Below are 58511 nucleotides of genomic sequence, written 5' to 3' on the forward strand. Positions count from 1 at the left end.
GTTTGTCAGTGGTTTGCTGAATACCTCGTCAAACTTTGCGGCAGCCTGATGTGTCAGCCTTTCCCAGTTGTGCCGAACTGACCATCAGTGCAACAAAAGAGAAGAGAGTTGCCTGATTTATAGAAAAAATTCATTATTGTTAGTGCTAAGCTGTGAAAAAAATGAACAGCACTGGTGCTTCCTGATCCCTAATATTCTGTACTACACCGTTGTTGGAGGCTGCATTCCTCTGGGAGAGGTGGATGTTAAGAAAAACTTTGTCTATGAGACAGCAAGTGGGAAGCCAGCTTTTGAGAACTTGCAAGCTGTGAATTCTTTTTCCTGAGAAAGAAACAAAGGATTTTGTCCTACTTTTCTAGAGATTAGCTTTTGTTTAATCTTCCAATCTTCTGGCATACTGAATCACTGACTACTCTAATAACAACATACTAGTTAATCCTCGTGAAACATGTAGTGATAATTCAGCCTAAGAAACAATTCATGTTTTACTGCTGCCAGCTAAAAGCTTATGTGAAAATTTCTGCTGTTACAGAAAAAAAAAAAAGAAATGTAATTTTTTTTTATTTAAGTGGACTCTCTAATCACAGTATTCTCAGCTATTTCAGGCGGCCTCATCATAGATGGTCAGTTCTTACCGGGTTTCATTTTATATTCTCCTAGAGCAGACCAAAGGTTCCACCCTTCCACTTCGTCAGTAAACAAGTAAGAAAAGAAAACCTGTTAATTACAGGTGGTGTTTATGCCTAAAGATCTGATCAAGCTTCACATAAATCAGCAATTTTGATTATCTTGGAAAGAAAAATAGCTGTTTGGTAAAAAAGAAAAAAATAATCTATAAATAGGAAAAATCTGCAAAATGTCATTAAGTTTTTTTGTGGATATGAGGAAGAAGTATTTTTTGAAAAAAGGACAGTTTGAGACAAAAATATTATATAAACAATGTGTCTTAAAGACATTTCAGCAGTATTATGCTAGTTCAAAAGATATATATTCCTAATCTGCCACTTTTTGCTTATTTTCTGCATAAAAAAGTCTTCCTAAAACTCCAGATTCCACAGCAGCAATCATACAAGCTGGCAAAAAGATAACTTTAAGTAAATTTAAAAACTATCATCAGCCCGACAGCAAAATGTCTGCTCAGGCTGAGATGTTCACTTTCAGCTGCTCTTCGTGGACCTGCTGTGCTGCTTCGTGCTTAGTGTGTGAAACTTGAACAGCTGAGGGGCTTTTTCAGTTCATTAATATGGAAGGAGAAGTGAAGCAGAGAACTGGGTCAGGATTGAGCTTTGAAACTTTAAGTCAGTCAAGTCAGGTGTCAGCTTCAGTTATCAGCTGGAATTTGTGAAAATCTTGTGTGCCGCTCTCCCAGGATTTGAATCTTCACACCTTGTCAATAACATAATTAATGATTTTGCACTGTTCCTGAAGTGGGGAACATCTCCCTGTTAAATAGTACTATTGAACATGCTGCTTCTACTGTTCATCTTCCTGCGTATTTACTGCCGTCATGCGGGAGGGGAAATGGTCACTTTTTTAGTGGTGGGAACATGCCACACAAAATACAGGCTTGCCAGAACCCCACAGACAAGTCAGTAGTACAGTGAAAATCAGCGAGACCTAGTGGTGACAAGCTTTAGGACCACACGTAAACCACATTTCAAAATGTGTTTTTATGGCAGTGAGACAGCTCTCCTACATTGTACGTGTTCCAGCCCAGTTCCCTCTGCATGGACTTGCCTTCTTAGCCTTGTCCACTGTGCTTCATTTTTCTCTTCTTAATTTGCCTCCTTCAGATCTTCCCACTGACTCACTAGCACATCCTTCTCAGACATTTTAAAAATAGATGGCTGAAAATAAGAACATTACATAAAAATATGGAACCACTAAGACACGTGGAAAACGTTCGTAATAAATCACTTTCCCTCCTTTACCTTTTGCAAGGTGCCTTTCCTTTTATTTTTGGGAACTCTTGAGCAGACATCTAAATTCTCCCTACAGATAATACACTCAGTATGCAATGTTGCTGGACCGACAGACAATTGGCGATGGGTAACCCTGGGTCAGACTTTGGTTCGATCATTTCAGTGGCTTGATGTGAAGGAAACGTGTATAGGCCAGACGGGATGATCAAAGTCATGGTTTTGGGCTTCCAGCTCAATGGAACCACATTTGTAGGTGGCATCAATATGACATGGTACAGTAATAATCACTGTTTTCAAGAATAATTGTTTTAAGAATTTTATGCTGTACTTCTAATAGCATTGGATATCACTACTCAGTGTAAAAGAAAAGTCAAAAATATAGCAATTACAGGTTAAATAAATTTAACGTAATATACAAACATGGTAAAGGAATTCAAATCTTTTAAACATGGCATTTAATCTTTTGCCAATATAAAGACGTGAGTTCATTTTCAATATTCCCTATTTTCCTATTGCTCTTACATTACTCACTTGAATTCTCTTTTGGTTTTGCTGTTCAATTTTTTAATCTGGCTTACTTGTGTTTAATTTCAACAGAGATTTACCTGCAGAGAAAAGGCTGAGGTCTAAAGATCAATTCATTTTGTTATGTTTTCTTCCCACCCACCTTTTCAAGTTTCAGAGGGATAAGGAGTAATTGGTTTGCCTTTCTGTGTGCTTGCACACATTGTATTTGCATTTGTAAATGACAAAATACTAGCTTGTTTTTTAATACTTCTGTAATTTGGTCCACTCGCTCTGATACATTAAAAAAAGAAGTAATTTGTTTCACCAGGAGCTCCCAGGTAGCTTTTGAGCTATTAGTTGGAGCTTCTATTCTGGAAAGGTGCACATCAGTAATCAACTCCATTTACTACTTGCAGTGTGAATCGGCTGGGAAGGAGGACTGGTCCTGAGACATCTCCGTGATGGATGCCTCTGAACTGTGAAAGCAGCTAGTATGAAGTCTGTGACAAAACCCACTGTCTTTTTTTAATAGGGGCAAAAAAGCTGAAAGTGAATTTCTCAGAGAGCGCATAACACAGCATTCCTTTGCTGCACGATGCCCTGGGAAGCTTATTCTGTCATTTTTCCTCTCTAAGGATATTATCTTCCACATAAAGATACGTGCTTGGATGAGTGCCAGCTACAGCTTTTCCCTTTCTCCTTTCCCGTTTGGTCACTTGCAGGACTTTACAAAGAGATGTAGAGCCACAGGAAGTGAAGAAACATCTCTCTGTTAATTAATCAGGCTGGGGGATGAGGGCCAGCTGGGGATCATTATAAATTGCTAGAAACAGCAGCAGTTTAAGCCTTATGGAAAAGCCTTATGGTCAGCCAGAAGGAAAGGTATCTTCTTTTCTGTAGAGAATTCAGGCTGGCAGAAATAAGGGGAGGGGTGTGTGTGCATGTTTCTCTATCAGTCTTTAAACTTAGGACTAGTTTCTCACGCATTACTTATTGGTTGTAGGGTTTCATGTATCCCTTCTGAGTGCTGGAGGAAAACATTACGCGTAATTTCTCTATACGGCATCTCTGCTGACATAAACTGAGGGGTTTAATTAAGTTTGGGCTTGAATGTATTGAAGGTAGAGGAAAAGCAAGCTTGAAGTCCAGTATGCTGAGATCTGCCAATACCTTTATCTCTGTAGCAGACCAGAACTCATGTTCCTTCAAATCCTATTTATAACACTTCTTTTTAGTAGCAGCCCTGGGCTGAGTAACCTGCCTGATGCCACTCGGATGGTAGTGTGACTAGCTGCTGTATTCTGGGGTTAAATCATGCTTTTGGCAATGAGGTGTTCCCCTGAACCGTGTCACTCTGTCTACTCTAAGCTAATCCCCTACGTGTACAGTTAAGGCAAACACCAGAGGCAGCTGGTTTTCTTTGGGTTGCTTGTAATATATGGAATAATCATATCTGACTCTGAATACTCATGCTGACTCTTTAATTCCTTTTTTTCTTCCCTTAACACTAGAATACTTTCCTGCCCTCTGGGTAAACCTGAATAAAACTTAATGTCAATTTGCAGTCTTCTTGCCTTTATGCTAAGCTAGCCGAGATATTTTACTGTTAATGTCACAGCTCTCAGAACCTCAAGGCAATGCAGCACCTGTAGAGTCTCAAGCCTAGTGAATGATGTCTATAGTTAGGAATGACTGCAATGGTCTGCTGAGCTTAGAAATGTGTTCAGCATTACATGGATGTCTGTTATTTTCTCATGCAAAGTATCTTGAAGATTTGTTGTAGCTGACACTGCTTCTGCTGGGGACAGTGCAGACCAAGGCTCGGTTAAAAGGAGATTACAGAAGGGGATACGTGAAGACAAAAGCATGGCAAAGATCCCTAGGGGATTCTGGGCAGGTGGTGTAAATCTGAGTATTTAGAACACAAAAGGATGGGATTAGTAACTGAGGAAGAAACTAGAAGAGCTCATGTTGTATTTGTTACAGTGGGCAGAAAGTCCTTCGAGTCAACTGGAAATTACTGTAGTAAGGAGATTAGTCTGCAGAAGGAATCTGACAGCTTTTGAGTTGCACAAGATGCATGCATGAAAGCAGGGGAGGGATAGGAAGGGCACTGAGGAGGAGTATGCAGCAGCTAAAGGCAGCCATAAGAGTCACTGCTGTGTGCGTTTCATAATGAAAACCTTTCAGCAAGGCTTCTAGAGAGGCTAGAGTGGTATCTTCAGTGTCTGTGTCCATGGGTGAACTGCTTGTATATGTCCTGGAGCAATCGTCTGTTGGGCAGCAGTGCAGGAAGAAGGAAGGAATACCCCGTGCTTAGTTTTCCCCTAGGGAGGAAGAGAAGCCTGGCTGCAGGAAGGAGGGAGGTCTTGCACTGACGTTGGTTTGAATGAAGAAGCTGTGGTAGCCCTGTTTGTTATCTGTTATCATGACTCACCTCAGAGGCAGGATGCATTGGAGAGTACAGTTGGTAACCATAAAAAGCTGACAGCCACAAACAGCATTGTGGTGATGTGTCTAATGTATAGAGATACAGAGTAATTTTTTATATAATAGAAAATAAAGTAACATGGGTATAGATTATAAATTCCATCCTCCCAGAAGAGCTTCTAGCTCTATCAGGAGAGGACCCATCCACCTGAGCACTGAGTCAGGTGCTCCTTTACCTTGCTAAGTAGTGCAGGTGCCACTAGATGGGTGTCAGACAGAAGGCGTGAGGACCTCTGGGAGCATGTCCACCACAGATCAGGCTTCGATGCAGGGCCTTTACGAAGTGGATTTGGAGATGGGGAGAGACTTCATCATGCTGAATTGTGTTTTTGTAATGCAAGTTGTCATTGTTAATTATAAACAAACTGATGCTTTGGCTTGGAAAGCATAACTCAGGGGCAGGTTGCTCATGGTCTGCTATGGGGTTTCATAGGCTGGAGGCATCTCTATGAGCTGCCAGTGTTAGTGTGTCAGGTTAAAGGAACTCTGATTTGGTAGTTCATATGTTTAGAAGACAGAAGGTCCCAGAGACAGAGAGCTGAATCACTCGAGAAATTTCCTTTTTTCAACTTAGTGTTACAATTTGTACAACGGCATTAGAAGTGTATCTTAAAGCTGCCTTGTGATACTACAAAGTGTTTGTCTCAGAAGGCAGCAACAAAATGGAGAAGATGTTAAATAAGAAGGGGACCAGCACAGTGACTTACTGTGAGGGTCCTGTTTGGCCCCTAGTCTTGGGCTCGAATCTGTCTGGAACAGAGCTGGAATGCAGCCCCTGAAGAGTGAACACATCATCCCTCCATGTGTGCTTCGCTTCCTTGATGGACTGGAACAGTGGGAGAAAATCCTGAATGCTGCTGTCTTAATATTGGCTCAGCACCAAATCGGTGTTCCTGCAGATTCAGTTACACTCATCTGGACGTTTGGTGCATATGTTGATAAGATTCTTCTTGAATAATTTCTTCATTCAGTAAAAGTACACCAAGTGACTGTGTTGGGAGGGAGGCCCATGCATTGTTACAAAGATACACTTCACTCCTCAGATGTGCAATTGCGGGTCACAGCTGGGGAGATGTTAGCTTAAAAACGGTCTGCCATGGCAGAGCATATTTACTGATTCTCCTAAAGCCTAGGAATAAAAATTGGATTGCCCCTGTGCAGCACAAAAGGCATGAACAGAAAGAAAGAGGAAACTGTATCTGTTGCAACCAGCGAGCTGTGGAAATTGGAGTCAATTCTTATGGTCAAACCCCCAGGTTTCCCATGGAAACCTCCATTAGTACTTGTTCCTCTAGACCTGCTTCCCTGCTATCTCATGAGACCCAGTCATGCAAGTTTCCCATGCCTAATTTTTGGCAGGGTTAAGCTCTGAGTGCAGTCTTCAGCTTAGAAGCCACTTGACTTACCCACCACATCTTGGAAGAGGAAAACTTCCAAAACTAATATAAGCTTGATTATTCAACAGAAAAGCGGTTAGGAGAAATGAGTGCTATTGCTGTCTTGTTATGTTTAGGGTGCTCCAAGACATTTTGGCTGGTGGTTCTTGCTCTCTGAATAAAATGAGAGAATCACATAAATATTGGCAGTCTTCAGTGCTGCTTTTTAGCCAGAGTTGAGCAAGCAAGCAGCTATGGCTGTGCCAGCTTTTCTCTCACATGGGCATGCCCTTAAGGAGCAGGTTCAGCACCTCCTTGTAGTTATATTGGAGTATATTCTGTCCCATGCACAAAAACACAGCAGTTGTCTAATAGTGGTTTACAGGTTGGGACGTTCCCTGCTATTAGAGACCCTTTGGTAGCCCCTCTTCTCTGTTGGAAACAGAATGAATCAAGAATCACATCCCTGTTCTTCCAGTTTCCCACCCAGAATCAGCCATGCTGGAAATCTTTGAAGGTCTTATGAAACTCCCTCCCTTTTGGAAATGAAGGTGTTTGGGAGCATTTGCTGTAGCCGTTTCAGAGAGTGTGTGGTCAGTGTTTTTTAGGAAGATCAACATGTATGTAAAACTACAGCATGCGGTGGTAGGAGTGTAGATAAGGATGGAAATACAAAGGCTTGTGTTTGTGTCCGGGTTTGCAGTTCTTGTCAACAGGTTGCGGGGATCACAGTCCAACAAAATTTGTGAAGCCTGAAGCGTTGATCAGAGTTGGTGGTAAAAGGAGGTTGATCTCTTCAGTTTTCTGATGAAGACTTTTTTTACATTTTAGAATCACTGGATGAAGGAAGAGAATGACAGTGGACATATTACAGCAATGTAGAAGTGCTTACAGCCTTATTCTCAACTGTGGTAAGTTGGATTAAGTCTATGGATTTTAAGAGTGATACTGATTTATACCACATCTAGGCTGCTTTTCTTTTCTATTTTTTTGGGTTTTTTTTGGTATCCCAAGCTGAGCCACAGAAGCAGGCAGCATGAAACGCAGAGGTCTTTTCTAAAACCAGTCAGAATCTGTATTACTTCAATGAAATAAAGTATAGTCAAGTATAAAATTTAACTACCTTATCGTAATATTTAGTTGCACTACTTAGAGTTTGCAGTATACTGGGTGATTCAGATTCTCTAGACTTTCACAAAGCCAGAGGCACTTAGCAGCTCACAGGAATTATCTGACAACCTGCAAAAATGGGCCTTTAATTTGCTGTTATTTCAACAAACAGTGATTAAGGACCAGCAAACATACTATTTTGTGCTGCTGACATATTTTGCGCTTTTGGGAGAAAATGTGAAACAGATTTATCTTTTGTTCTGTGTGAGGTTGCCGCCGATGTTCTTGCTCTTGAAATGTATTTCTGTGATTTTTTTTTTTTTAATGCCACTTGCGTGATAACTCTGAGGAATGGATCATTGGTTACAGTTTTATTGAGAAATGCAAAATTCTGTAGACAAAATGCAGTTTTAAATTCTGTTAGAACACTTCACAAGCTCTGAATCATTTATGGCATAACTCTATTTGACCTTCAGTTTCCCTTAGGTATCTTTGTATCAGTATGAAATTAGTTTAATTTGTTTAAGCATGCACACTTACACCTCAATGAGCTGACAGAATTATCTTTATCGACTCTGGAAAGGACTGTACTAAATCCTACTGACTGCAAGCACCATTAAGGTATGAACCTATGTCTCAGAGTTGGAACTACAGATAGAGCTGGTTTCAACCTCTATGATTTCACCCTCTCTTTCCTAAAAATACCCTGTAAAAACATAGTAATTGTGCTGTATAAGTCTATTCATGGACCTTTGCGGAACTGCGTAATAACTTTTTTCTTTAATCATGAGTAGCTCATAGCTTTTTTGTCTCTGAAGCTTTGAAATTTCCCGGAGTTTCTTGTCTTTGAGCTGATATGGTTTTTGTGAAGTTCTCATGTAAAAATCTTTCAGAGGTAGAACAGCTTTAACTAATTTGGTGTGGAACTAGGCAGTTAGGAAAGCTTCAGGATAGCAAGGTGAAAATAAAACATCAGGGTAACAAAAACTTACATAATTTGGAGAAGTAGATCCTCAAGACACAAAGTTTTACGATTGTTCTGGTGAGGATATTTCAAGAACAGTGATTTGCAAGTGAAATCTTAATTAGAAAATTTTAACGGGTATTTTCTTAAAAGACAGTGTAATACACTTCAAGGACAGTACAAGACCTGTTGATTGAAGGACATAAAAGCGCTTCCTTTGTTTTATTAGTATGCACTGTTCACGTGTGCAATCCAGTTATCTTTAGTATTTGTCACACTGTACCTTTAAGGTTATGAATCTTGGTAAGAAAAATCTTTAACGAGATGGCTTTTTATATAGGAAATGAGCAATTTCTGATGTGAGGTTCCAAAGTGGTCAGGCGAAAACAAAAGAAACTGTGAAAATAGGAATGTACTTGGTCTGTGTCCTGTTTGTGTGGGAGGTGATGTGGACTTGGATGGGAGTTAAAGGCAAACGGGGGAACATCGGCAAATGGTCATGCTGTTTGTCTGAAATCAAGTGAAACATCATTGGATTATCACAGAGGCATTGTGAGGGCTTCTTTGCCTTTCATGGTCAATATAAATTGTACCTTATCTGCTTTAACTTTAAGCAGAAGAAAAACTCTGTATCGCTCCATTTGTTCTTACTGAGAATAGTCACATTTTCTTGAAAGCTGATGAAAAGAAATTATTTTGAAGAAGCCGAGATAAAACCTGTTGACTCGTAGTTAGTGTCTGACTGACTAATATTTGGCTGAATGCTAGAACTAGCAAGTGGGAAATTTGGGAAGATATTATGACTTTATTATATGCATGTATGGAGTTCTATGCGAATACATTAAGTCCTAAAGGTTTTTTTAAACAAAATTGTCAGGTATGAAGCAGTAGACCTTCTCATTTCAGATTTAAAATTTGAAGTGTTGTTTCAGGGTGATTAAGTTTTATTACTTACTTACGGGACTCACCAGTGGTGATATAACACACTATAACTTTCAGAAGGGAAACACCCAAAGGGTCTTTTACAGTCCTTCTCGTTTAGAAATATGCATGATTTTTACAGCTGGTGTAGTTATGGCAGGAATCAAATATGGAAATAATGGAATTCGAGTTGGATTTTTATCCCTCTTGCTGAATCTACTGTAATATTCTGCTAAGGTGCTCCTTAAACACTTGGTGCTGGTGATCCAAGCCTGCAATTTTTACATGAGTTTTTTCCTTGGTACTATTCTGAATAGAGACCTCTCTTACAGTGAACTAGTTTTGGGACAGATTATTTTCAACTCTAAGTGACCTCATAGTGATCAGATGCTGGCATAAGGAAACCACTGGAACACTAAGCTTTGGGGAAAACAAGTTTTAGAGAACTAGCTTCTATCGGAAGTAAAACGGCAAAGGCAGGAGCACAGGGGGAAGGGAAGCACCTTAGTTCCTTCACTTCATCATCTTTTCTTTGTATCATTTTAGTCATCCGGGGGAAAAAAAAACCCAAACCAATTAGAATAACCTACAGCATTAGGTTTTGTCTTAATATTGTAAATTTTCTCAAGCTAGTCGGGGAGGTCTGCAGACCTTGAGCTGAATGGTGACATCCTGTAAGGAGAGAGGAGTAATCAGCGCGGTCTCTGTGCTTTGCCTGCTGGGAAAATCCAGTTTAATAGCCCATGTCAGAGGCCAGCAGAGAATCCAGTGCATATTGAGTACCTGATATATTCCCAACCTTGTCCTGTTTTTTAGGGGTTTGCCAGGTATTGCGGCATGGCTAGGACTGGAGGAAGTGGGGAAAGCCCCATTTAGCTTGGATAAGCTGTTGCTACAGAAGCAAAATAGTTCACAGGAAGGAATTTAATACTTTCAGTAAAATGTCCTAGAATACCTAGCATTTTACCATGCAGTAATCAGATTCCATTTAGGAAACCTGAGTATTATATCAACCTTTTGTTAGGTTTAACTGTAACATGTGGCTAATAAATTATTACTCGCAGAAGTAAAAACTTTCTAACACTTCTTCAGGGAACGTGCTGTACTTCTCATTTCCTTGATCTTCTAGGTTTTCATCATTCTTTATCGATTACTGCAATGCATTAAAATAATCTTCTGAAAAAAAAAAAGGGGGGAAATATCTTTCATTAGAAATAAAATCAGAGGGGGCATGCTGAGTGTAATTTATATCAGCAGATATATACTTAATTGTTCAAAATAACTGCAGAATACTTGCTGGGTATGTTTGAAATAAAAATGTTGACCAATAAAAGTTTTAAGGAGTTCTTCTATAATTTATGCATAGGAAAAAAAAAAGTGAATAGGATATTCACTTAGTGAATTCTTTTGCAATTTACCCCTAAAATAATGTACTAGTCCCCCCAATGAATTTATATGACTTAAATAATAAACTGGGTAACTTTAATTATATTATGAATGCTAGTGACTGGATGCAAACTTCAGATTTCCAAAGACAGGTGAAAAGCAAATTTCAGGAGATCTAACAGTAGGTTGTAATAATAAAATACTAAACCTATGAAGCTAATGAGAGTTCATTACTGAAATAATAATGTGTCCATTTTATGTAACGCTTCTCTACCAGCGGACCTAATGAAAGTCAACGAGGAGAAACAGCTGGAGAATAGCCAGCAGGTACGAGGGCTACAGTGAGACTTTGAAACAATCTGCAGAATCCCTGAAAGAATGAGATTTAGGTCAAAGCAGAGGTCTTAGCCCCTCAATACTATTTCAACATCATAGAAAATTTGCATTTAGGCTGTGATCAAAACCCATTCACTGTGTTTTGGTTCCAAGTCACACCAGTAATTGGAGTGGTCCTGTATTGCATCTCTGTGTGATTCTGTCACTTTGTCTGGTGTCCCTAGCTGGTTTGCAGAGTCAGGATGTCTATCAACTTGCCCAAACAAAATGGGGGGGAGTTTTGTGGGTCCCTTCATTATACAATAAAGTTGTTGCTATATCAGAGTAGCAATTAGAAGCTTAAAAAGAGATGTAATGCATTGGTGAGGGCTGAACAACATGGTTTCCCCTGGATAATGGGTGCTGTTCCTCTGATGATTCTAGGCTTTAGATTCAGGAAAGGGCTTTGAACTAAGAGAAGCTGCATGCCAGGCACCTAAACTGCTCTTTTAATTAAGTCTGGTTACCAAATGATATGATCTTGGCAACAACACTATCTGCTAATTGTAACTGCTTGTTCTGAATTTGTTACTCAGTTGAGTTACAGAGGAACTAAATGTTCCTCTCAACATATTTTTTTCCCTCCCTAGTAACACAATGAATCACGAAGGACGTTTTCTATGAAAGCTGGTGCAGCCCAGACCCAGCTATACGAAGAGATTTTAGAAACAGAAATATATGTTGTAGTCCCGATTCTGCTGAAAGTGCAAGCACTTGCTTCACTGTTTAAACACTGGTGATTTTTTTGTTTGTTTTATCTCCATGTTTCAGCACTTTCTTACATTGCATTTTGGAAGAACTTACGCTAGCTTAAATGCTTGACTGAGTCAAGGTTTGGATTGCTGTGAATTTGGAGGCATGTTATGTCCACAACCCCACCTACATCACAGAACCTGTTGGACGCTAAGCTGTTATAAGTACTTGGGTGGTAAAAGTGCTGATATTTTCCAGGTATCTGCATGTTTAGAGCAATGTGGCTGGGCTAATTTTCTGTGCGACCATGTTAGAATCATAGAATCATTTAGATTGGAAAAGACCTTTAAGATTATCAAGTCCAACTGTGAACCTAGCACTAAGTCCACCACTGAACCATGTCCCTCAGCACCACATCTGCCTGTCTTTTACATATCTCCAGGGATGGTGACTCAACCACTTCCCTGGGCAGCCTGTTCCAATGCTTGACAAACCTTTTGGTGAAGAAATATTTCCTAATATCCAATCTAAACCTCCCCTGGTGCAACTTGGGGCTGTTTCCTCTTGTGCTATTGCTAGTTACTCCTGAACTAGCAAGAAAACTGTTAATTAGAAAAAGCACTACCTAACTGTTTTTATTTCCAAAGAGTGTGTCAGTGGGGAGAAACACCTTTTTAAAGACGTGGCTAATCTGCATCAGGATGTTTTCTAGCAGGGATCAGCCAGCATGGAGCAAGCACTGTCTTTGACTCTGCCAGACCAGAGGGGCAGAAGCAGACTGTGCTGAGTATTGTTTTTCCTAAGAAACTGGAATAACTGTAAAGAAATACAGACTCTCCCAAAGAAATGCAGGTGGCATCACCATGTGTAGGACCCTGGAGAGGTCTGGGTCATGGTCCAGATTGGGGTTGGATTTTGTCTGGTTTACCATCTAAGTAGTCCTACTGTAGAGAATTGCTGGCAAAAAAAGAAATGCTAATTGCAAAAAATAAAAAATCATGTGGACCTATCCTAAGCCAGCAGAAGTTCCACCCTTTATTTGGCAAATATAAATGCCTGTCATCCAGTGTCGACTCGTTACAATTATGTTGGAACATCCTATCTATAATCCACTACAGTTTCTCTGGTTTAAATCATAGAGTCAATAGCAAGATAAATCCAAGAGATTAATTTGAGTTACGTGATCCACATTGTGCCAAGAACTGTGTTTTTCTGTACGTAAGCTATGCAGTGCAGTGACGATAGTATCTAAAAACTGAAGCTCCCAAATGCCTGCATGAAGTTGCATAACCCTGCAAGTGCCTGTGTTTGTACGTCCACGTGGGAGACAGGTCACAATGCCTGGAAGCACCCTCGGGGCTCCAAGAATGGTGCCTGCTGAAAACTGGAGCGAACGGTCAATTCACTGAGCTTTGCTCCATTACAAGGTCATGGGGACCTCAGTAGGATATAAGAAATGGAATACTGAAAGCTGCAAATCTGATTAAAAAAATAATTTAGGCCTTGATTAATCATAGTACTTGAATACGTGCCCAAAATTCAGCGTGTCAAAGTTCCGTGGGTATCAACAGGGCTGCTTACAAACTGAGGAGCTGTGTGCTGATGCAGGCCTTAAACACACAGGTGTTTGCACAGACCCGGCCTTCGTGTCTTGGTATCGGTTTTCACTAACTGTGTTCACAGCATCTAAAAGGTCAAATTGTGAAAGATCATCTAGACTATCCCATAAAGCAGCATTGTTGACTTCTGTGTAGTGCTATTGCTTTCTTCTGGCTATACTTTGATATCCCAAAAGGGACATCACTCCCACTGCCTCTCTGGCAATCATTTGCTTCATTCTTTACTATTTATATGTTTGGATACTTCTGAGCTCTCATCTCATTTTCAGTAAGTCTGGTTTTTTTAATCTCTCTTCCAGAGAAGCCATCACCATTCAGTAAAAAAGATAACACCAACTCTTTTTAATATGGTTGATAAGCTTGGGGTTTTTTATTCCTCATTTGTTATTTTAAATAAGTATATGAAAAAGAAGTTTGAAAACTTTTGCTGTCTAGTATGAAACGTTTACAGTTTGCAGGACGCAACTGCATTTCAAGCAAATTCTCTTGCAAACACTATTTTATACAATAACAGTGCAATTTGTTATTTATAGATCGATCATCTGGCTACGGGCAAACTTTGAAAGCTTTCACATACAATGCTTTTATTTTCAGCTTATTAGTGGCTTTAGATACAGAATCCAGATTTGTATCGAGGCTTCTTCTGTATGCCTGGTGGATGAGCATCGTATAAACAACACTGGTGCGTAGCCCTGAAAGAATCCATTCTAGTGCTTGGCTCAAGATGTTAATTGCAAGAACAGTGGAAACTCAAAGGCAAATAAAATAACAAGTGCATTTGTGCCAACAGAAGCTGGTTTTTTTGTTACTCATTCAATATTAGGTACTCAGCAAGATACATGACTGGCAGAGACAAAGTTTATTCTTATTAGTCGTAGAGAAGAATGAATATTTATTATTGAATAAACTCTGACTTTTGACATTCTCAAAACCTCCAGCTTCATAGTGATGTGTTGGAGCTAGCTGTGTTGGCTTGACTGCTTAGTATACCTATGCTGGCAGAGAAAAATAGCATCGTAACCTATGTTGTTGCTTTGCTTTGTGTATTATGGTGACATACGTATGTGTATATTTCTATTCCTGTTCTTGGGAACTTTTTACAACTAGGCTTAGTTCCCTGTGTAAATGTATTTGATTGGTGATGCTTGATCCTCCAGGATCAAGCTGTCTGTCTCATTGAAGGTATCGCTTTCACCAGAGTGATTGGCATTTTTTGCTCTGTTTAGCCGAGACTGCAGTCGTTCATGTTCCTTTCTCAACTCTGAGTAGGAATGGGAGAAAGTGTGGAATATTGATGTTGCAGGAAAAGACATGATGAGAATCCCACTGAGGATGCTGCTCAAAGCCACCATCTGGCCTGGGACGCTCCGTGGTACCATATCTCCGTACCCCACAGTGGTCATTGAAATGATAGCCCACCAGTAAGAAGCAGGTATGCTTGTAAATTCAAGCACCTTCCCAGATTCGTTCTCGGCGAGATAGACCAAAGGAGAAAACAGAGTGACAGCCACACATAAGAAGAGTAAAAGCAGGCCAAATTCCCGTGTGCATCTCCGAACTGTGAGGCCCAAAGTCTGCAAGCCCAAGGAATGTCGGGCAAGGCGCATTACATACAAGATCCTCAAGGCACGTAAAACCCGTAGCACCAAACCAACCTTCTCCAAATATGTGTTGCTGCTTGGCCTGTCTTCCTCCTCATTTGAGTCATCCTCCGAGAAAATGAGGGAGACGTAATAGGGTGAAATAGCCAAGAAGTCAATGATATTTAGGGGTCCTTTGAAGAACTGACACTTGCTCCTTGCCTGAATGAATCGGAGGCAGAACTCCAGGGAAAACCAAGCCACACAGATGGTCTCTATGACGAAGATGTAATAGCACTTCTGGGAACACTCGCCCTGACACAAGACAAAAAGAGAATTAAATAAAAGAACAGTCTGTGAACCAGCATCCAAAAACACTAAGGAAAAGCAATATGTATCTGCTTGAGTCACTGGTATTGGACATGAAGAAATGCCAGCTAGCGAGTAGCCGTATGGCAGCCATCTTTCAGTGGTGTATAGATGATACTGAGTGCATGAAATATCTGAATGAACAGATACATCTACCTGCTTATTTTTATTACATTGCTTCTTCCAGTCTAAATGAATGAAACTCAGATCTGTATAAAGTCTTGGCATGCAGCCTGTAAGTCCCAAATAAGTCCCTCTTTCTGCTCTCAAAAAGAAATTAATTTAAACTTGACTGGTTTATAAGCCTGTGCAAAAATCAGTTTCTCTTCAAAAGAAAGATTAATATTAGAATGTCTCTGTAAACTTCGGGTGCTGTTCAATGTATGGTGCTTTCACAAATGCTGCTTACTCTGGTGTAATTAAAAGTGGTTCAGAGATATTCATTAAGTCATCTGGATCCTTAGCTCAGTTATGCCATATATCAATCTTGTTTCTTTCTGTGCATGCAAATGTTTTAATCTAAAGGAAAATAAATACCCTCTCAGTAGGTGAAACTTGCCTTGAAGAATCCTCTCCCAGTATAGAGGCCACATGCTACAAGCAATACCTTCTCGGTTTTGTTATCAAAGGAATTGCTTTAGTTGAACTACTTTGTATTCCCTTTTTTTTTTTAATTTTCCTGAGCTAAGCTTAAAAAATGAAACTTCTTTCGGCCTATTCCAGTGAAAAAAGGAGGCAAATGTAAATTAACGCGTAATTATTTGGGTGAGCAAGAGACTACATTGAGCTTTGTCCTTTAGTGATGGGCAGCCACTAGGCTACGTCCATCCAAAGAGTGAGCTAACAGGTTTTAATGCTGGTTTTTTGCTTTTAAACATTGCGAGTAAGCCTATTGAAGAATGGCACCTAACAGGTACTTGTGTGGTATTTTCAGCGGCACACTGCTGTTTACATGAAGTTCTTGCATCAGTGCAAATATTTGGATTACAGTTCTAATCCAAAACCAGGTCAAGTGAACTGGAGTCCTGCATGGACTTTGGCTGACTTTGAAGCAGCCTGGTGTGCTTTTCTTTGCTGAGCACATTATCAAAACACCGGTGCATATCAAGCGTACAGGGTTTGAATTTTTGGTAAAAATGAGAAATCTCATCTGTAATTGGGAACCAGAGAAAGGGATTGACGACAAGTATTGCAACTCTCTGAAATTCCAGCCTGGACTCAGAATACGAGTTGTCACTGCATGTTCCAGAAAACCCAAATGTAGAAGACAGTAGTTTCATTTTAGATTTTTAAGCTGCTTGGAAATTAATATTTAGCAAATAGCTCTTTCCAGCAACAACTTTGGTACATGAAGGCTTAGCAAGGTTAAAGAGTTGTCTCCTCCTTGCTGAACATGGACTTGCATCTCTGAGATGTTCACAACTGCAGACGATCAAGCAGAATTAGGGACAATGAAGGAGGATCTGTGCAGAGAAAGAACCTCCTTTTGGGAGGAGAGAGTGTCCATGTGTAATTCAGGAATAACTGCAGACCCTTGATTCGTGAAAGGCTTTTTTTGTAACCTCTGCAGAATGAAGTCAAGGCTGCTGTACGTATCTTTCCTCATAGCCTGTCTCTGAAATTAAGCAATTTACAGCAACAGTTCCTGATACAGTGTTGTTCATTCTCAGCCAAATTTCACAAGCAATATTGATTAAAAACACCACAGGAAACACATATCCCTACTGCTAATTGAACTTACTACCAATGTTCAGTTATCCTCCACATTGCAATGCAACGTTGGTTATTTAGAGTGTCCCTTGTGATGGAATTACTGCTCTTCTTGGGAGTAACAAGTCTTTTTGTTCAGGCAGTGTTTGTATCATTGGCTGGCTGAGTTCCTCAGGTAAAATGTTAACATACCCCGTATGTATATGCTTTACCGTGTCTAACCCTCAGAACAATTTAGCTGTGTAGCACTGTTTGGGGATTTTTCCTCTTTCAGTAGGCTGGCAATAGACTGTCAAGATCATAATTTATCTCTTCAAGTAAACATCGCAAAAGGTAGTGAAGACTTGGCTCTGCTAGAGTTATGTGTACAGGGTCGGGTTATAGCTCCATTTGAAGTCATTGCCACGGCAGTGCCTGGAGTGCATTGATGTCTGCAGAGCTGCTGACTTGGCTTGATGAGATTGCTTGCAATCAGCAGTTGTGTTATGCAGTGTTCACTTTTTCTGAGTTGTAAATTATTTCAATAGTGCAGCCTAGACTCTGCGCAGACCTGCCTATGGTCACTGTGGTGATGCGGCCTGTGAATTATTCATTGTTCCCATGAAGATTTATTTTATTTTTTGTTAACGGGGCTGAATTTCCAGTACATCGGTTACTTGTTTGCCTTCATACATTTACAGGTGACGTTGCTCTCATCATGCAGCTTTCACTATTCCTTCCTTGGAAAGTACAAGAAAATAAATTTTGTTTGCTGGAAGCTTTAACTGTTGAGATCTAGGGTGTCTTTTGAATTGAGTGTGAAATTTCAAGGTGTAGCATTGTAAGGGCTGGTTGGGAGATTTTTTTTCTTCTTGCCACCCTTGGTTGCCTCAGTATTCCCTATAGAAAGTTACATATATTTAGAGAAAGCAATTTGTGCAGTCAGCTTCCTAAATGTGTATTTCACTTTTCAGAAGAACATCCTTCAAATCAAACTCTTCAGGAACGTTACTGTGCATTTTATTTTTCCTTTGTGCATAGTTGTGGATGTAAAGGATGGCGAGTTCTCCCCTGTTAGCACACTTTGTCTTTTTTATGTACTTTGCAAAAGACGTTTCAGAAATTTTTGCATGTGATTCAAACCACGATCCCTTTTTCTCCTGCAGCAAACAAAAGAGTGACAATATCACAATCTATGACACTGTGACTAATGCAGAGAATTTTGTGCTTCATTTTTTTGGGGAGAGGCAGAAAAAAGAAGGATGTGTTTGCTTCAGACATGCCTACGCTACGTGAAAGCACGCAGCAAAACCAGCCCTGTGTCTCTCAGAGGGAACCGATTTATACATTCAGCACAGTTGTTCTGTATGGAGGTGACTAACTCAAGCCCTAGAAATAATGCAGCTGGGCTACCATCTCGCAGCAGGGCAATTTCACTCCATTACATAGTGTAGATGTACAGTGATTTAGTGAATCCATATACAACATCTGCCAGAAACTTCCGAGCCTCTTTCTCTGCCTGTCGGCTTATTTCTCTGTCACCAGTGTCTGGAAAGGGAGTGTAAGACCCTGGCTCTATGGGATTTAGTGAGAACATGCTCATTGATTTCGCATTGGGAGAAAAATTTCATCCAGTGAATTTATATGTGAATTTTTTATATATTAGAAATATTTGTGTATATTATGTAATGTATGCGACATGGTTTATATGGAATATCCCTCTCTAATGTCAGTCTTTTGGAAGATTCTTGATCATTTTGAACATCAAAAGCAGCAAATATTGGAATTATAAGAGGGAAAAGAGGAAATATTAAACACCAAAGACAATTTCTGTCTCTCCCGGTATTTTGATTTTAGACCTCAGAGTGCTTTATGTTCCACTTACAACTGTTGTCCAAAGAGCAGGCAGAATAACACACTGACTTCAAACACTGTGTTCTTACCAAAAATATGGATGTCTCTACGTCAGTGGTAGATTTCAAATTTGCTGCTGTCACCAAATTCCCATTAGATGTTAGTTACTTTTCAGTGAACTGGCAAATTATAGGCCAAATACTCTGATCCGTGAAAGGGTTTTTTGCATAAATGGCCAATAGAGGGTTTTCTGTGCCGCAAAAAATTCTATAGATTTCCTCTTTCTGAACAAAGCAAACACATTTGGGAAATTCTCGTGATCAGTGCCTGCCAACACAAAACACAACAAATGACTCCCTCTTTTGATCTCACCATTAACTAGAGCAGAATTCTGAGCTTTTATTTTCACATCTTTGAGTCAAGTTTGTCACTGACTTCATTTTCCTCCTGACTGCGTTTTTGCATCCAAAGTACCATGGTGCAGGAGAACGTATGAAAGCCCCAAGTCAGTATGGTGTTGACTGTGAATACGAGGGGAAGATGAGGTTTTATTTATAACTGACCACAACATATTTTGGGTGGGCTTTTTCAACAAAACCCTCTGACATGTTTTACACTGCCGTAGTGTCAATCAGTACTCAAACTTTCATCAGCTCTGACAGGAGAACAGTTATCAAAAAGCCAGTGGTGAGTGAATATCTAACTCTATACTTTATTCATCCTGCAGGTTTACTTTTGAACAATGCAAGTATTTATAAGAATTTATGGAACTTGCCTCTAGCTGAAATTCTACAATGTATGATATAAGTGTAATAAAATGAGTGCCTGGTATTGATTGTAGATATGAAAAGAGCATTTGGCTCAACAATGAACGAAACAATATTTTATATGTAAAAGATATCTACTCAGTCTGATGCCTGAAATATTGAGTGATTTCTTAAATTTATAAATCACCTCAAAGAAGCAAAGTGGCTCTTTCAAACTTCTGTACCACCAGGGATAATAAGCAGTTCATGCTTCCTTTTCATTATTGCCTTCCGCTGTATAAGGTGATGGCTTATTTTCTGGGTTCTCATGCATTGGAATGTTTATAGTGTTACAGTAAAATTGCTCATTTTAGGATACTCCTATTAACTTCTCTTTAGATATGAAAAAATAGGCTCATAATAAAATATAAGAACGGCAGTACTGAGTCCAGTTATCCCAGTGCCCTCTTCCAACAGCCTGAGAAAACAGATGCCCAAGGCAAATCTCCCGGGTTCTGTTTTCCACTCCAGAGCTTCCTGAGCTGAAGGTGGTGTTCATGTAAGCGAACTGAATTGCTTGTCTGCCGCCTATCGCCTGGAGACTCACCCTTTTGCTTTCAACTTGTTTCCCATTAGTTCCATCTGATGCCCCTGAGTGCTGTCACTGAAGGGACTCTGGCTACTTGGTTGACATTTACTCGTTTCCTGCCATTTGCGATTTTGTAGACATCTGTTGCAGCTGCTGTTGTAGCTTGTTTCCATCCTGAGGAATTCTGCCTGCCTTACTCCTTGCGTGAAGTCATTCCACCCTCGTTGCGTTTCTCTAGCAACAAGAGGTTGAGGTTTTGAGGTGTAAGGGACTGGGACTGCAGCTTTAAAGTGTGGGTGAACTGTAGGTTTTATACAGTCAAATGGATATATTTTCATAATGAAGAATTCGATAAATTTTGCTTTTTATTGTGCGTTCCTTACAAAAGTTCAAGCATGTTGAATCTATGTAGGGACAATGCTTGGAATGTAATATTTCTAATAGTGAGAAATTGTGTGACTCTGCTAAGTGTCACTGCAGCTTTCTTGCAGTACTTTTTTTTTGAATGGATCTGAGGTTCAGGAGTTCAGCATCTCTGAGCCTGGGACTGGCCAGGGCAACATGTGGCAGCTAAATCTCAGACCTCAACTGCACAGGTGAGCTTACAGAAGAGTAAGGTATTCACTAACTGAATTCAAGCTAAATGAACTTAAGATATGTGCCACTCACAAGATAAATAAGATACATTTCCTGGCAAAGTGCCCTCTTAGTTTACCAGGAAACATTAGTTAAGGCATAATGACATCCAGGATAATAAACCAAACCAGATCTCAGAGTTATGCTGCACTAACCTACCTTACAAGAAATGTAAATCTCATCTAGTGAAAATAATATCTTTACATGCATCAATAATTGTAGCAATGCCCAGGGAGACTGCATCAGAATTTCCCCTGCGGAATATATATCTTGTCTATCCACCTTGTTTTTCAGATACAAATCGCTATTTTACATTTTCTAGACAAGGAAAAAATTTATTACTTATAGATGACTGGATGAGAACGCCAAGAACTATTCTTATGCCTTCAGCATCTGCTCTGAGTTGACCATTTGTGTCCCACTTGCTTGTACTCTAAGACACTTTATAATTGAAATACACTAAGGAAAACTTTTTCTGAATCATTACCTGATCTGCCAATTAATTTCCTACTGCCAAAGATTTACCCCAGTACCTTTTGCAGTGGATATTTATCCTTTAGTCCACTGTGAGGTGGGTTTTTTTTTTTTTTCATAAAAGCTGAAGCAAACACAGAACAGAGTGAAAACTTACATTTTGCACCTTGCACACTTTGTTATGATCCTCTTATAAAATTGTTGGAGGATTCTGAGCGTTTGAACCCGAGTCTGTCTGGCCTCTGAGCAGCTGAAGGCTGTGCTGCACATTGAGGGAAAGGATGCCAGGTTTTACCTCTGGTCTCCTCACCAGTATCAACTGGAACAGATCGGTTCTTTCTAATCCTCTGCAGAGCACTGTGGAAATCAGTGGCACAATATTGAATGGCAAGGCAGTGGCTGACTACTTGCCGACAGGCTGGCAAAACTTGGCGCTTTTCAAAAAAGGGATATTATATCCCTGCCTGCTCTATATTGTGGCCATGGATTCTTCATGTTTTGTTACTGATTCTTAACAAAAAAATGCCTCAAACAAATCCTTTTTAAGCAATTTCTGGAGTATAAAAAAGGGGACTGAAATGACCTGAAAACATCAGAGGCAGGCATGAAAAGTTTCTCTTAAGCTGCAGAAAAAGGGGGGAAAAACCCTGTTATTCCTTTTATATTGGAAGTGCGGTGCTCCAGCTATATTGGGGTGGGAATAGGACAGGTAGCACTTTTCTGCTCTTGCCTTGGTGTGACTGGCTGGACTTCTGTGGAAGTCACTGGCAGCAATCTGAACCAGTTTTCTATGCTGTGTAACAAATAGTATCTAAATAAAGTGGAATCTGAGGTGCAAGACAGGCAAACCGGCAGCCTTTCTCATGATCTCCTGTCTGTGCTTGCCAGTTAACACTGGTTGTCATGATGTTAGTGATTTTAAGTGTTTCCTGTGTCAAATAATCTATTTCCTAGTTAAATGGTGAAAGGTGTACCAATGCTTTCAGAACACTTTGCTAGTAAGTACTGCTAGATCTGTACATGGATTATTTCAGAATCACATCATACCTACAGAGGTTAATATTTTCAAAGCCTTAGAGTGGAAATCAACATCTACATCAGCACTATGTATATATGTTGCTTATACAGCACATACTTATGAGAAAAGCATTATTTATGAAGCCAAGTTGATAGAAGTCCTTGAACACAGCTAGAAGTCATGATTGAACCACTGTATGCAAACTCTGTTAGTCCCAGGGTACGTTTATGGAAAGCAGCTGGCTCATCATCATAAAACAAATGAGCAATGGACAGAAAGGATCTGAAGCCTCCTCCCAGCTAGATCCACCCTAGATGCCGTAGTGACTGCTTCCGAGTAAAGGCTCTTTTGGTGTTCAGTCACCCATACTAAAGAGTCTCAAAACAAAGCAGGGAAGGCATTCATAAAGCAATATGTTTGACTGTTCTTGATTCAGACTCCTATTGGGGTCCTAAAGGAGAGTTTCCTTAAACAGGATCTGTACCTGCTTAGCACTGCAGTCTGCAGCTGGCTGCCAGAACATCGTCTTTCACACCAGAAAGGTGCCTGGCAGCCTGGCTGACGCGAGGTCACAATCCACATCTGCGAAACTTACTCTGGCACGTCCAGAATTTATTTGGCACAGTCAAGTACAGCCCATTACCTCTCAGATCCTTCTCTCTGATCCACACACTGTTCTGTGGACCGAGGCCAGTGCCCACTGAAGTGGTGGCAGATGGGATCAGTCTGTATTGTGGCTGTCGACCTGCCTTCTGCCTGCTTGTGCTGTCCAACACTTAGTGGAGGGGCTTATCTCAGCAAGACTGCTCTTCTTGCAGGCTGGCCTTTTGGCCCGCTCAGAAGAAAAACATTCCGCCCTCTATGTAGAGGATTTAGAAGCAAAACTCGCAGGAATTTTCCTCTCTAAGCCCAAGGTTGATATGTCCCGGGCAGGGTGCTGTTTTCCAGCCTTTTGCACATCTTAGGGTTATACGTGGGCACTGCATCCTGGTCTACAGTTTCTCCCCAAGCAATTCCCTCTGTGGAAAAAACTACAAGTTAACACAATAGTGAAAAAGCAACCTTTAGTTCTTGCTCTTGCCTGCTCACAAATCCAAGGCGGTGCATCTCCAGGGTGAGCCTACAAGTCTAGAGAGGACTGAGGGTTTAGAGAGTAGCAAGGCAGATCAAGACTGAGATACCTAACCAGCTCCTGGCTGTTCTTATCCCAGTTCACAGCAGGAAATGAGCTGATGCAGGGGAGAAATCCCTTTTGGCTGTAAAATGATGATTCGGTTAGTAAGTGTTGTGCCAATCTGCGCTCCCTGCATACCTGGAGCCGTGGGATCCAGCTGCAGTGCTGCAGGTACTGCTGAATCACTGCCACCGCATTGCCGCTATTATTTGAATAATTAAACCGTGCTCTGCTGAATCAAATGATGGTTAGGGAGAAGTTGAAAACCCTATGCTGTGGATCACTTCAGTACTTGGATTTATGGTTACAGACTGATGCAATAAAATCAAAAGGTTTAGAGCCTGCTGAGAAAGAGACTGTAACCTGATTTACAGAATGATGAGCTTTTTAAAGGAGTGCTGCGTACTCTGATCACAGAATGATTTCCCACTCGCTTTGCTTTATGGGAAATAAGCCTGGACTTATAAAAACAATTACTACAACTGGTACATTTGTGGAAACTAAACTAATATTGGGATTATATTAATGTGGACATTAGAAAGAACATAGAAGGAAATTATTATCTCTGTATCCAACACATAATTATCTCCTCTGGGGCAGACGTGTAACTAAAATAAAATATTTCAATTAACTTTTAAGCTCGGGTCCTTATTCTGCAAACACCGTGAGAATCAGTCTAAAGAATCTGAGTTTGATTTAAACCAATTGGTGACCCCGGAGTGTTTGTGTTAGGAGAAAGATGGGGACGTGTTATCTTTTTCTTGTTTTTCTAGGAAGAAATTTAATAGACTTCATTTTGTAACTGTGAAGAACAAGGTGGTCAAAATGACAAGGTATTTATCTGGGACTTGGGAGGATGACCTTCAATTTCCAGTTTTGCTGCTAGTCAAATAATTTGCCCTGTTACTGTTTCCTCTCTGCTTCTTTCCTCACTGCACTGTAAGTTCTTCAGAGCAGAAACTACTTGATATTGTACGTGTGTAGTACGGGGCGTACAGCGGAGTCACAAATACAGTGAACCTTTTATAAGGGAAAATACTAGCGCTAACAGGAGGTGCTAACCACAACATTTGCAGTTCATAGCCCTGATGCTGCAATGAAATTAGCAATTAGATTTGCTCAGAATTAAAATACCAGCTTGTGAATTTGCCTGCAGCATTAGACTGAAAAGTCCTCAAAGATTTCCATCATATTCAAAGAGCACTTTCTGAAACACATACAAATTTGTGTGGTTGTTTATTTTTAATACTAGTTGCGTTATTGCTACAAATTTGGAGGATGCATTGATTTCAAATAGCGTTTCCCAAAAACTGAGTGCCTCCCTCTGAGGAAATACCCATCTTCCCAGATTAAGTAATCATCTGTGCCGAACCCTTTGAGATGAGTGAAGTGAGGAAAGCAAACAGGATTTTTTCCCTTTGTAGGTATTACAAACTTGAAAGCAGCAAAAGGGAAAAGAAAGCCTGATTCCCGGTGAGGAACACGTGTGCTGGCACACCGAATAGCGGTTGATTGACTGCCCGCTGCAGAGCAGCTGGAACAGCTGGGTGTCCCCCCAGGATAGCGTGCAAAGCCAGGAGACTTAGTGCTGTTGGGATCCAGCCAAAACTGGATGAACATAAGGCAAACTAATAATGTCTAATTGTGCTTTCTGAACACTGGACCTTGTACTGGCAAAGCCAGCTTTTGAAAACCATGCAGAATCCATTTACTCACTGAAGTGGAGTGTCCAAGCTTTCTAAAGAAAATTGTTTTCTGTGGCAGCGAGGGTAAGCCAAGACACAGATGTTCGCCAGCGGCTGCCCCCCCGCTGGTGCCCCTCTTTGGTTGTGCAGAGCAGGGCTTAAGCAATGTGAACTTCATCGATGTTGTACATATTAGGTTTAATGCTGAAATACATAATTCTGTTTGTGGATACTTGGAAAACAGTTACTTATAATGTGAAACTATGAAATCAGGGTCTTAACGTAATGGTGCAATTTCAAGGTCAAAGCTTTTGACATTACTCAATAGGTATGCAAACCTCAAAAAAAGACAGATCCCATAAAGCAATAATTTATATGTATATCAAAGTCCTAGGCTTGAATATTCTGCTTTCTGATGTTTCACAGCTTCTTATTTCTTCTGTCTTTCTTGAATTGTTATTAATTTAACTAATTCAATCCACAAAGCAAATAAGTTTTCTGGAGTCTACTGTGCCGAGTACGCCTAGGAGACTGGGAGCTTTTTGGTGCTTCAGTGAAGCACATTTTCCTACTTTAAAATGCTACAGTACTTTCATTGCTGATCGAAATGGTTAGGGGAAATCAGAATTGTACTAGATAATTTAGGAGAGTGAGTGTCTGCGGTAAGTGTTCTGATAAGAACCCAGAAAAATGCAGTGAGCAGATGCAATAACACCAAAGCACATCCAGCTTTATTTTGTTCTAAGTAATTTCAAGTCTTACGTGTATACCAATATATTTATAGATAAGCACGTATGCATATGCCTTTATAGTCTTACACTTTTAAATGAGCGTTACAAGTGTTCTGAAAGTCAGGATTTCATTAATCTCTTTGCAATAGAGCAAGTCACTCTGGGCCATGCTTTGTGTGATGTATGCTTGTGTTAGAAAGTGAGTTTGAGCACCAAATTACTGTGAAATATTCCTGCTTTTCAGGTATATTCTGAATAGTGCCCCACTTCATTAGTAGTACTTTGAACTAGTCATTGAAAAAGGTATTTTTCAGCAGCAATCATTTTGCCCTGGCTAATCAGCTAGAAAATTCTTTTTTGATCAATATTTAGACTCCCTTATTTAAAAGCTATAAAATGGTAGCCCACAGTATCTGTCAAAATCTAGCTGTCATGTTCCATTTACCAAAGGTGATTGCGTCTAACAGTTGGCCAAATTACACTTTGATGAAGAGTCTTGTCTTTGCAGACTACGTGAGCAGCACAACTAGGTTTACACCCCTCTCACTGACGCTCTCCGTATGTTTATCTCCTCCAGGCACTCCCAAGTCGTTTGGGTTTCCCTTTAATAAGTGCCCTACAGATACTTCATGTTATCTCCAGGTTATGGGCAGGGTTGGAGCTTTATGTTTGAATGTTTTTATAATGGATTTAATGGCTTGAATACTGAGGATATACCTCTTGCAAGCAGATCTTCACATACTGAACTAGCTAGATACAAGTCAACGTGAATTTTTATAATTAATGCGTTTAGCTGTGGCAGCGGTAACCCCGATGAAACAAATAGTTTGTTTGATTTTCTTTCTCTTCACAATAAGATCAATAAATTGTTTTTTCCCCTATAAAGTAAAATTACTCCAATTCTAAGGAAAATGTGTTTTGTGGCAGTTTCCTCTGGTGTACAAGCCAAATAGGCTGGTTTTAGTATCATACAGACAACATCGGCAACATCAAACGCTGAAAAACATAATTCAGGGCCTCCAGAATAATGATGTAGAATGAAAAACATAATTTAAAAATAGTTCTATATATTAGGTGCTGGGTTGTTTTCCTCTGTTCATGTTTTCTGGATTCTTAGTGCAACCAGACACTACAAACTTACTCTTTTAAAAGGAATTAGATTTTCAAATGATCAAACAACCCCAGGAATGGGAACTTTAAAGAAGTGAATATTCTATGTTTCAAGATAAAATCATTAGATCTGACAATACCGGTTGCAGCTTATGTCGGTTATGTTTCATTAGGTTATATACAATACATAAAACAATTACAAGCTTCTCAAGGTCAGTTACGAGCAAATACAGAAATCAGTAGTAGCAAGGTCTGACCACTCACTGATCACTGGAGAGAAGAGGGAGAACAGAAAATAGGGATTTCCTTCTCTCTTAAACCACACTTAGATGTGGTTTGTTGGGGGCCTTCTACACTGGAAGAAAAAGATTTGGTTGTTACTGGTGCTGAGGGACAGGGAATGGAAATGTCTGGAGTTTTTTTTTTCTTCTTTCCCCTCCCTGACCTTAATTTCCTTGCCTTCCTGAAGAAAAGACCTTGCTCTACCCTTTCTGCTGAGTCATTTCTCTAGAGGACGCCAATTTTAGGGACTCATTAAAAGAAGTATCTCTTCCTAAAGAAAATCCCGAGAGGGTTTTAAAGCGTTCTCCCTGTCCAAGCTCTTCTGCGGTGGTTTTTGTTCCCTGGTTCTCTGGTGTAATGATGTTTATTCTTCTGGGTTAGATGTGCTGAACAGTGACTATTTCAGTTACACCTCTTGGATCCTGACTGTAACTCTCATGTGGGACTGGGACTTTGATGGGACTTCTGCCTTGTCTCTAGTGGGATAATCTTAATTCCTTCGTTTGAGGCAAGTGCTGGTAGATTTTGTCGCTTCGGCTTTCTTACCTTTTATCATAGAATCATAGAATGGTTTGGGTTGGAAGAGGCCTTAAAGATCATCTAGTTCCACCCCTCCTGCCAGGGGCAGGGACACCTCCCGCTAGACCAGGTTGCTCAAAGCCCCATCCAGCCTGATATGTGTGGTCTCTGATTCAGATTTGCGGTTCTCTCAGACTACTCAATAACAAACAGAGTTCCTCACCTCCAAATATGCCTTTTTTTCTATCTGTACATACACATGTGCCTTTAACTATATTTTGGTGGTACTAAGTTTGCTTTCTTACTGAAGACAGTTTGGTCTCCATAAAGAACAGATGCAAATATCCTAGGTAAGGATTATTGCCATTGGAGGATGTGGCATTTCAGTTGTTTTATGCCCAAATAACATAATTTGTTGCTAATGGGTCCTCTTTCCTTAGCATCGTGTATGATAAATACTTTTGATATCTGTTTCACGGTCAGACTTAAACTTGAGATCCCTAGAGCTACATTTACTGCTCTAGAGTTTTCCTGAACTTCTGGCTTCCTTCGCTTGAGGCTGTTCCCTCTGAGTTGGGGTTCATGGCAGGTGCTTATGTGGTATACAGTTACAGAATTGTTTGCCCGTCTATCTGTGTTTTTCTTTCATATCTCTAACGAGGAGGTTCCTAAATGTCATTTGACATATTCTGGAGTGTGTGCATGTTTCTTTATTTCACTTTCAGCTGTATTGCTATCTTTAAGCTAACCCTCCCCTCCCTTTTCTGCTGCCCATAGAGATGGCTCCTTCCCTCCCCTCTGGTTGCCAGGGTGACTGGGCTTCCCTGAAGCGGATGCTCTTGCCTTGGCTCCTTGCCATCCCTCTCCCGGAGACTGGAGTTTTCACTTTCCCTCGGATGGTGAGGTCTCCTGGTTGCTCTTCTGCCTGCCCAAGCAGCTATTCTCCCTTCTAAGCAGACCTGGTTTAGCAACTGATGAAAGGACAAGTGATTTCATGTGCCTGCAGGGTGGGATCAGCCAAGCCTCTGTGTGAAGTGGAAGTCACCTTGTATTATTTTTTTTTTTCTTTTTTTTGACTCTGATACTTCTCCTTGAGCTGGAGTCCAGCCAGTTCTCACTCTCTTAATGTGGCTGTGATGGTGAGAAAAAGGACCCTAGAGTGGTACATATGCAGCAGAGGTAAAGCCTTTTTTATTTGTATTTCAGAATGGATAAATTCCATTTCCAGTGTTAGTGACATTGGGAAATGGATCCTTGCAGTACTAGTAAGCACATTTACACATGGAGGTTTTGCCAGGCTTTAACTCAGAAATTAATAAACCTCAGGTCAGGGCATCTTTGAATTCAGGTGTGGAATTACAGATGTTTAGAAACTTTATTGAAGGAATTTGGCTGTTTTTTGTTGCTGAGCAAACAGATGTTGTGTGATCTTTATGTTTAGCCCAAAGAGCCAAAAATTCAGATTCTGCATGCCTGTCGCGGGTTGGTGGTGAATGTGGCCCCATTTTGGAATCACTTTCAGAGGTCGGCCAGAGAACAATTTTGAGTTACAAATCAACATAGAGTTGCAGTTTGCCTGAGTATGACTCAGCCGCAACCAAGAAGAAGTATTTTTAGTCAATTAAGTTATCTGAGTTATTTGTCCAGTTCTAGCCAAAATGTTCTTTTGAGATCCCAGTGAAAAAATCTTAGGTGTTGCAGGCTAAGAATTTAGGGATGGAAATTGAGGGAATTTTTCCATCCCTAGGGAAAAACTTCCATCCCTAGGAACAGAAAACCTACTATTTAGTAGTTCATATTCTCTGCTTTTCCACAAGGCATGAGTATTTGCTCTAGTGTATTCCCTTGTGTTTTCTCTGGCATAATTTTAAATGATTCAAATGATAGGACTTTTAATACTCTCTTCTGTGCTTGTGGGACACAATGACAAAGTGCATTAGACTGGTGCTGTAAGTGTCAATTGTGTAATGTTTCCAAATATTTGGACAAATGTGGTCCTTTGCTCAGGTTCATTCTTCATCCTCTCCTCTGCACTGTAAACATTCCATCTTTTGAGCTGGTTTCAATCCAGTTTACTTGTTTTAAAGCAGTGATACATATGCAGATCCCGAAGTGGTAATGTCATCTGTGTTTTATAGGAAATCCAGGAACAGCAGCTACACTGCAGCTACCAGATAGACTTACAAGCCTCAACATGCTTCCCTTTTTAACATACGGTTAATTATTTTTAAAGCACACAACATCTTACATCTAGCTGAGCTCTGAAACATTATGTGCTTGTTCTTTTGCACGAAAAGTATTTATAATATCTTTTTCTGCAGTGGTTGGGAAATTAAGATAAATGCATCAGGCTACTTCCATTAACAAAGTTAGTAGGAAGCACTTGCTAGAGCAGAGTTTGTAATGTTTTTACATCTAGCTGTAAGAAGGATGTTCTATATTTAAAGCACTTCCTTGGAAGAAGCATTGGAACAGCGTTACGGTTTTTCCTGCCAAAAGTAATAGCTGTGGAAGGCTGCAACAGCACCAGACTTATTACTGAAAGGTAATGGTCTTCCTATGCAAATGTAAGTTAATATTCAAGGGGTTAAATGGAACAGGGAATGATCTTAATTTTCGGCTTTCTGTGCAGTCCTTAGTTTTATTCAAAGACATCAAATATCATGACATATCTTCACCATGAGTGTGCTGCTTTGACTACTGCTTGAGCAATAAATTACATACAGGTCTTTGTATTGTGCATACCACGCTGTGCTCTAAATGTAAACATTGCTTCATTCATCAATATGCAATACTCTGAGGAGTGTCTTATCTTATAGCACTGGTTGGGGCAGGGAATTTATTTGACCTGGATTTCCTCAACACTTTTGGAAGGGCAGTTTGCAAATGAAGTGCAGGATTCATTAAAGAGATTAGTTACAGTTATTTGATGAATTTGGACATTACTACATCTGAAATAACTTTGGATTGTTACTTTCCTCTGTTTTATTATTAGAATAATAAATCTTTACAATGCTGAAATATTCACAACGATGTTATAGAGAAGATTCTTCATGTATGATACAGGCTTGATTTCCTTGCCCTGAATTAATGTGGATGACTTACTTGAAAAGTGTTTAACTGCAGATAGCAGTTCAGCTAGTATTTGGCATTGCTTCCACAATACGTACATATATATGTGGGCAAATACGGAATTCTATTAGCATGGAATTACGATTTCTGGAGGTGCAGCTTTTAAGTTTCAGTATCTGCGAAAATCCTTCATCTGTTTCTCATCCTTTAATCTTTATGCAACTCTTGAAATGTAACATTATAACATTAGAAAAATTAATGAGTATTTCTTCCTCTTTAAAGATTGGACTGTATTATCACAAGGGAAGGTACCCGGCTATTTTAAAAGTAAAGATGTCAGAGGAAAATATTTCTGTAGCTGATGTGTCCAAATGAGAGACTGCTGGTCACTAGAGAGTAAAGCACGTTGAAGAGAAAACACCACAATGTCAGTTTGAGAGTCTCGGTGCTAACAAGTTAATAAAGTTACACTACCAACTGCTTCTTAAGAAGGAAAAACAATGCTGTGTTAGAGAGCTGCAGTAGCTGTTCTGTCCAGAAGCTCTTTGCTGTATTTTACCTAACAATTAGTAAAATCCTTTGTTCACGTTATTCTTAATTTACTATAATTTTGAAAATGACAGAACTAATTTAAGCCATTGTTGCATTTTCTGTTATAGACAGTTTCATTACCAGTGACAGTTTTGAACCTCATTGCTATGGATTTTCTGTATCTTTTTTTATCTTTTTAATGATGTATGCCTAGCAAGACAGACACATTTCTTTTAATTCTATAGGTAGACCAATTAAAAAGGACTGACTTACCCTGTCTTCTTCAGCTCTTAAGTCTGGCATTGTGCTAACACAAAGGCTTATAGCTGTGGTGGCCACAAAGAGAATGGAGAGACAAGCAAAGACTTTGCCTGGGAGTCCTGACTGGGGATTTTCTACCATATCTCTGAGTCTGTTCATAAACTGTCCAAATTTGGTTTTCTCATCCAACACACACATAGCTTCTTTGCTCTTCCGAAGTTCCTCTTCTTTGCGTACCTCAGCCAACTCCTGGAGTTTTTGAAATAGTTTTCGAAAGCAGCAGTTCTCCAGGTTGGATTCCTCAATTCCCCAGTATCTCAGCTCCTCCTGAAAAGACAAGGCACACATGTCTCTTAAGAGCATCAGCTTCCCTGCTGCTAGAAAGCTGACAATCATCCCAAAAGCATTGGGGTTCCTGTCAAAGAAGAACTCATGGGTGTCTTCATCGTAATCATCACACAGCTGAATTATTTCTTCATAGCTGCTGCAAAACTTAAGTTTGCTCAGTCTGGTCAGGGGAAATTCCTCTAAAGTACTCCAAGGTAGCAGGTACTTGATGCCTCCAACATTTATCATGATCTCTCTCTTTAGATCGACTGCAGAGACTTGATCAGGATGGTAAATCCTCCTGGCTCTTTGGTAATGGACCCCTTTGACAGAAGGGGTTTCAACGGAGACAGGAAAGAAGTGGCTTAAGGAATTACAAGAAGTGTAGCTAATGTTACTATAGTCTTGATCACTGCCTCCGGAGAGAATAGGCATCTCTAAGAGTTCTCACTGGGACATCCGAAATGGCATCAGGGCAGGGTTATCTGTCAGCCAAAAGATATGGGAAGGAGGAGAAAACATAGTAGAGGTTATTGCAAGAGATAAGGTGTTTCAGCCTACTTTCCTAAATCGCAAAATTAATGAGCGTGTGTTTTGTAAGTAAAAGTCACCTCTATGCTTCTTCCTGAAATCTGCAGCCTGTGAATGCGATTTGCTTTGCAGCCTCATTGGTTGTCTGGCAACACACAGACACAGAGGAGAGCTAAAGCCTCATTCATAATTATCGCGAAGGGTCGGATGCCTGCAAATCCAAATGTGAACAGATTGGTCTCTTCTCCCAGCGTATCTCGGTCATCGTTAGATCTTTGTATTTTCCGGTGCTTGTCGCTTTGCTTTCTTATTTCTATAAACCCTTAAATACACGCTAACTCAACTAAGCTGCTTAATAGTTATTAGAGTGAGAGTGGTCAATTACCTGCCATCAGCTGGATGCAAAGTTCCTAATTGCTTTAAGTTGAAAGCTCGGATTGCAATTCCTCTTCCTTTCACTGCACGCCTGTTCTGCCTGCCTCTCAGGGGTATTGCAAGGATTAGCCAGTAGATGTTTGTAAAATGCCTTAAGAGGTAAAGTGCTGTGTAAATGGTGACTATTCTTATCAACCCGGTCTCATGTCACTGCAAATTACGGAGAAGATGTAAGGACCATTTGCCCACCCTGGAGAAAACTTTGTTGCACAGACAGAAAGCGAAGTATTTTATCAGCTTGGGGTGGGGGGAAAGCAATTGAAAGACACCCTCCCCTTCCACTTCCCCCTTTCAGGATCAACCCCCTTTTTTTTTTTGTTCATAATCTCTAAAGATTCAAAGGCATTTATTAGCCCGAGTCCGTGAACTGCAAAAATTGCAGGGAAAGTTCCCCGAAGTTACTTACCACCGCGCCACGGGCTGCTGCCCGGTGCCTGGCTTCCCCGCAGGTGAAGTACACATGCCGCAAACTGATCAGCTCTCCTCTGAGTTACCATCCAGCAGAAAGACCTGGGGATATTTTACAGTATTGATTACATGAAAAATCACTATAGCACTCTGGAGATCACAGTCTCTTTCCTCTTTCTCTCCTCCTTTCTGGGAAGGAGAAAATATTCGTATGTGTTCATGTAATATATGTTGTACTGATAGATCCTTTGCAAAGGAGACAGTGTCCTAAGTGGCAGCTCCTCTTCTGGACTCCTGGGGCTTCCTGGTGAAATCTGCTGAGTGAGAGCTGGTGGATCCTGCCCTCTCCCTGTCTCTCCTCTGTTTCCCTTGGGACTGTCACTGTGGTCCTGGAAGAGGAGGGGAGAGGGAAGGGGGAAGGGCTTAGAAATAATCTCTCCAGCATCCCTCCATCTATTCAGCAGGCAGCACGCAGCAACTGGGTAAGAACATGGAGTACAAGGACAGTCTCCGACTAATGAGGTTTAATAATAAGTAAATTCTGGCAAACCTACTTAATAAAACAATTTCAGTGTCTATTAACTCCTTCCATTGTAGTCATACCACAGTTCCTTGCTCTGGAGACACCAGTCAAATTCCTCAGGAGCAGTTTCCATGTCCTGCATCCCTCTCAAAACTGGGATTTGCTCTTAAATATCCCTGGATGGAGAGGGAAGTTTGTTGGGTCCATGAATGCTGGGTCTCAGCATTCCTTTGGCTATTAGGGAAGTGCTTTTCTCTTGTAAAAGAAAGGGTCTCTGGCTTGCAAAGAATAGGTGCTGAGCCTTCTCTTCCAGATCTGCAGTGCTTTTCCAACAGCCAAGAACTTTTTCCTCTCTTTTTTACAGATGATGGGAAATCAAACATAATCCTTTTCTCACTTTTCTCATACATGGCTGTAGCGGGGTGAGCTTGCTGTGATGCTTTTGGGTTCTGTACTGCCAGTAGGTCTTGGGCTGCCTCAGTCTAAAATTGGGATGACGTGGGTTTGACCCATATTCTGCTTGCTTGGCCTTAGGCAGAGGGTTCAAGAAATCTAAGATCAGATCCTACTGACCCTCTGTGGTGCTCCCAAATGCAGTAAGAAATGCCTTAGCTTATGGCTGAAAGCACTGAAGCTGAATCCTATTATTAGAGAGGGGAGTGAATCTGTAGGATTTACATGTCCCATTGCGAGTATGAAGGTTGCGTGAAGAAGTGGTACGAGCTTAGATGGCAGAGCTGTTTTTCTGACATTTTCACAGTGAGTAGAAGGTGCAGGTGATGCCCTTTTCTGGCTCTGTGCTACTCACAGAGTAATGTGTGCGGGACTTGTGCGCTGCTGAATTGACTCACCTCGGAAGCGGATGCTGCAAGGTGTTTATCAGCGCTGAGCAATGCTATGGCACAACCTAGGACGGAAAGCCTTTGCTAATTGGACTTTTTGGCACATCTCTCTTGGCCCACGTGGTGCCCAGAAGATTAACTTCTTATCAGGCTTCACCACTGGGGTTTTCACGCAAGTCCTAATTATGCCATCCACAGAGAAAGACCAGATAGATGCCTGAAGGCAACTGAGTTCTGGGAGCATAGCTCAAAATCACTTAAATCCTACCACCTTTGTGCAAGATGCAGTTTGCTCTGTCTATCAGTCTTCCTTATGGACTGTTTTTGCAAAGCAAAAGCAAGCCTATTCTAATTAACTTTGGGTGGATTGTTTCACAAAAGGATAAAAATCAATTAGCGTTTCCTTCTTACATTGTGATGCCCTTGTGTGGTGTTGTTAAAGGTTATATTTCTGAAACCAGCTGACAAGAAGGTGCATAAGTCCAAAACAATGAGTAAATATTGTACATAATTGAGTAGTTGGAGTGTTATACTTATTTATCAAGAAATACATGTATTTTAATGTTTAAGACTTCGACTTCAATACCAGGCACCCTAACATTTGCGTTATCGGTATCTGCAGCTGTGTGTGTAGCTAGATCAGGACTCACTGCCAGCTAGAACCATAAAACTATCTGTCAGTCAGTCCTTAAGAATCCAAGTGCAAGGTTCTCCATCTGGGTCGGGGCAATCCCAAGCACCGATATAGGCTGGGCAGTGACTGGTTTGAGAGCAGCCCTGAAGAAAAGGACTTGGGGGTGCTGGTGGACGAGAGGCTCAACATGAGCCGTCAGTGTGCACTAGCAGCCCAGAAAGGCAATCGTATCCTGGGCTGCATCAGGAGAAGCGTGGCCAGCGGGTCGAGGGAGGTGATTCTCCCCCTCTACTCCACTCTGGTGAGACCCCACCTGGAGTACTGCGTCCAGTTCTGGAGCCCCTACTACAAGAGAGATATGGACGTGCTGGAACGTGTCCAGAGAAGGGCCACGAGTATGATCTGAGGGCTGGAGCCTCTCTCCTATGAGGACAGACTGAGAGAGCTGGGGTTGTTCAGTCTGGAGAAAAGAAGGCTCCGAGGAGACCTCATAGTGGCCTACCAGTATCTTAAGGGGGCCTACAAGAAAGCTGGGGAGGGACTTTTTAGGATGTCGGGTAATGGTAGGACTAGAGGGAATGGATTAAAACTAGAGATGGGACAATTCAGACTGGACGTTAGGAAGAAGTTCTTCACCATGAGGGTGGTGAGACACTGGCACAGGTTGCCCAGAGAGGTGGTGGAAGCCCCATCCCTGGAAGTTTTTAAGGCCAGGCTGGACGGGGCTCTGAGCAACCTGGTCTAGGTGTCTAGATGTGTCTAGGTGCCCTGTCTAGGTGTCCCTGCCCATGGCAGGGGGGTTGGAACTAGATGGTCTTTAAGGTCCCTTCCAACCCTGACAATTCTGATTCTATAAATACTGTATTTTGTGTCTGAGGAAGCCAGGCCCTGAACCCAGCTCTGAAGGTCTTAAACATGTAACTTACCCCCAGACTGTCCTCCCACTCTGGCCAGTCTCTGCCTTCTGCTCTCCTGGGCCCTACTACCGTGTCTGTATGAGATCCTCCTTAATAGTGGAGTATCTAAAACTATTAGTGCTGACACCACAAAACTGAAGTCTCTCCCCAGGTGGGAAAGGCGTATTCCTGACTCAATTCTAACCTCTGCTGACTTGTTCTTTCACTTTTTTTTTTTTTTTGTTCTTCATAATTACTGCTGTAGTCTTCCTGTTGAATTCCCTTTGGATTTGCCCTATTTAGTATGAAGTTCATAATCTTTTTTCTCTTTTTCTGTTCTTTATTTCCCTTACAGTTTCTGGAATTGCTCTCTTCGTGCTCCTTAGCCATCTGGTCATATCAACTTCTTTTACATGCCCTTTATGCTTTAAATGCAGTTTCTATATGCTTCATTTATTTGTTGACATAAATTACATTCCTGTCTCCTCCCTGTTGTTTCCCCCCTTTTCTTGTTTTGCCATTTTACTGTAATTTGGTTTAGACCTGCCTTTCGTATCCCCTTTGTACGAGAAGGGCGACATGCCATTGCTGAGAAGAAAGCAGAGCAGAAGAGGTAGTTCTTACCCAGATGGCTCCAGGGACAAAGCAGTTGCACACCGTTGCACAGTGTTGTACTCTCTCAGCTGGTCCTGTGTAGGCCAAGGTTAAAGCTTCAATCTAGGCTGTATGGTATTTGATGGTAAAATTCTTACTGAATTCAAATTCAAATACACACATCAGAGATCTCCTAGGCTGGCTTGAAACCTTGGGGTATGACGGTGCAGTCATCATCATGCCCCTGTGACATGCAGAGAAGAGTCTGGTGAGAGACGCCCATTACGGTGAGCAGATTTTTCATAGATAGTTCAATAATGAAATCATTCACAGGGCTAGTATTTAGATATTAATAATAGTTAAATGCTGTAGAAAATGGGAAAGCCAGTGAATATCACTGGCTTTAATATCTTGCTTACCTGTGATTTCATCTCCTGTACTTTGTTCTCTGCAATTACGCCAGAATCCTGTATCAAGCAGCAGATACATACCAGAATATAGATATATAGGAGCAAGCATGTTTTTCACAACGCACATAATAAAACTGTAGAATTTATTGGCACATGATGCTGTGGTGGCCAAAAGAGTAAGGTATTCAGAAAAGGACTGAGCAAATTTATGCAAGGAAAGTCCACCAGCTAGATCCAACGTCTGGCATGGAAAGTCAGTAACCCACATATGGCTGGGCAGCAGGGAGATATTTTACCAGAATGTATGTGCTTTCCCTGTTCTGATTTTTGCTAGATTTTTGATAGATGACGTACAGGGGGACTGCACAGACCCTGGTGTGACCCTGTGGAGACATTCTTATCCTGAGAAATCTGAGGAGGGTGGCCTAGGCTCTACTAGTTTGGTCAGGCATTTCTGGGTTGATCGTGCACTACTTACCTGACAGTATTTCTCCGTCAGAAGAGCAAAAAAGAGCTGAAGAAAAAAATTCTGATTATATAGGTATGTGCATGTGTATATATTCAAGACTAATGATGTCTGTCTATAATGGGCAATCTCACAAAGGGGTAGACTGTACACTCTGAAATTGTATGGGCTGGCAATGGTCTTCCAATCATTCTGCAGGGAGCAGGAATGCAATTTAACAAAGGCACTGTTGTCAATCTTCCTTCCCAACTGGGCTTTTTGTAACGCTTAAATATAATACAAAGATAATTACTTTGCCTGGTATCTATAACAGAAGACGCATTTCAGGCTTTTAAAGTCAGAGAGAAAACAAAAGTGTAAATCAAAATAATTATTTAAGGAAATATGAACGCACTGAAAAAGAGAATGAAAATGCACTGAAAAATAAGAACGAAAGTAAGTAATTTTGAAAACCTGTACTGTCTTCATTCATTGGTGTAGAAATTAGCCCAGTGTTGAATCTTCAGTTGGTGCAATTTCATCACAAAATTATTGTGTGCTGTTTCTTTTGCCAGTTGAGTATACACCTTTGTCTGGCAGGGCTAATTCTTCTCTAAGCCTCAGCCGATGCATGGACCTGGCCTTTCCCAGCTTCTTTATGTTTGTGCCATGTGAACTCTTATGATAAATAAAATAATTTTTCATGTATTTGCAAAATAATTGAGATGGGATTGAAAAGAGCATTTTAACACTCAAAAATTAGTTTAAATGCTTCCGTTGTGTTCACAGGTGGTTAACACTTCTGGAAGTAACTGGATTGAGATAGCTTTGTTACATGGAAATTCAACATCTTTTCAGATCCTTTTATTACGCATTGGGCATAAAGAATAGCTTAGCCTTCTTTTCTGAGTTTAATTATGACATTACACATTGCAAGGTAAAATTTCAGGATTTATGCCAACATTTTTTTCAGTCTAGCAATGTTAGCTTCATGTTCCTGTTTATTTCCCCATAATTTGTCTTTATGGAGCAACAGAAATACCCTTTCTTGCCAAATGCCTAGTTTTTATGGATAATTAAATTGACAGTAAAGGGCTAGATTCACCTCTTCATTATTCAAGTCTTACCGAGTTGCAGCATTATTGATTCCAGTAGAATAATGCTGCAGTCGCCCAGGAACATGTGGTAAATCAGGCAATGGGCACCCTTGATTTGTTAAGCACTTTTGTAATATATTGCTAGTTCATCCCAGCCCTTAGAAACCCCAGTTGTGATCCATGCTCCTGTTGTGCCACAAATTGTCTTGGAATACTGAGTCACGTATTGTTGGCGGTGTTTTATTCCGTATTTCCATTCTTGTCTTTGTAAAAGGTTTTTTTCTTTTTTCTCTGTTGAGTTTGATGAAAGCCCAAAGGGGGGCCACTTCTCATTAGGTGAAATACCCCTAAAGCAAATGAACTATTCAGGGCATTTATTTGCTATGTAAATGTAAATAAGGTTCATGTTATGTAACACACAAATTTCTGTGTCCTTTCACTCTTCTACATGCATGAAGACTGAACCGAGGAATTAGCTTCAGATAAGTCCCCCAAAGTTTTCTGTGCTCATTTCCTCTGAACTATCTAGAAAATTATACCTGTTAATGGACAGTACCCAAGGAAACTAATTTCAGGTGGATAATCGTTCCTATGTTCATCCAAATAAATTTTGCATAAGGGCTGAATCACTTAGGTTTAAAAGGTTTTAGGGGATTAAAATGTTGTGTGGCATGGGCAGAGGAAACAGCTGAATGCCACGGCTTAGAGCTGAGTGCTATTATCTCTCCACATAGCAGGAGACTGATTAAGTGAGAGATGCCCAGGTAATGTGAGAGTCATGCTTTAGAGGAAGACAATCCCAAGTTTTTCACAACCTGATCTGGAGAATAATTCCCTCCTGATTGCAGTTCTGGTGATCAGTCTCACTCTGAGCACCACGCACAAGTTGAGGATTTGAAAAAATTTTTCTACCATCTCTGAGCACTGGACATGCCAAAACTTTCCATGGGAAACATACGCAACCTTCCCTTCCTTGAGTCCATCTCGAAGGGCATGCCTGTCTTAACTGTATGCACATCAGGAAAAAAATGTGGTTGGCGTTTTTGACCTCCCTGAGAGCCCAGTAACTGAGAGGTCCCGGTGATAATCAGCATGAGGCTGTTGCTGATAAACGGAAGTTTTCTTCACGAGGACAAACTTTTTTTCTTTCTTACTCTGCAGGCAGATTTGGACTGTGCGTTTTGATGTTTCTATCCAAGTTGAAAACATCTTGACAATGTAGAACCTTTGGTGGGATAAAAATTGGAAGTGATATAAATATTTTTCTTACCAAGTGCTTTTCATTTCCAAATTCCAAAGCATTTATGAGTAATGCCATTTTCATGACTGGTATTAAAAGAGTTATTTCAGCGATCCACCGCAGGATCATTGAAATACCAGAAATACCCAATATATAGTATTGAGTACAGCTATAATGTCTACTATTTCTGAAAACTGTCTAAAGCCTGATATTCAACTGCCGTTTGAGCGATGAGGTGGTGGGTTTTTTTACCCTTTTCATGCCTTTCTACAGTCAGTAACAAGAGACATCATTACGAAAGAGAAGTCTTTGCTTCAAAGTGAAGCTATCTGAAGGGTATCTGCACCGGGATAGGTAACACAGCAATTGTGTCTCTGCCACCATCCATTAGGGAAAGATAACAAAATTTCAGAATTTGAAGAGGGAAATGGGCAGAAGAAAGTGTTGTAAATTTTCTGGGAAGAAAAACCAAAGAAACACTTAACCAGATGTTTCAAGTAGCATGAACGCTGCTGTTACGTGCTGAGGAGAATGCTCATTCGGGGAGTATGTGTAAGTACCATTGATTTGTGAGATCACAGGGTAGTGGGTATCTACCTCTGTACCTAAACACACATCTGACTTACTGTGCACATGAAAATGTCTGCCATTGGTCGATGCAGCATTGAAGGAGAAAAGGTAATATCGTGGTTACAATCCAGAAGTTATTTGTTTATCTCTTACCATTGTAAAAATCTTTCTTTGTCATTCCAGACATATCACTTAATATCTCTGTGCCTCGATTTCCTAGTCATAAATCAAATAAATATAACTACTGTGGTCTTGTAAGGAGAACTCTGTTTATGATACTAAGATATGGCAGCAAGCTCCCATTCGGGGAGAAGGACAGGAGGAATTAAAAAGCTGATCTTCATCTAACTATGCTGGAGAAGACTTTTTAATAGGTGGATAAGGTACTAGTAAGACTGATCATCTAAAGTTACATAGCTCAAGAATAAAATACAGCAATGCTTTCAGTTTTCAAATAGAAAGCAGAAATGGTGTTAAAATTATATTAGCTACTGTGACAAACTGCCAGATGAAAATGTGAATTGCTAAGCAGGTGAGGTGGGTTTGAATGCTGGATGTTGTTGACTTTTTTTTCCCTCTCCTCCTGTTAGGATTTATTTCTTGAATCATTTAAAACTAGTGAAGGCAGGTCTGAGAATTTTTTATAGTTGTTACTGGTGAGATTGATTACTTCATCTTGTTTTTTCTAACACCATACTGTTCAAACGAATTACCATACAAATCCAGTTCTCCATTTACGATGCATTAAATGTCAAAAAAAAGAAAGAATCATTCCATTTATATTTCTTACCAAGTCTTGAGACCTTGTGTTAAAAAGCAATATACGTAAAAGACATTGCCGTGCATATAGTACCACCCAGTCGTTAAAAAGTACCCGTAAGCCCTTCTTAATAACTTAGCTCGTTCCTCATTGAGATCTGCATCTATTTTAATCAATGAAATGTTAGCCTCATTCAGGCTAAAATACAAAGATATTATGATTTGGTCATACTAGTATGAAACTAGTAAAAAGAGACTATGTGCATGCATTGTAAACCTGGGGGAGGATCCCCATCCACTGGACTCTGAATAGCTGTTTCACTTTTCCATTTGAGAGGAAAGAAGAGAATTTTTCCTCCTTGTGCTGGTTCTGAGAGTTCCAACCTCTGCTTTTAAAAGCCCACCTTTGGTGGGCTTGGTGAACCCTTGGTGAGAAACAAACCAAGGTCTTCCCTCAAACCCCCTCATCAGACCCCTCTTTCAATCCGTCTGACAACACCTACTATTTGCAAGTTCCTATTTCAAAGGTGAATTAAGAGCTGCAGAGCCATTTTCAAAAGTAAGCCCTTGCTTTTCACTTTCCTCCCTTCAAACTCTTTGCCCGTTTGTTTGGAAAATCTCATTAGCAACCCAGGGACAGACCCCTCTCAGCATACAGGGCTGCAAGGCTTCAGCAGTGAAAAGCTTCAGTACTGCAAAACCTAAAGGATTGCTCAAGTTCCTGTCCTGCTGTCAGTAGGTAAGTATTTTCCTCTTTTCCCTCATCTCTGGCTGCTTCTTCAGCCCTTTGTATAGGGAAACTTTTGGATTGCTGTAAGGTACAGTAGAGAGCTGGCTTGGCAGGCAACGGCACAAGGATCCGGAAGGTACAAATGCCCCTTGTTGAGTGTCCCCACCTGAAGCTGACATTCTGGGCCATTACCTTTTGCAGACTGGTCCCTCTGTTCTCAATCTGTATTCCCTACCTCCTCCTAGCCCACGAAGTCAGGAGGACTTATCAGCCGCGAATGCTGAACTACTGGAGGGGAAAAATAATCAGAAAGTGTTTCATTCACTGTAATCTTAAAATTATCAGCATACTGATTCGGAAAAGGTGGGACTCTGAGCGGCCGGGCAACGAACGGATGTGTGATTCACATTTATAGCCTAGCTTTTGTTGTAAACACTACAAAGATGCATTAATTAATGATAAAATCAAGGGAAATGCCTGGCGGGATAGATAGAGAGACAGAGACGGAGCTAGAGAGATTAGAGAAAATGGTAGGCAGTAATAAAATTAGGCTGAACTTGGGGAAAAACAGACTAATATGTCCACTAAAGGGGACGAATCGAAAGGAAAACAGCCATAAAGTAGGAAGAGAGATGAGTGCAATGAAAAGCAAGTGTCTGGAAAGCAGAAATGCTGTTTGGTTTTATAAGATGATGGGGTAGCATAAAGCAAAACATAAAGTTACTCCATTCGTGTAGCCCATCCACCAAACTAATCAAAAGATACCTGTAGAGATATTTAAAAAGATGATGCTGTGGGTCATGGATTAAATGGAAGTAGCATTAAGGTTTTGGTTCCTGTGGCTTTGGATTTCATTGTTTGAAAAAGATTTGCAGAATTTGAAAGGAGAGAGGTTGGCAAAGTCATTTAAACACCTGAAAAATTTGTCTTAGGAAGAAAAGGAAAAAAAAATAAGAAGAATTTAAAATATTTCAGTGTCATGACAACCATCCACAGTTGTTGAATGGGGGTTAACATGAAGAGAAAGGAAATACTGCTTTGAATGATTCAGGTAAAGACACAAAATTTCCGTCTGACTGCTTGGGCTAGACAATAGAAAGTGTCTTAAATAAAAAGGTCACTTAGGTTCCTGAAGGGAGGGGAGCTTTTCCAGTGAAGCTGGTCTTCTACCCAGAGGTTTTGTCCTGCCGGGAGGTGTTAGCAGCCAGTGCCTAGTCTGGATGAGTGCAAGCCCTTGGTGTAAGCAGGAGAGAACATTGTTTGAGAGAATGATTTTTACTCTTGGCTCAATTAAGGGTAAGATACACTGCTGTAAACTGTAAAATTAATCATCCTGAAGGGCTGGTCAGGCAGAGAGGAGGTGCTGGAAAATGCCAGTATCCCGCAGTCCTTCACTGAGGTGCCTCCTGAAGCTGTGCGGAGAGGAGGTAGCCGTGTTGGGTATTCCCCCAGTATTGGACCTCCCCATGCTGCGGAGAAGTTAAGTTGTGTGGGAACCCAGACACCCCCTACTCCCTATTAAGCAGTAGAAACACCAGTCAGAGCGTTTTCACATTCACTGCTCTCATTTGTGCTTTAAACCTCTTATGTGGAGCTTAAATGACAGATACTCCTGTTTCCGCAGCGCTTTCTTCCTGGTCCCTTTCAATAATTCATATTCATCTACACCTCATTCCTGCGCTCCTTTTCATTGCTCCTTTGATAATTAAACAACAGGACATGAAAGGTATGCGAGATGCTGAGATATTCTCGTGGCTCAAAATACACCTGACGTTTGAGTGAGGTAACTTAATTACCACTTGGTCTCCTATTGCTTGCTTGGGAAATAACCAGGCAGTTGTGTTACACATAAATGAATGGCAGCAAGCGAGAGAGAAAAGAGAATTTGAAGGCTGGTTGTGGCTGTAATATTTCTTCATGTTTTGAAGTCAGAATTCATGTAGTTCATTTTAACCATTTCGCGTGGAAAAACACAATAAACATGTCTCCATGCACACCTTTTCTTGATGTAAGCAGAAATTATCATCATATTTAGTTGAAGTGGTTTTACCCTCGGTAAAAATTCCTTGGTTTAGACGTGGGCTGCAGAAATTTTAAGTCCCTGGTAATTTTGCATTAGTGCATACATTTTGTTCACAGACTGTGCCCTGGACGAATTCTGTCTCCAAGATGCTGTTTAAAACTTCTCTTTTTAACAGTGTCGTAGAAGGACTTAAGTAAATGGCAGCACTTAGCTTAGATCCATCTCACTTAACAAATGAGACTAATTTGAAATGTATTCATTCCACAGTGTTTATTTGGCTAGCAGAAGACAAGAAACTACTTAGAGGGTGATAGAGATCTCAGGCTGACTTTCTCCTGTTGCTTGCCCTTCTCTACTGGATATATAGCTGGCCAAAAGGGACTGTCTGTCAACCTTAACAACCTTAGTTAGGTAACTAAACTCAACGGATGAGTCCAGGCTTTGTGGTTTGTTGATTTTCCTTCTAGTGATATTTAATCTGCTGAAGGGATTAGAAATATGAAAAGATTTGGATCAGAATGAAATGCCCAAATTGTCATAAGCTTGTAAAGTAATAGAGGCAGCAGCAGAGGTATCTGCAAGCTTTCTCTAGTATCGCTCTTGATGGGCTCCTGCAACTCCCTGGTTTCTGATCATATACCTAATGAGTTTTCATAATCCTCCATGCTCTGGTTGCTGCTGTGATTTGTTGGTGCTGCCATTTTTTACTGCTGCTGCAGTAATTGTCCTTTTTAGAGGAACTTTCACCAGCCTGTTTTTCTCTCAGGGGTCATGTCAGTGTATCAGTCCACGTCGATGGAACCAGGGAATATAGTCCATCTTTTTATTCATTAGGTGACAGGAGAGTGTATTATTGCTGGTATTCTCCTCTGAGCCCCACTGATCATATGCTACTGCAAAAGCTTGTAAAATCAATGCAGGTACTTACGCCTTTCATCTGTAAATGCATCAGCAGATAAAAACAGGGAGAGTACTTGAGGTGATGCGATCTAAACCCAAGATTAGCGGAGGGCGTCAGTTGAAAGCACACGGATGACTAAGGAAAAGATTGTCCTGCTTTACTCAGCACCTCCGATGCCCTACTTGAACGCGGAGGCAGAACTGCTGGAACTGACAGTGCTGCTCTCCTCCACCTTTGGGGAAGCAATCCTGCCAGCAGAAAAGCAGCTCAGTCATCTTCCTTTTGGTGCATTGTCAACAGAATTGGTCGCTAAGTTCAGGCAAAGTTCAGTGACGAATGAAAGCTAAAAGGGACACAAGGGCACGGAGGGCATAGCTCAGGCTACAAGTTCTTCGTTGCCGATGATACGAGAGTGGAAGAACTAAAGCTGATTGGAAAAATCGAAAGTGGCATAATGTTTTCCTAGGTTTAGGATGAGATCTTAATTTTAAGAAACAGCTTTGTGAAGCTTTGTATTCCAACATATTTTGGCTGGCTGCAGGGTTTTGGAAGGACTACTAGATTCCAGATTCACACGCTGGTAGGGCTGATAATTATTTTACTGTTACAGAAGCATTATTATTTTCATGTAAACTGATATTATCTCATAATTTATATTCCAACTCTAAGCAAGAAGTGTTTCAGGGTATTGGAATACAACCACCTTTGCAGTGTGTCCACCTTGCCATGTACTTTCTGGGATGTTTCTACTATATTATGGCTTTGATTTCCAGCAAATCCCAGTGTTTCGTTACATGAATATTGACTAGAAATCAATGCTGGCTCTCTGGTATCTGAGACAAGATTGTTTTTGCTATTACTAGGTCATTAGTGGTGTTGCAGCAGAGCTTAAGAATCCAAGAAAAAGACTTTAACACCCTCTTGTTTGGTAAAAACACAGGACAAACAGATGGTTGGTGTCTCAGAAAGCTCACCCTTGAAATAAATGCAACAGACTAAGCCAGGCTCTGTGGGCTTGTTTGGACTTCAGTATCGTATGAAAACATTTACCGTTTTCAAGGCAAAATTTGGTCTCTGGTTTCACTGACTCTTGAGTGAATTCCCATAATTAATCGGCCAATTGCCCGATACGTATAATTTAAGGTCCAAATCCTGTTCACCTCTGTCCCAGGATTGTTCTGTTCATTTCAGTCATGCTGGCTGCTGTCCTGTTAATTATGAGTAGAAAATGTTCATATGGACACGACAAGCAAAATCTGTCAGCACTTATTTGAGAAAAAGAAGGACCATATGTTTTCAGGCCAAGGCCAAAGCGGAATGTTTTAGACTCCAGTAAAGTAATGCTGAGCTGTAGATCACATGCATAGAAGTCTGGAGAGAAGTTGTTAGTATCATTCATATCTTCAACTTTAAATTCACTTCAGGCAGTAAAAGAGTCTTTGGCTGATATTAGCACATCTTAAGCTAATGAGTCCTTTGAATTGTAGTCCTTTCCAGAATCTGTTTTCAATTGACTTAATTGGCTAATGGTTATATGTTTGAACATCATCCTTTAATAATAAATTCCACTGATAATTCTGTGCTTGTGTGAAGCTCTGTCCTGTTAGATTCACACCCTGTATCTCTTCTAAGGTGTCTGTAGTCAGAGCAGATTGCAATTATGTAGTCAGAAGCTATACTCCTTCATAAAAGATTCAGTAGTCTTCAAAATACCTTGTTTTAAAAATATTTTAATTTCATTACATTTACAGCTCTAATAAAAAGTTATACGCAAGTCTTAGTGTTTGTTCAATAAGTGTTTTGATTTTATATGCCCACTATACGGAAGCTGGAGTGAATTTGTTATAAGAGGCACACTCTTCTGGTTGGAGATGCAATATGGAGATGCAAGCATTCCCATATCCTTGTATTTCCATTAAATTCAAGGTTTTAAAAATCAATTTTTAATTACTGATCCCAAGCATGCCCAGAATACAGAATGCTGCTTTACTAGTGGCCCTTCTAGTGGTGTTGGCGTAGCAAAGGGCTTGTGCCCACCTCGCCCAGCCCCACTGTTCTGCACATTCCTGAATTCAAGATTGTCCTTTATCGTGCCCTTCAGAGGACAAGGTTGTGGGGAACATGTCACAATATCAGCAAATCTCTTTCTTCATTTCTCCAGATATACTTGGCTACAGTTGCATTTGTTTAGGCTGATTTAAAGATGAAAATAGCACCTATCCATCCTTTTGATTTTACTAAGAGTTATATCAGCTTTTAGTATGAATGTGGACTCTTCAAAAATACGGTCTCATGACTAACTCATTTAAGATGCTATATTCATGAGAAAGCCCCCAAAAGTGCCTTTTGGCTTATTATTAACATTTTCAAGACATTACTCATAAAAAGCAGGGGGGTTTTTATTATTATGTTTGATCATTTTAATGCATAAACCATAACCTCCTCAGTTAGTTGCCTCACAGTTCAATACATAATTGACAGGAAAGTGATTTTATTGCTATTTCTTGTAGCATTTGTTTCAAATAAAAGACAAGAGAAAAAAAAGCCAAATCCATTTGTGGATACATTCGCTTTGAGAATACATGAGACTATTCCCATGGTTTCATCTTCTTAAAGCAGTTGCATGCTCTGCTGTTTATTTGTCCTGTTGGGTGGGTTCAAGGAAACCTAATTTTAATCCTTCTGTGCTTAATCTATGCCATAGCTTTTTTGACGATATCAAATAACATGTTTGGGCTTAACCTCATTTTTGCTTCCCGAGGCTTCTGCTCCCCCAGGCGTGCACTTAAATGAAGATCTGACCCTTTGTGCTTCGGCTTCCCATCTGTAGACTGATGATGTTTCTTCTCTCAGTCGATTTAAAGCCTTTGGGAGATGATGTATCACTCAGCGTTTGTCTACACAAGACCTAGTACATAAGGGCCTAGTTCTATTCAGAAACTCTAGGAGCTCCTCAACAAAGAAATAATAAGGAAATAAGTTTTGGAGGAACCTCTGTAATATTTATGAAAAGAAAAGAGGGGGACTCGGTACCTCTGAACTTGTCCAAGACAACAGTACAATAAAACAATTAAAGCGATATACAGTGACTTCAATCCAAACAACATAAAACAATCGGGTATTAGGAAGGTTTGCTTTTGACATACATCGAAAAATGCATGATAAAATTTGGTGCAGCAGCACTCACCCTGCAGTCCAACATTGTTTTACTGTGTAAGTCGCACTTTACTTCTCCCACATCAGACTCTCTCCATAGTGCAGCAGGAAATACTGGATTTACACTAGTGACACCAGTATTTGTTTTTTACACTAGTGTTCACTGCTGAATCTTTCCCTTCTCCGTGCTGGTAGGTAGTACACTCATTTTAAGGAATTCATGCTGCATGAATAGATGGACTGCAGTTTGATCAGAGACTGAACTCTCGCACGAACTAGCTGCAGAACGACAGTTAACGTTCTTCATTTAAACAAGCCAGTTTCACAGATCTTGTAAAAGGGTGATTTTTCTGGAGTCCTGGGATCTCGTCCTTGAATTTGTATTCCATATTGTTCTTCCAGATCAATATTTGTGTTGTACTAATGCTGGATGTGGAAATGATAGGGATTAAAAATATTTTCTTTTTTCTCAGCCTGCTTTAGGGAATAAACTTTCAGTGCCTTTCATATCCTGGCAGTTAGAATTTAGGTTTTTAAGGGACATAAATGCTTTAATACCTGTATGAGTAATGAATAACTCCACTTGTGTATTTGAAGTTGCAGGGTCTGGAGTGTCTGGCCGACGCTGGACGTAAAATGAAGGCACATATTGATGGATAGGGAACAATGACTTTTTGCTTGGGTATTTCTGGATTTGAGATGTTAATTTCTTGGTCACTTCTCTCTGTATTTCAAATGTTTTTGTCTAATGCTGATTAACATGACCTTTTATTTTTGCCTATTCAATTGTCGTCTTACCTAGACTGAAATACAGATACAGGATTTCTCCAGTTTCTGACTTTGTCTGACACCTTGTACATGGGAGCAAGTTATGCTGTGACTTTTTGGAATAATTTCCAGTTGTAACTTCATTTCTGCATCTGATTTTATCTCCTCAAGAGCAAAACTATTATATTCCATGGGATTACACCAGTTAAAAGAGATTTAAGCGAATAGAAAATCATGCCAGGGATGTTGAAATGCATTTATGGCACTGAAACGTTTTGATTAAACGGCATAATTAATGTTTTTAAAAAATTGTTCACTTATGCAAAATGATATTATTGCAAAATAAATGGAGTAATCACATTTATGAATGAACCTTTATCGTCTGTATTTCTGCCTTTAATGCTGTTATTGGTAGCATCTAAAGAGGATGCTACTGTCAATCTTAATATTTTTCATTGCTTCATCCTTTTGCAGTTTTGTTCCACTGTTGCCAATCTTATTGTTTTTAAGGAAAAGTTGTTTCTCATTTATCTGTTATTAAAGTTGATTCTGGGTCATTTGACCCATGACAGACACTCTGCTCTTTCAGAGCGGGAAAGTTGGGCTCCTAAAATTACCTAATCCAGTGAATTATCCAGCAGGAACCAAGTGGGAATGCTTCCAAAGCGCTGGGGGGCAATCAGCCGCTGAGCCGCACCAGCCGCCCACACTGGGGTTATGCCAGCAGTGGGTAGGTACCTGCTCTGGCAAGAGTTAGCTCTCGTCTCTTTGGCGAGCAGCTAGAAGAGTGGTCAGAAAGTTGGCGTCACCTCAAACAACTGTTAAAACATCCTATTCTGTGAATTTGTCATTTTTTGTTTGGAATCAGTAGAGCTATGTGACAGGAATAGTTTTCTTCATTGGTAGGTCTTGGGTTTGCTCAATCTTTGGAACTGTTCTCCTCTGACATTTAATGAAGGAAAATACCTCTCTTCCCAAAGGCTGTTTATCCTTCTTTTAAGATACAGTCCTCCTGCTGTCAAATATCTTATTAATGGTTGAATCAAACAGCAGTGGATTGATTAAGGTCTTCTCTTGGGTCATGAGCAGCGAGAGATCATCATTAAAACTAGTGACTCAGTCATGGAAAGAGTCATTCCAGGAGCGGAGGTTTAGAAGTCTGTCAGCAAAGAGCCCATCTCTTCAGTGGTATCGTGTTTGTTTTGAAATCGGCCTGTTTGGTGTTGTTTGCCCAGCAGATGATCTTGCTCTTATGCCTTGCCCTTGTGTCCCTCCCCCCTGCCTTTGTGTCCCTTAACAATGCTGAAACCTGAGGCCGGAGCTTCCTTCACACCCTGTCAGAGCGACAGCATCGCCTGGTGTCAGATCACGGACGCTTGGTTTGCAGGAGAGAAGCACTGGGTTTTGGTAACAGTCACAAAATATATCCAGAGAAAACATGTAAAGAAGCATTTTGTTAGAAATGAAAGTATTTTCCTGCATGGGCAAGGATCAGTTATTTACTGAGAGGGGAATATGACAAATGCTCATATTTATGTCATTTCAAAAGCATTTTATTTTCATGCAGTGTGTATGCAGAAGATGATGTATAAAGAGCATTTCCTCACAGCCGTCTTTGTATGGATCGCTTTCATGCATGTTTTATAAGAATTGTTGTTTACCTCTACTGTGTAACACTGCGTGGTAATTGTTATTCTTAATTGTTATTGCTTGTGTGAGACATATTTGTATGTGGGTGTAAATAAATATACATATGCGCACCCACTGTAGGATATAGATATGTCACAAATGATGAATGATATTATCATTCCTGATTTTGAGAAATGCAGCAGGCAAAATCACTGCTGTCTCCTTTAAGAAACCTTCGGGCTCTCACTAGACAGGAATGGAGAGTTTTCTCTTTAACATTGCTGCAGGACTGAGTTGCAAAATGCAGAAATAATTTTCTGCATAACATTTCAGTGTTATAATTTCCTGTAAAGATATTTAGCATACTTCACAACGTTTTCTATTTCAATACAATTCTTTTGAGAGAGTTAAGGCTCTTTTATTCGCTAGAGAGATCAGGGGGAAGTTATTTAAATGGCTGATTATTTGCACCAGCTTCTCTGGTGCTGACAATCAAAAGGGTTGTACTGACTGGGGGCTCGGAGCTCACGAGCAGCAGATTTCAGGCTTGGTCCTAATTTTGTCCTTTCAACTTCCATGTTCAAGGAAGAGTTCAAAGTTCCTTGCAAAATTACAGCTGAACTTGACTAGTTTAGACAGGCTAGCAAAACACCAGGCGCTGCATTTGGTGAGGCTAAGGCTCGCAGTGCTAATATTAATGTCTCATTCAGTAATTATCTTATGAAACAGGCAGATTAAGCAATCATATGGCCACACAGATGCAGAGCACTGTCATGTGGGTGACATTGGCAGATTGTACTCATATTAAGCATTATGTACAAGGAAAGGTGAGGGGAGAGATTAGTGTCACGTGGCTCCTCACCCTTTTTGCCTTCCTGTGTTGAGTATCTTTGGGGCAGAGTTGGGAAGGGTTTTTAAAATTGCCTAGAAAGCGCTAATTAAACAAACTTGACTGTGTAAAAGCTAAAGCTTATCTGTGATAGAAAAGGAAGAGAGATTGCTGTCTAGAAATGACATTATTCCAGTCCAAGTTGTTCATGTGGATCCATTATCACAGGATCTGAGTGTCTCGCCAGCTTTAATACAAGTACCTTTGCAATCTCAGGAAGGGCAAGGAACTCTTATCCCAATTTTTTCTACAGAGGATAGAGGTGCAGAGGTTGCACCTTTTCTTGCCTACTGGAGTGAGCTCTGGTGCACTCCAGGATCCTCATCCCCTCACTACACTATCCAGACCGTGACCCCTGTGTAGAACATGTACCTCCTGCACACGCAGGTTTGCTTCCTCAGGAGCCATTGTGTGAGGAGGAGTCCCCCCACATTTCCAGACCTTGCTGCAGCGCAGCCAGAGGCAATACTCGGGTGAAGGAATGTGGAAGTGCTCCTGCAGCCTCTGCAATAGGCAGAGCCAGGGTAAGAATGATACCGTTACTGAAAATGAGACTGAGGTGTGGGGGGGGATGGATGGTGGATGATGGAATTACAGTCCTAAAAACCCACACTCAGTTTCCATCCCTGTATGGAGGTAGCTGCCCTCTGTAGCTACTTGAGTTCTGAAGTCTCCCAAGGAGCTCAGTGCTTTGTTTCAGCTTCCTCACCCTGTGCCAAAGTCCACCAGGGATGCAGAGATGAGATGCAGCTTCCACATGCCTCTCTGCAGAGCATTTCTGGGTTCAAAACATGCATGTGACCCATCCAGTTCAAACCCATCACAAGGTGTAAGGGTGGGAATCGCTTTTTCCCCCCCCATTTGGTTGTGTGTTGTTATTTATGCTAACTAGCTGTGCTGAGAAAAAAAGCCATGCCTGATGGTTCAGGTTCCTGCCATCACGTTTCAGTAGGGTCAGAGTTGAACATGTCGCTGCTTGCCACAATCGGAGTTGCTTTTCAGGATACTACTTATCCCATCAGCTTTTCCGAAGATCAGTCTGTTGTTTGGCAAAAGCTGATTTCCTGCCTACTCCCTCCTGGCCAGAGCAAATTCAGTTCCAGCAGACCAAATTAAGCAAAAGAAGAAAAAGCTTCATGTAGGCAATGAGTAGCGTTCACCCCGGTGCAAAGGGCAGTCTGCCCTCCTCGCCGCAGCCCTTTGCTCACACCGAGTGCATGGGTGCTCTCGTACAATATGGGTGCAAATGTGAAGCACGTGGCGCCACAGGGGTGTGCGGAGAAAAAAAATTACCATATTCAAAGTAACTGTGTCTATATAGGTATTTTATACATTTTATAATGTTGTCTAAGTGTTGTACTCTAAACATTTCTTAAAATACACGCGTTTTTAAATTGCTAAATATTTAGATTTAAGAGTTTGTAATGAAATCTCCAAGAGCCATATATCATGTTCATATAAAATCTTAAAAATGAAATGATCTCTGAAATTTCATAACTTGGGGCAATTTGCCCTCAGTGAGTTCAAATGCTAAGAATTGTATTTCTAAACCATTCTGGAAAATTACTTACTCTTGATTAATTCTTCCCTACGAGCTCTGAATTCTTGTTGCTGATCAGAGCACAACGAGTAATAGTACAAATTTTGGGTATTGCAATAAAGTGACCTGGTGCTGTGGTTGCGGTTGTATCAAGGTGAATAAAACCTTGAAGACCTAAAGGACTGAAGTACCTCATATACCCCAGGATTACAGAAAAGAGAATGGGAGAAAGAAATAAGGAACAAAAAATTGTATTCAAAGGCCTAATGTTGGAGCAAAGCCTTTCAAATGCAACCTATATATTAATTCAGCATCACTCACGTGGCTGGAAATGGAAGAAATGCTCCATTTATTTTGAATGCTTTGGGTTTGCATTTGGAAGTCAAACTGCCAAGGTTAAACTAGCCTTTTATTTGCTTAGCTTTTTTGTGTCTTTGTGTTTTCAGAGTCGGATAAACTTTATTACTTTAGTTTTAATAACATATCTGGAAGATGTTTGGTCATGTGTTTCCTATATTCAGCATACCAACGTTTTTTCATGGATTTGTGGATAATTCTGGCTCACGTGTTTCTGGAAAACATAAAGGCTGACCAGTAAAAATCAAGTATGAGAGGGAATCTGGATGTCTCAGTTAATAAGTATGTAAAGAGAAGAGGCAATTTTGGACTCAACCTAGTGGTTCTTAAAACGTATTTCATAAAGTAAGTGTTCCTTGTTAAAAGGTCAGCGCATCGAGACTTGAGAATATCATTCGTCGTTGAGAGGGGAGCCGTTCCCTTCATAAGCAAGAACTCCCTTAGTTGAGACCCTGCAAGTTCTCTCTGGTTTGAAGCCTTCTCCTGGGACATGGCAACCACCAGTGCCTGGCTTGGAAGTTCCCATCAAGGAGGGCTTTTTGTATCTGGAGTCTCCAGTAGCATCTGTTTTTAATGCCTTGTTTCACACCTCTCTTCCCCCTCTTTACTTTATGTGACAAAGTTGTTAAAAAAAAAACAGAAAACTATCTCACCTGAGGATCTGTAGCTTCATATTTTCAATAGGTCTGCCCTGTAGTCAAACCCAAATGCAACTGGCCCGCTGCCTATTTTTGAGTTTAACTGATGCCTTCCATCCCCACGTTTGGATATTCCAAGAAAGAAAAGTATGTGTTGTTAATAAAATACAGCAGGCCTCTGGCATATGACTGTATGACCCTGGAGTTTGAAGAGCTCTAGAATCAAATCTGAGTCTAAATTTTAAATCTAACCCTGAAGGTCTATAAAATGAGCTGACCCTGACCCTTAGTTCTCTGCGTGCCACTGTACAGTGAGAAAGGTGATTTCTTATTGTCATGCCTTTGTAATATATTCATCTCTGTTTCATAGGGAATGTTTTATCACCATTAGACTAAAGCTGTTATTTCCTAAATGCTCACCTGTGTTTGCTGAACGCACTTTTTTTTTCCTGTTTAGCTTTTTATATGTTTTTTGCATATGTTAGAACTCTCTTTTTTTCCTCTCTTTTTTGGTGAAGATAGAATTATCCAGGCCAGCAGGGTGGAGGAATTTAAATATTTAGTATCATGAATATTTTAATATCTTCAGGATTATATTTGAGTCTGAAAAGAATGAAAAGGAACACGTACTTCTGCCCATCTCTCAGACTGTCCTGAGCCTGGGTCCAGCAGCAACAGACTTGCTTAGCAAAATAATCACAACATTTTAGAGATTATTCTATTAGGTCTGTTATGTTTGTTTAACAGTAAGGAGTTTTAGTGTGCAAGCCTTTGTGTCTAGGATTATGTGACAATGTGTATGTCACATATGTGAGTGCGTTACGTTTATGTGTATTTTTAAAAGCGTAAGCCCACTAAAGCCAATGGAAAACTTTGACTTCAGGACCACTGAGAAACTGGAGAAACTGGTCCCTACCAGGGACCTCTGTGGAGGTGCCTTGAGCACGTTGTGGTCACCACAGGTGTAAGCCAGCACCTCCAGGACCCTGCGCTGCATCCGCATTATCCAGCACTAATCAAAACAAAAAAACATTTTAAGGAATTTTAAAACATTCCCAGTGTTTTTTTTTATTATGTAGCTTTTGTAGCTGTCTCTCTTTAAGACTCCGGAAAAATTGGTCACAGGTTTTAAATTGTAAAACAAATTCAATAACTTCTGTATTACAAAAACGTATCATCTGGTATATTATCATTTTGAGGGCTAGAAGCAACTTAATTGCTGTGTGGTCCACTAGAAGTTCTCTGCTCATCTAAAGCTGTTGTTCAACCCAAGAAGGACTGCAATAATGAGACACTTCAGAGACAGGCTGTTGTTCCAAGCGTGGATATTAGTCAAGCTGCCAGCCTCTTCAGTGGGGTTTTCTGAGCCTTCAGAGGAGAAGCAAATTTTACTGGTGTGTTGATTCTGATTTATAGTGCTCAGAGATTTCTACTGATGCTGGCAGTCTCAGGAACAGCAGAATAGTGAGCAAGACAGAAGTTAATTAGTTTAATTACTCTGTTTGCCAAGTTCAGCAAACTGGTACAACTGTCATATCTTGCTATAAGTGACATGATGAAACACATTCTGGTCTGAATTCAGAGTTCTGAGCAGCATTGCAGTCCATTTATGTAGTAACTATAACAATCTTTGTAATAACATAGGAATATGTTTTATTTCTTGGTGCTAATTTTTGTTTGAAATCAGGCGAAGGGGTTATATTTTTAACCGTTATTGTCTGCCTAAGAAAAGATCTGTAAAGGAAAAAGGAAAAGTAGATGTAGAAGGAAACTCTAGCTTCATAAGCAGGGAACAGGACAACCTGTGACTGCCCCGTGAAGTACTGAACCTGCTCAGTTACAGCCTGTGTCTTTAGAGGGCACTGAGCTGTCTTCAGGTTACTTGCTAGCTTCTGCTGACCCGTATTGGATGCAGAGCTGGTCTCTAGATTGGTTTGCTGTATACCTGACACTGGCAACAGAGCGCTCATTAAGCAAAAAGAAGCTAATCCTTACCTGTCTCTGTGTCTGACATGTTCTTCTGACGGTTCTCTGCCATAATTAAATATAAAAGCATTTGTTTCAATGAGGAGGAATAATAAGGGTGCCCAGGCATTCATTTGCAGTTCAGGGTATCCACAGGCAACACTTCACTGAAGTTTTGAATGGCATTGTGTGACTACAGCTTACTCTAAGAAGTATAATTACATCTGATACCTGATTATGCCACTCTCTTACCTGTCAACAGGCTTCTGCAGAGCGTGAGTCAGCCAACATGTTTCATCTCAAACATGGTATTCTTGCAGCATACTAGAATTTAAATACTTAAAATACAGAGTGAGTGACAGTCTCTGAGCATTAGTACTGTTTTGAGCATCCATACTGCTCTGTCCTTAATAACTTTCCATTAAGAAAGACCAGCTGAGCTGCATTAACAGAGCAGTGACATGCATGTCTCTATAACCCTGTGCGTACCTGAGGACCAGAGGGAGTTTTACAACCAAAGCGATCTATAGTGTCTATTCGGACCCGTGTAACAGGGTCAAAACCCTGATCCCGTTGGTCTCTTGTCAATCCCCACTAGCTTGTGGCCACCCAAAGCATTCACTCCTCTCACTGGGGGTTTGCTCAGTGGTTAATTTTCTCACTGCTATAAATCTCCCATTGGATTTTGTTGTCTCTATTCGTGTATTATATAAAAACCAAATAATGAAATAGTAAAACAGAACGAAAGAAGCAGGTAGATCAAGAGTACATTGTCTGCTCCAAATAAAAAGAATAATTCGTTTTTTCCCACCTCCTTCTTTGGCTGACTTTATAAAATAAATGAGATAATGGAGCAAAACGAAATACCTAGATTATAATTCAGCCTGACGTGAGTACCTCAGAGGGACGGAAGAAGCGGAATGTGATAAATTTTGAACCACCAGCAGTCTGGCAAGTACCCAGTTCATAAACTACACACTGGGAAAAAATACTCATGCTGGGGGGAAACGTGCGTGTACTGTAGTTGTTTTCATTAGGAGCGGGGGGGAGTGTGACTGTGGAGGTTTATAAACATCAGGTGGGACTGAAGGTTATTTGTGGATTGGAATAAGTAGGAGATAAGTCTCATTGTAAAGCATTTTGGTTTTAGACTGTCCTACAGACCTCTGAGTACCTAACAGTTCGGTTTTACTACAACCATTTTTGTTGAGAAACTGAGGGAGGATGTACTTAGTGCTGCACTTTGCATGAATTACTTCCTTGAGGAACCCAGGAATACTTAACGCAACCCATCTATCCCCTGTTGCTGAGTGAGACACTCCTTGGGAGAAATACTGTTGCCTTTGAGCAGCCGCAGAATCGTCTTTGCCTAGAGGGACTGCAGAAATCTTCCAGCGACACTTAACACAGAGTAATAAAAAATAGGGAGGGAGAAAATTTCTAGAGGCCACATAATCCTGATCCCAAAGCAGGCTTAAACTGTTTCTGTCCCATTTCTAACAGATACTTGCCTAAGTCGATCCCCTTGCTGCCCATTCCCCCATTCTTGCCATAATGTCCCTTGTTGATCCATTCCTGTGATCCCGGTGCTGGACTCTCTAACAGCAGAAAGACAGGTTTGGGGTTTTTTCCTACTTTTCAAACTCCTTTCTGCAATTCAAGCCCGCTTTTTCTTGCCCATTGCCAGTGCATGTGGAAAACTGCCCAGAGAAGAGCGGTCAGCAAAACCAGCTCGTGTAGCTTAAGGTCGTTATAACTTCTTTTAGTGTCTGCACGGAACATTTCCAGTTTCACTCTTTCCTTGTAAGTGATGTTTTCCAGCTTTCCCATCAGCTTTATTGCTCTCTTATTTCAAGAGATACGCTATAATATTCTTTACACCCCTGGGCTACGGTGTATTTTTTTTCCCCACAGGTACCAAAATAGTTCAGGTTGTAAAGATGGGAACTTGTGTTGCTGTGCAGCACCTCGTGTGCCAGTCTGATAGGGGCCCACAACCAGCAAACCAGAGCTTTATCCTTCACTTTTGGAAATAATGGAAATCTTGGTACCAAGTTAGGAAAGGCTCAAACCCTTGAGGATCTTTGCATAGCGTTTGCAACAACGCAGGCAACCCAGTAATGTGCTGAGCCTGCAAAGCAGAGACTGGCTTGCATGTAATGTATTACTGCGGTTAGGAATAAATGTAATAATTTTTGAACACAGTATAACTGGCAGGAAAACGCCTGGCTTGTAAATGATCTTTATAAAATTAACTGACCCCAGTCCAATTGCGAATGGATGTTGTGACTGTAGCTGGAAGCAGTCTCAGGGGTGCTCTTACTTCTCACTTTCCCGGCCTCGAAGACATTAACCTGCGCATTGTTGCCAAGTATCGTGTATGGAAGACAACATAAAGCGTCATTCATTCATTTCATGTGTCAACACAACTGTAACGTGAGCACTGGAGCAAGATTTAGAGTTATCATTTCTAGAAATATAGCAGAGGAATTTAACTTCTAAAGCTTTTCATTTAAAGCGT

General features: G+C 40.6%; 1 protein-coding gene across 1 annotated transcript; it reads right to left on the minus strand.

The window, feature by feature from the left end:
- Positions 1–13967: 13967 nt before the first annotated feature.
- Positions 13968–33728, minus strand: KCNG4 (potassium voltage-gated channel modifier subfamily G member 4). Its single transcript, XM_063332607.1, has 3 exons — positions 33383–33728; positions 31696–32495; positions 13968–15258 (listed from the first exon to the last, which is right to left on the minus strand). Exons 2-3 carry the CDS (start codon positions 32443–32445, stop codon positions 14473–14475), a joined length of 1536 nt encoding a protein of 511 aa, XP_063188677.1. The 5' UTR covers positions 32446–32495; positions 33383–33728; the 3' UTR covers positions 13968–14472.
- Positions 33729–58511: the final 24783 nt, after the last annotated feature.

This window comes from Chroicocephalus ridibundus, chromosome 4 (assembly GCF_963924245.1).
Source record: "Chroicocephalus ridibundus chromosome 4, bChrRid1.1, whole genome shotgun sequence".
NCBI lineage: Eukaryota > Metazoa > Chordata > Aves > Charadriiformes > Laridae > Chroicocephalus > Chroicocephalus ridibundus.

What these genes read in the sequence shown, in the direction of transcription:
- KCNG4 (XM_063332607.1), bottom strand. Translation starts at nt 32,445, where the DNA reads ATGCCTATTCTCTCCGGAGGCAGTGATCAAGACTATAGTAACATTAGC. An exon ending in TAAGAGCTGAAGAAGACAGG is followed by an intron (nt 15,259 to 31,695) that starts GTAAGTCAGTCC and finishes GTCTTGTGTCAG; the next exon opens with GGCGAGTGTTCCCAGAAGTG.